The sequence below is a fragment of the Ictalurus furcatus genome, chromosome 2 (genome assembly GCF_023375685.1).
Source record: "Ictalurus furcatus strain D&B chromosome 2, Billie_1.0, whole genome shotgun sequence".
NCBI classification, from domain to species: domain Eukaryota; kingdom Metazoa; phylum Chordata; class Actinopteri; order Siluriformes; family Ictaluridae; genus Ictalurus; species Ictalurus furcatus.
In genome coordinates this window covers 8,846,594-8,915,823 of record NC_071256.1, presented here as the reverse complement: position 1 = coordinate 8,915,823, position 69,230 = coordinate 8,846,594, and the positions used below count along the sequence as shown (strand labels likewise).

General features: G+C 39.4%; 2 protein-coding genes across 6 annotated transcripts in view; both read right to left on the bottom strand.

Moving 5' to 3' along the window:
- Positions 1-11,036: 11,036 nt before the first annotated feature.
- Positions 11,037-55,848, bottom strand: adgrg6 (adhesion G protein-coupled receptor G6). Of its 5 annotated transcripts, XM_053646633.1 has the most exons (26): positions 55,448-55,848; positions 52,650-52,738; positions 45,768-46,115; positions 43,164-43,763; positions 42,172-42,219; positions 40,106-40,171; positions 39,208-39,276; positions 27,828-27,901; positions 27,631-27,683; positions 26,326-26,367; positions 25,399-25,532; positions 24,975-25,089; positions 24,731-24,819; positions 24,413-24,614; positions 23,397-23,562; positions 21,216-21,356; positions 19,017-19,136; positions 18,677-18,722; positions 18,463-18,569; positions 18,051-18,178; positions 17,383-17,651; positions 15,754-15,847; positions 15,359-15,642; positions 14,883-14,984; positions 14,039-14,194; positions 11,037-11,546 (listed from the first exon to the last, which is right to left on the bottom strand). In XM_053646633.1, coding segments are annotated over exons 1-26 (3,729 nt in total). In that variant the 5' UTR covers positions 55,450-55,848; the 3' UTR covers positions 11,037-11,361. The 5 variants fall into 5 exon arrangements, with proteins under 5 accessions (XP_053502608.1, XP_053502629.1, XP_053502618.1 ...); XM_053646654.1 differs by lacking the exon at positions 39,208-39,276 and having other exon boundaries at positions 55,448-55,847; XM_053646643.1 differs by lacking the exon at positions 42,172-42,219 and having other exon boundaries at positions 55,448-55,847.
- Positions 55,849-59,027: 3,179 nt separating this feature from the next.
- Positions 59,028-69,230, bottom strand: part of vta1 (vesicle (multivesicular body) trafficking 1) — a 25,100-nt gene continuing 14,897 nt past the window's right edge. The window contains exons 4-8 of the mRNA XM_053646621.1: positions 68,227-68,302; positions 65,710-65,821; positions 61,619-61,813; positions 61,009-61,086; positions 59,028-59,662 (exon numbers count right to left, since the gene is read on the bottom strand). Coding sequence (XP_053502596.1) covers positions 59,517-59,662; positions 61,009-61,086; positions 61,619-61,813; positions 65,710-65,821; positions 68,227-68,302 — 607 coding nt within the window. The 3' untranslated portion in view covers positions 59,028-59,516. The remainder of the gene's footprint in view (positions 59,663-61,008; positions 61,087-61,618; positions 61,814-65,709; positions 65,822-68,226; positions 68,303-69,230) is intronic.

Sequence of the window (69,230 nt, the reverse complement as noted above, 5' to 3'; positions counted from 1 at the left end):
GAGACAGAGGGTTTGTAGATAAAGTAAATGAACTTTATTGAAACAATAAAGTGAGACAGTCTGCAGAGGGTCTGAATTATACATACACAAACATGTCTTTATATACCTCTCTGAAGCAGTAAAATTATCCCTAGGTTGGGCTTTCACCTTTTCTTTCTTGAAACAGACCAATCTCCATTGCATTAACTAATTATTCACATCCATATGATACCTTATATTTGTGGCGCATGCATAGTCAGTTGTATTTCCTCTAACAGTTTTACCAGACCTGGGTTTTTCTACCATGTCACATAATTCACCCTATAGCCCCGTCTGGTACTTTCCTCCTAGAATTCTTATCTCTTCTTCTCACACTGATTTGCAAGCTTTGTTTAGAAACCCAGTTTCTGGAATGTGTCTAATTGCTTCTTTATTGCCAGAAAGTGAAGCTGATTTAGACAAACACAAAGTTCTTAATTTACTGCCATAGAGTGAAGCTGCTTTAGACATACACAAAGCACTTAATGTACACACTTAGAATCCCACCTGTTAGAAGTGTTTTATAGTTTTAGATTATGCTTGCTGTGCAGAGGTACGGATTGACACAGAAAACAATTAGGCCTACTGTTTAGTAAGACACAGAATTCTTCAAACTCAATACACACTTATGACTTGATCAACAAGTGTACTATGAATTTATTTAATGCTTCCCACAAGTAATTTGTAACTGTTGGGTATACATTGGGTATACATTCCAGATTATACCTGACGAACATATCCAAACATTAGTAAACTTTGTAGTTACACACAGTGATTACACTTTATAACCTTCTGTCATGAACCGGAGTTGGCACAGAAGCAGAAGGGGGCGCGTAGTAAAGGGTAGTTCCAAAGACGTAGTTGTAAAACAAGCAAGGGTCAGGCGATCGGACAAACAAAGCACAAGGGGACAGGCAGAAAGCATAGTCGTAAATGGGAAAAGAGGTCGAGATAACAAAGATAGCAAACGAATGTGAAAGGCTTGGAAACACAGAGAACAAGTCTACTGAACGTATACTTCGCAATGAACATTTGGCGAATGACTCTCTAAATGCTAGTGGAGAGAGAGTGTGTGTGTGATTAGTGACAGGTGTGGGAGATTAGAACTCCGGGGATGGTGAGCACATGTGTGCATGGGAGGTGAATGTTGCTTCTTGGGAAACTGAGTCCTGGCCGGGTTGAGATATGACACCTATAAGAGCTCCATCAAGAGGTAGGGCATCAAGATGGCTCAGGCAGGTCCGGAGAACAGAAAGGGTCAGGATCACTGGCATCTCCATAAAATCATGTGTGGCTTGACAGAAGGAGAGAGGGAGGTAAAGAGAGGCAGAGATTGTTAGATATGCTTACCAACCTGTAATGGATAAAACTGTGTACTTTGTCTGAGTCCTGAACACTAATTTGAAGGCTGTTCCATAACTGTGGGGCTTTGTAAGAGAGAGCTCTTCCCCCTGCTGTAGCCTTCACTATTCAAGGTACCAACAAATAGTCTGTACCTTTTGATCTAAGTAGGTGTGGTGGATCATATGCTCAGGTGCTCAGGTACTGTGGCGCGAGACCATTCAGTGCTTTATAGGTCAGTAGTAGTATTTTATAATCAATGCAAAATTTTACTGGGAGCAAATGCAGTCTGGATAAGATCGGGGTGATGTGGTCATACTTTCTGGTTCTAGTTAGGACTCTAGCAGCTGCATTCTGAACTAACTGAAGCTTGTTTATGCTCCTACTGGAACAACCAGACAGTAAGGCATTACAGTAATCCAGCCTAGAGGTGACAAAAGCATGAACTAATTGTTCTGCATCATGTAGTGACATTATATTTCTTATCTTAGCAATATTTCTGAGATGAAAGAAGGCTATCCTACTAATATTATCTACATGAGCATCAAATGAAAGACTGGGGTCAATAATCACACCAAGGTCTTTTGCTGCTGCACATGATGAAACAGAAAGGCCATCCAGAGTTACTGTGTAATCAGAAAGCTTACTTCTAGCTGCATTGTGGCGAGTTGGCGCCGGAGATCGCGTTCAGTGATCGCAACATTTAGCCAGTGGCTGAATGATATGTATATGTATGTCGAGCCACGGTACCTGTGAGTAATCATACAACTTCGCGTCTGGTGTTTGTTCAACCCAATGGTAAGTACACCTCTCCGTTTTCGCATTGGGACTTAGTAGATTTAGGTTGACACTCCAATCTTTGTATTAAGGCAAGAGTGGGGAGTTGAGCATCTAAATCTTCTCTAAGGCAAATCCCTAGCCAAAGACGCTACATGTGATGCCGCTGCTGTTTTGCTTCACCTGAACTGGTTTGCTTTACTTACTGTTTTGCTTTACTTACTGTTTTGCTTGATCGGTTTCTTGTTTTGCTTTAGTTCAGTGTTTTGCTTCATGGTTTTATTGTTTTGCTTCACCTGTTTTGTTTTATGGTCATTTTTTAAATCTGTTTTGCTTGGTTTTATTGATTATTTATTAAATATTTATTGTCTTGCTTTGTCTAGTATTGTTCGTTGTGCTAGTGTCTGTTTTGTTGACTTTAGTTTTGGATGTATGTTTGGCTTATGTTCTGCAACCACATGTAGTCTGGAGGCTAAGTGGTAAATTAGTGTTTTCCAGCTTCAAACCTGTTTCAGGTTTGTTGTTCTACACAACCACCTTACTATTGAGAGGGTGTATGTTAAGCCTTACTGTCTCCATGCTGTAGTTGCTATATTTTTCATTTTATTTTCTGATTACTATCATTTTGATTCTGCTTAGGTGCTGTTAACTGCCTCTATTTCATGTGGTGGTGCCAGTGGGCCTGAGTGTTATAGCCACCACACCATGGTGTCTGTAATACTTTTGTTTATCTTTCTTTGTTTAGTGTTTGTGTAATTTTGGGTTAACCGGTGTCTTCTTTCTCTCCAGGAGCCAGTGAGTCTTGGTGGTACAGGGGAGGCTAGCTGCATTTATTTGGTGGTGTGTGCTTCACAGCGTGCTCAGTGTGCCAACACAACTTCCTTATGGTGTAGGTAGTGTTTGATGATTTTGGTGTGACTTGAGGTGGGTTTGGATGACCTCCTGCAAGCTGTAGCTGGCCTGCCTTGTCTCTGCCAAGCCTGGGCCTGGAGAAGTGCTCAGTTTTAAAGTCCTTATTGTGCCTCATGGGAGAGTGATTTTATATTTGTATGTTAAGTTTCAATGATGCTTAAGTGTCATAATAAAATATAATTTTTATATTCATACTCACGTCTCACTCTCATGTTCCTTGCCCCAGTTGGTAAAACTTCTGTGTGCCGTTATTTGGGAGTATTTCACTGGTTCTCCCCCAGGGTGGCGTAGTTGGATTTACTAAATTTGGGATAAATGTTTTCCCTCCACTTAGGAATGCTACACATATATAAAGTAAAAAGCAGTGGGCTTAAAACAGAACCTTGTGGAACACCAAATTTTACGTTGGAATGCATGGAGAAGTCACTATTTACATCTACGAACTGATAGCAGTCGGTCAAATAAGACCTGAGCCAGGAGAGGACTGTTCCCTTAATGCCAACAACATTTTTTAGACCAGTGGTTCATCAACCAGGGGGGCACCTGGGGGGGGTATGCGTAGAGATCGGAAGGGGCATCATTTGTGTACTCTGTGTATTTTACTGCTTTTCAAATAGAATGTGCATAACAGGAAAAACCCCGTGTTCCCTCTCCTTCTGTATTTTCTTTTTGCTGGGGAGAGGTGGAGTTTAGCCTACCTTTTATCTAGCTGTCAGAGTAGACCAGTGTTGCCAACTTAGTGACTTTTCAGGCCCCTTTAGTGACTTTTTTTGGTGGGGAAAAAAAAGGGCCTAGCCACAAATCTAGTGACTTTTGGACAAACCTTAGCAACTTTCCAGTCGGGAGTACTGTCCTGCAGGCGCGAGGTCTTGCTTTCCCGCTGCACTCACACCTCTCTCTGCATCTGCTCTGTTCAGTGAGTGGCTGAGAGCCAGAGATTTAACAGTGTCATGGATAACGAGACGCGCCCTTCGTCCCACTTTACATCATTCTTATGCGAATGTTTTTAAAATGCAAGACGAATGAACTGCAACATGTTTTCCATGTAAAATAGTACACGTTATTACAGCATAGTTCTCTTCTTCAAAGTAGTTATAGTGGTCAGAAACATTTTTGATCATTCATGTTCTATACCTATCCATTATATAGTTTTATAAAAGTCATAAAGGTTATTTTAAAAAATCATAAAAGTAATTTAAAAAGTACTAAAACACAAAAGCAAAAATCTGTCTATCTATCTATCAATAACAGATTATATATATATATATATGTCTGTGTGTGTGTGTGTGTGTGCCACATGATAGGGGAGGCTTGGGGGAGCTTTAGTTACAAAAGGTTGAGAACCTCTGTTCCAGTCTACCAAGGAGAATTGTATGACCAATAGTATCAAAAGCTGCACTAAGGCCAAGCAGCACAACCTAGGAGACACAACCCTGATCAGAGGCCAGTAGTAGGTCGTTTACTACTTTAACCAACGCTGTCTCTGTACTATGATGAGGCCTAAATCCTGACTGATACATTTCATGAACGTTATTCCTACACAGGTAGAGCATAGCTGCTGTGCTACAACCTTTTCTAAGATCTTGGAGATAAGGGGGAGGTCTGAGATTGGCCTATAGCTGGACAACTGACAGGGGTCAAGGTCAGGTTTCTTAATCATGGGTTTGATAACTGCTAGTTTAAATTATTTGTGTACACAGCCAGTGCTAAGGGAAGAATTGATTATTTTTAGAAGGGGTTTGATTACTTCCAGAATAATCTGTTTGAAGAAAGATGTAGGTAAAGGATCTAGTATACTGTCACGACTTCCCCTTTAAGCAGCGTGCTGAAGAGCATGTGAATGCACGCTGCCGTGCAAGGTGCGCGAGCACCTGCTTTTCGTTGTTGACATTCATGACATTTAGACACGTGCATTTATTATGTTTTGTTATGTCTCCTCCCTGTTCTGTCGTTGGCTATTGTTTCACATGTGTCTGAATTGCCCTCAGCCGTCAGCTATTACGACGCTGATTAGGTTTGTATATATACCGCGCGTCTCCCAGCACACAGCGCGGAATATTAGATAGAGTAGTTTGGATAGATTAGATAAGATGTAGTATTGTAGATTGGTTACGATAGATAACCAATACGATAGATATCCTTACGATAGATAACCAGTCATAGTTCGTTTCATGTTTCATGTTAAGATTCGTTTGTTTAGTTCACGCTGGTTTCTCTGCTCCCAGTTCATAGTCATTGTTTATGTTTCATGTTTTGTGTCTCAATCCTGTTTTCCGTGACCACGACCTTGATTCCTGCCTTGCCCCGTGTATGCCTGTTTGCCGATCGCCTGACCTCTTGCATGTTTGTGGATTACGTTTTGGATCATGTTTTGGATTTTCCTGCCTGTGTCTCTCCTAAATAAAACCTGTTCAAACTGTGTTTGCATCCGTCATATCTCCATTACGTCACGAAACGTGACAGAATATTCCGCTTTACCATGGATGCAGCACGAGGACGAGAGAGACATCACACTACAACGGGAGTAGCAGGACAATACCTTATCGGGAAACGTTCGGATTACTGGCCGCATTTCTTGTCCGTGCAGTTCCCTCAACGGTACGCCGTTGAACTGCCACCAGAGACAGCGGGATTGGGGAGCTACTCGCTGGAGTTCCTCTTCAGCTGCCAGGAATATTTCTGCAGCCTGGCGTTTCCCAAACCTACTAAGAGACAGTGGATCGGGTTCTTGGTGTCCAGGTTTTGCGGTCCAGCCCGTGACTGGGCGGAGCAGCTGGTGAGCACTGGGTCCTCTGCCCTCCAGGATGTCACTCAATTTGCAGAACTTTTTATGGAGGAGTTCACGCAGCCAGGGCAGCTTCATGGTCTGGATCTACTGGGGTGGAGAGACAATGGACAGCCCCAGCCTGACCTGCCATTTAACCTCTATTATGAGGGGATTGACAGGTCAGCCTCCACCGATCCGCTTCAGGTTCCAGCGAAAGTGGTGGAGGTGGCACCGACATGCATGTCTGAGGGCTGCAGGAGGGAGACCAAGCTACAATGCCCTACCTGCAAAAAACTGGGTCTCCAGGAAGCATTCTACTGCTCTCATGAATGCTTCAAGAGCAGCTGGCGGGAGCATAAGAAACTCCACCGGAGAGCCCGTGCAGAGATCCAGCCCGGGGTCAACAGGGTGACCTCGGAGCTCCCGTCGGAGGTCTCAGCACCCGAGCCCCAGCCGGAGGTGAACCTGGCGACCTCAGAGCTCGAACCTGAGACCCACGAGGAGGTCTCACCCGCCGAGCTCCAGCCAGAGGTCCACATGGCGGCCTCAGAGCTCCAGCACGAGACCTACGGGGAGGTCTCAGCTCTGGACCTCCAGCCTGAGGTTAACCTGGCGACCTCAGAGCTCGAACCTGAGACCCACGCGGTGGACTAACCTGCCGAGCTCCAGCTAGAGGTCAACAGGGAGGCCCCAGCATCAGAGCCCCAGCCGGAGGTTAACCTGGCGACCTCAGAGCTCGAACCTGAGACCCACGAGGTGGGCTCACCTGCCTCGCTCCAGCCAGAGGTCAACAGGGAGGCCCCAGCCCCAGAGCTCCAGCCTGAGGTTCAGGAGGGGGTCTCAGCTCCACAGATCCACTGCAAAGCCCAGTTACTATCCCAAGTGTCTGTTAACCCAGACAACCAAGCCCTGCTCAAGCCCAAGTCTACTAACACGGCCGACCAAGTTCTGCTCACACCCAAGTCTACTGTTATGGCCGACCAAGTTCTGCTCACGCCCGAGTCTACTGATACGGCCGACCAAGTTCTGCTCAAGCCCGAGTCTACCGACACGGCCGACCACGTTCTGCTCAAGCCCGAGTCTACCGACACGGCCGACCACGTTCTGCTCAAGCCCGAGTCTACCGACACGGCCGACCACGTTCTGCTCAAGCCCGAGTCCACCAACACGGCCGACCACGTTCTGCTCAAGCCCGAGTCTACCGACACGGCCGACCACATTCTGCTCAAGCCCGAATCTACCGACACGTACAGCCAAGCCTTGCTCCCGTCCAAGTCAGCCGACACGACCGACCAAGCCTTGCTCCCGTCCGAGTCAGCCGACACGACCGACCAAGCCCTGCTCACGTCCGAGTCAGCCGACACGGCTGACCAAGCCCTGCTCACGTCCGAGTCAGCCGACACGGCTGACCAAGCCCTGCTCACATCCAAGTCGGCCGACACGGCCGACCAAGTTCTGCTCACACCCGAGTCCGCCGACACTGACAGCCAAGTTCTGCTCACGCCTGAGTCTGTTGACACGAACAACCAAGCTCTGCTCACGTCCATGTCTGCTGACATGCACAACCAAGTGTCTGTTGAAACAAACAACCAAGCTCTGCTCATGTTCCCGTCTGATGACCTGACCCACCAAGTTATGCTCACGCCAGAGTCAGAAGAACCGTTCGACCAAGTTCTGCTCATGCCTGAGTTTGCTGAAACAAACAACCAAGCTCTGCTCACGTCTACGTCTGATGACCTAACCAACCAAGTTATGTTCACGCCCAAGTCAGCTGACGGGGACAACCAAGCTCTGCTCACGTCCACGTCTGCTGACATGCACAACCAAGTGTCTGTTGACACGGACAACCAAGCTCTGCTTACATCCCAGTCTGCTGACATGACCAGCCAAGTTCAGCTTGCAGGCTCCGCTGAGTACGTCGCTCTGCCTTCCTGTTCAGCCGAGGACGTCGGTCTGCCTTCCTGTTCAGCCGAGGAACAGGAAGGCATATATATACCGCGCGCCTCCCAGCACACAGCGCGGAATATTAGATAGAGTAGTTTGGATAGATTAGATAAGATATAGTATTGTAGATTAGTTAAGAGTCCTTACGATAGATAACCAGTCATAGTTCATGTCATGTTTCATGTTTCGATTCGTTTGTTTAGTTCACGCTGGTTTCTCCGCTCCCAGTTCATAGTCATTGTTTGTTTCATGTTTTGTTTCTCAATCCTGTTTTCCGTGACCACGACCTTGATTCCTGCCTAGCCCCGTGTATGCCTGTTTGCCGATCGCCTGACCCCTTGCATGTTTGTGGATTACGTTTTGGATCACGTTTTGGATTTTCCTGCCTGTGTCTCTCCTAAATAAAACCTGTTCAAGCTGCATTTGCATCCATCATATCTCTGTTACGTCACAATACGCGACATATACAAGTTGATGATTTTGCTGAAGAGATTAATGAAGCTAGTTTGGTCTCTCTAAGGGGAGTAAAACATTATAATAGTTGATCTGATATTGCTATATTATCATCTACAGGATTAGTTATAAGACTGTCTGGTTTTAAATTAATAGTCTGAATTTCAAATCTAATATTTTCAACTTTACCAATGAAAAACTTGAAAACCAATGAAATCTCTGCTGCTATGTAATGATTGTGATTGTGGGTCTGTGTCTGTGGTGGTTTTATTCCTACTTTATTTTGTTACCATGTTGACTAGAAATCTAGGATTGTTTTTGTTTTCTTCTATTAAGATGGAGAGATGGACTAATCTAGCAACACTAAGAGATCTTCTGTAGTTCAAGAGGCTCTCCTTCCATGCTGTTTGAAATAGTACCAATTTGGTTTGACGCCATTTACATTCTAATTGTCAACTGGTCTGTTTTAAGGTACGTCTTTGATCGTTATACCAAGGTGCTAGCTTTTTCTCTCTAATTATTGTTCTTTTAAGTGGAGCCACCCTATCTAGCGTGTAGCTGAGCGTTGACTCTAAGCATTCAGTCGCCTGATCAAGTTCTTTGGGATCAGACGGTGAAACAAATCTAATTGATGTCTCTGGGAGGTTATTGATGAAGCTCGGTGAAGTAGCTAATGTGAATGTACGTTTCACACGGTAGCGAGGCGACCGTGACGTTATTTGTAACACTTTCTCATAACTGCCATTAATACATACATAATTAAAAGCTATGAGTAAATCATTTGTTTTTTAGAAGTTAAACAATAACTAATGTTTGTAAATGTGCAGGACCTGTGCTGAGGGAACGTGGCTTGTGTGTGCTATGTATTAAGTTAAAGAACAGAACAGAACCAGTGAATGAAAGCTTAGCAAATTAAGGACTGCATATCATGGCCTACTTGTAGGGGAGTATGGTGGTCACTGACTACATACTACATGTCCTCTTGAACTGTAAGATCACCCTTAGGAAATGACTTTTAACACCAGCAGCATAGTTTCAAAAAGTCCTGCTGTATTCATAGCCAGCATTGGGTGTTTTTATCCATCTTCATTTTTTTCAGACAATGCAGGGTCTCTTAAACCAAGCAATCATGAGGTGAGCCATACTGACAGTTTTCAGCCAGAGCCTACAGACCAATAATGAACGAGTCAACTGTTTCATTAGCTAGCTGCAGTCTCATGTTAAATTTCACTCCATCATAAGTTCTTTATTCTGAAAAAGAATGTGATTTATCAAATATCTATTTAACAACTCCATATGTCTGCTTTGCAACATTGTTTTCAGGTTTTGCTCCTGAAGGATGTCAACAGATTGGTCTCCCATACTATATATTCATGTATTCACCTGGGTAGCTTGGGATGAAATGTGGAGATACTTGTGAAACAGCTTGCTTAGGAGAAGTGTGTTTATTTTTTTAACGAGATAAAGAGGAAACTACTTTTTCAGAGGAGGAAGTGTGGGCTTGATTAAGTTCAAATGATTATCACACCTCATATACAGTACGTAGTATTTCATGAGGAATAGCCAATGTTATTATGCAGCCTGTTGAATGTATTGTTTAATACACAGATTTCAGAGCTTCATATCGAGCACTATGGTATGCTCGTTACACCCCTACTAGTGACAACTTACAGTATGTCAGATACGTGATACATGAAAAAAGAAAGTTGCTCTGGTGTTTCAAATATGCAGAACAGATTATAGCTGAATTGAACTTTTTTTTAATATATTATACAGTAAAACTATGTCCTCTACATCCTCAAAAAGCAGCAATACAAGCCACTGAACAAAACTCATTCCAGATTAAAGTTTGTAAATGAACGCCTTAAATCTGTTGACACCCTTTAGATTAGACATATTCAAACTTTTTTCCCCCATCAGCACCACTTCCACATTTGATATAGTTATACATTTTATTTCACATTAATGACTTTTTTTTTTTTAATCATGGTAGTGAATTATTTACCATTACATAAGGTTAGAGTGCCATGTGTGTGTGTGTGTGTGTGTGTGTGAGAGAGAGAGAGAGAGAGAGAGAGACATCAAAACACCTGCACAACTAGCTAATTAAGGAATAAACAAAGACTCTTCTTTAGGTATATTTTTTTCATGATGCCGTTAAACAGCAGACCTCTTTTTTTTTTTTTTTTTTGGTATTTTCCAACTCACCCGCATTCCACAATTTGAATACATCTGCTCTAGAATAAATACCATTAAAAAAAAAAGATGAATCTAAAAAATCATTAGTGTCAAACCTGAAAACCTGTTCTGTAGAAAGAAGAGCTCTGAAATAGGACTGGTTATGTGGTGTCACAACACTGTAAAGCATTAATCTGTAGTGGAGCAGACCAGGAAAAATCATAAACAGTAGCAAAATATTCGATATACAGTGGAAAGGTTTACTTGGCTTCATTTGCTAATGAAAGACTGTGAAATAATGAAACAGAACTTTTCAGGTAGAAACAAATCAATAACTACTCATCCGTCATATTATAAATCTTTGGGGAAAAGATCGTCCTGCATTTTTATTTCCAATGAAGCAGAAGTATAAATAAAAAGATACAAAAAAAACCCTTAAACATTTACAAACACTGGCAAAATATACAAGATTTAGGTGGTAGTAATACAGTGGGAAAGTTACTTGGCGTCTTATGTTAATGAAAGAAAACTGTCAAATAGAACAGAATTAGCGTATAGAATATGCTTTCAATCAACTTGTTCCTTTCAGGCACAAACAAATCAGTAACTGTGCATCCCTCATGTTACAGATCTTTGGAGACAAAAAAATAGTCACACATTTTTATTTCCAATGAAGCAGAAGTATAAATAAATGAACATTGCTATGTATGTACAAAAAGCGGACTCGAACACAATATTAAAATCAATGTTCAAAGAAAAAAAAAAACACAGTTAAATATACCATGGATATTTACAAAACACAAAAAAGTCAGTTTGAACATCACAGTATATAAAACACACTCCTTAACCTTTTTAAAGGATTTCTCTACGCCATTTCTGGTTGGTTAGCGCAATATGATACAGTATACAGACGTGCCTAGCATTCTGCTGATCTGACATAAGTCATTGCCCAGTGTCCTTTCTCTCTCCATCTAAAATTTAGTGCTGTGGCTAAAGCTGTCGGACAAGATGATGTTTTTGTAGAAGTTGTCAGAGCGCACAGAACAGTAGCCTTTCACCTTGTCCAGAACTTGGTGAACAGGCAGAATGGAGGAGGTGGAGGCATCTGAATCAGAAGTGCTGCACTTCTGGTTGGCCTGGTTTGAATACGGTTTACCTGAAAGCCAAGACAAAAGCAGTGTTTTGGGTCAAAACTGGGAAGTTTAAGCATTTGCAAAGAATGGACCAAGTATGAAACAGCATATGAAACAATTGGCACCAAGTGCTAAATATTTATTTTTTCAATCTACTATAATTTGCATGGTTGTACAGAAGGTAGTGTTGCTGCCTCACATCTCCAGGATCCTCAGTTTGATCCTACGCATGAGTTGTATGTTATCCCCAGGTCTACGTAGGTTCCCTCTGGAAATTCTACCATTGTTTTAGCTTCACTGGGATGCTGAGGCATGGTGCCTACCCTTTAGATCAGCTGTATCTATTATATTTAGAAATATCAAGAAATATCTAGGAATCCACATATCCTAATCCTAATAGGAGGAACTATATCCTTAATAGGAGGAATGTCCACTATCAAGATGAAGATTCTCCCAACAATTATATTCTTTTTTTGATGACCCCTGTCAGCCCACCCTCAAACTAGTTCACCAGAAAGGAAAAAACCTGTCCAAAGGTTTCCCATCAGAACACAGCCCAGAGCATCACACTTCCTCCGCTGGCTTGCCTTCTTCCCATAGTGCATCCTGGTGCCATCTCTTCCCTAGATAAGCGATGCACAAGCACCCAGCTGTCCACATGATGTAAATGTAGTGACCCTTGTGCAGCTACACAGCCCCATACACAGCAAGCGGTGAGGCACTGTGTGTTCTGACACCTTTCTCTCATAGCCAGTACTTCATAAACTTTTTCAATAATTTGTGCTACAGAAACTCATCAGATGGGCAAGCCTTCGCTCCCCACACATATCAATAAGCCTTGGGAGCCCTTGACCCTGTCACCGGTTCACTAGTTGTCCTTCCTTGGACCACTTTTTGTAGGTACTAACCACTGCATACCGGGAACACCCCACAAGACCTGCCGCTTTGGAGATGCTCTGTCCCAGTCGACTAGCCATCACAAAAGTCTCTCAGATCCTTACGCTTGCCCATTTTTCCTGTTTCCAAAACATTATCTTTTAAAACTGACTGTTCACTTGCTGCCTAATATATCCTACCCCCTGAGAGGTGCCACTTTAACGAGATCATTCACTTCACCTTTCAGTGGCTTCAATGTTATGGAAGGTGGATGGATGGATGGATGGATGGATAGATAGATGTTTTCTGACATCAGCTATTCTAAATTATATTAATAAAACTGTAGCCGAATATGGTGATGGCTGATTTCAGATTAGCGGATAATGTTTTGTTTCTAACAATGGGTAATGCTTTACATTAAATGTCTTAATTAACATTTACTGCATTAGTTAAAAAACCAAGAACATTTAAAAAACACAAACCAAGAACTTCAGCATTAACAATTCAAATAATGTTAACAAAGTAACAAAATTTAACAGATATTAATTCATTTGTTTACATGTTAACACAAAAACACCTATATTGACTAAAGTTTATTTAATCCATGAAAATAAGTCCACACAAATGACCAACAGTTCATTTACAGCATGTTATTAAATGTTGATAACTTGAGAACATCATTCATTTTACTCACTGATTGGATGAACAGTCGTTTATTATATTAGATATTTGTTTTATTTTGTTTTTTAAACATCAGTTAATACAAGTGCTAGTTACTCTGTTAATGTTACTTATGGAGTATTAATGTAGATGGCTTGTTCATGTTGATGTTAAATGAGTTAAAGGAACCTTATTGTAAATTGATACTGAATAATGTATATCTTACGTGAACAGCTTTACACACCTGAATGTCACGCCGTAGTCTAGAACCAACAAACAACTGTGGCATTAGGCAAAACAAAGGCTAATTCTCAGCAGTTTGTGATTTAAGCAGCATGTCAGAAGGAGAGTCGTTTATTCGGTCGAAAGTCACGACTGTTGATTTAATTCAGCAGGAAGGAGCTACGAATCACACAAAGCACGGACTCAGAATATCTTGTGCTGTTTTTCCTTAGGGGAGATGCTCAGTTGCATAAGTGGTGGATATTTTTTATGTTAAAAACATAAAGAAAATTTAAATAAGAAAAAACTACTAATTCTGGGCATGCTAATAACACAGCAAATAGCAAAAAACAAACAAACAAAAACGTGCAGGTATAAGATAAGAAGATTCTCTATAAGAAGAGAGTTTTCATACACTGTAAAGAAATTGACTGTAAATTTTACAGCAATATACTGGAAGCAGGGTTACCAGGAAAATACTGTCAAATTTAATGTCAATTGTTTACAGTGTATGGTGTAGTTCTTGTAGTGCACTCGCATAAAGCAGAGTGAACAAACACCAGATTTATTCCTGAGGGTTGGTTTACAAACGTAACATTAACCAACTGTGTAAAGTGTAAAATGAGAACGTTTGTGTAGCTGTGGCCAAATTAGCGAATGGATACTAAATATCCCGGAAAGAGAACATGGGATTAGATGCTTTTAGAAATTTTACAGCTATGTGATTTTTTTTTTACACAGCAATACCCAAACTCACCTGAACTGCTGTGTCGCTTTGCAAAAGGGTTCAATGTGACCCTAGCCTTGGATGTCCAGTTGACTGTGGTGGACCCGAATGAGCTGGAGGACAGTGACTTCCCTATATTATCGGAGCTCACCTTCTTGGTGTTGTTTGTGGCAGTCTTGCTCCAGTCTGCAACAATTAGCCAAACGTTAGCAGCTGATGGGTTAATGAATTTATTCCACCTTGTACCATTAATGTACATGACAGACTTGAACCAAATGCCTTCAAGCTCATTTGCATTCTTAGTATATCAGGTTAAAACACACTAACAGTGGCGTTACTGTTTCTCTTGGCCGTTCTTTAGTATAATGTGTGATTTTTTTTTTTTCATCTTAAAACCATTAGCATACGCATCTGAGCTGTTAATAATAATTTTTTTCAATAATTTTTTTCTCCATAGCAGAAACGAGCTTCCATAGAAAGCAGTGATTCATTTTGCAGTGGAATTACAATGTTCTGTACAATAAGGAGTGTGTTTTGATGGCTATGTTAATTGTACTGAGAGCACTGACTTCGAGATTTCAAGAAATGTGCCGTATCATTTGAAACTGTAAACCTATCAGTGTGAGAACCTTCATGCAACATTTCCTCCCATGAGTAACTGACATCGCCTAATTTTTTATCTTTGGGGGCCTTGTCATAATAAATTTTCCAACTTGTCTAAATCTATAAAAAGCTGAATATAAATATCCATTAACAGTGATCTTAACCAATGTTGTACTGACATTTTCCCAATTATCAAATGTGACTATGTTGAAATATAATTTGCCTAGAGGCAATGCTATAATTCAGTCACTGCAAATGAAATAATTTGTACCTGAATTGTCTGCCAAGCGTAACTTTCCACAGCATAAATATCTTCTCCATTGCTTCTGCACATTTTCTTTCAGAGCACAATGGAATATAAAGATGAATAACCCTGTTGGATACATAAGATTTGACCAAAAAATATATTTATTTATTTATGGGTAAGCTGGTAAACATCTAAACAGGATATACATTCACAAAGAAACGTTTGTTTGTCAGTAGGACCATCCATTATGCTCTAAACCATCTAGATTTATCAGGAATGATGGATTTAAAGCAGTTTCTTTCACCATTAATTAAAAACATACACAACACAGTGTGAATATTGCATATTGAAGTGTCTATGTCAGCCGGGTGCTCTTACAGCACACTCTTGGCTCTTCATCTTACATTACAACAAGCCTTGATGTTCATGAAGATTCCAAAGATTTACACTGGCTTTTGTGCCATGGCCACAAAAATAGAGTCATTCCATATTTGACCCACCTTGCAGGGAGTTGAAAATGGAGAAGAGGTACATGAAGGCCACATTGACCGGGCCCCACGCAAAGAAGGCAAAGCCCCAGGTCATGCCGAGCAGGAAGGTGAGACTGATGACACTGCGCAGGTTACGCAGCACCTCCTCCTGAAGCGTGCGGTTGTTGCGCTTTCCATTCCTGCCACAGATCTGCATCATCACCACAATAAACATGGCCACGTTCAATACGAAGATGATGCAAAAGTAGGCCACGCATGTCACGTAGAACACAACCTTGCTCTGAATCCAGCAGCTAAAGAGACATGATGAGATGAGAATCATTTCACTGATGCTGGTTTAACCACCTTTACATCATCAAAAAGTGTATGCTGATGAAGTGTGTACATTTCTGGGTCAAACTTACAATCCTTCGCCATTTTCTCCTTGTCCATAAAACTCCTTTCCATAGGAATTTTTATCAACAGCCACCACAAGGGCTACAATTACAGCTGGAAGCCCTGAAAAAAACAGCAAATATGATAGATACAGTAGTGCATACAAAATGGAAGTATACTATACCATCTACCATAATATATTAATCACACAGTAGTAAATATTGTGGTTGGGCAGCTTCTGATGTATTTGTTCATGAGTTGTGTGCTGCTGTACATACATACACTATATTTATATATTTGGGACTACTTTGAGATTACGAATTTTGTGCAATATTGGTGATGTTTGTATATTTTTCAAAGTATATTTTAAAAAGCAAAAACTCCATCACATTGTCTCTGCAGGTCAAAAATAACGAAAGAAATCTGGTTTTCAACCAAACTGAGTTTGATATATTTTGAGAAAACATAAATATATTTCCCAAAAACAAAGTGAACAATTAGGCTATTTTCTAACCTTTCCTTGGCTACAAATATCATGTTGGATAAAGAGTGGGTTTAACAAACGCACCAGTAAAAACAGTCAGTCTGAATAAAGAAGTCTAAAACCATTCTAGCTTTCTAAGTGTGAGCTTTTCCTATGATTTAATCAAGTTTTGTACAGTTACACACCACAGCAGAGCGGATAGGAACCTAATCCTTTTGGTTTGTGATCAGATACCGACTGTCCAAATGTATGCAATGCATCTGCTCCATCACGTCATCATCAAAACAGAGAAGAGCACTTACACACTCTGTAATGACCTTATAGAAAGATATTAATAACAAGAAATCTAGCCACCTAATCTAATCAATCTCACTGATAGACTGGCAGTAATGTTGTTTTTCTATAAGCAGATTAGGCTGCAAATGCAGAGGTAGGTGGGGCTTCTTTTAGTGACATGGACTGGATCGAATTTTAAATGGCTCTAACTTTAATTATGGTTGAGGTACAGTACATGTGAAAAGGGAAATGTAATTACTGAATCTTTCTCCTACAGAACTACTAGCTAACTGTCAAAGGTTAACCTGGCAATACCAGAGGTCCCCATTACCTGAATAGTAGCCCACCCCCCATATACTTATTTCACCTAAGATCAGTCATTTCCTCATTCAGAGATGTTACCAGCCTCAGACCTATGGGAACCTGGGAATGGTATAAACCATGTTTTCCCTAAGTAGAAGAGAAACGGACACAGTTGTTAACGGGTGCAAAGCCCTGGTTATAGATCTGTCTAAATAGATCAATAGATAGATAGATGGACAGATAGCTGGACACATTTCATTATATATATATATATATATATATATATATATATATATATATATATATATATATATATATATATATATATATGTATATAGATAGATAGATAGATAGATAGATAGATAGATAAATAGATATAGTTTTGTAGTTTCCAGAAATATGTACAGTTTATATATAATAGTAAATGTCAACATTTAAACATGTGAAGGGTTTTCCCAGGCTGCCACACATTTAGCAAAAAAATATTTTAACATTTTTAAACCCAACAATCAAACTAGCTACTGGATCTATTGGTGCATAAATATTATTAATGCACTGAAGAAAAAACATTACTAGCCATCACACTTTGACTTACCCCATCCGACAATGCAGAACTTGAGGATATACCTCCGGATGTAGGTGTTGAAGACCTTGACTAGGGCAATATACATGTGAATGGACTCAAGGCCCATCCAGGTGAATGAGGTAAGCAGAAAAAAGTGCAGGAAGGCAGCCACAGCCATACACAGACCCTGCATATCATAGGAAGCCAACCAGCTGTCCAGGAGGAACGTCATGTTGAGGAAAAGTAACGAGGTACTCAGGTTCATCAGGATCTTGGACGGGTAATCTCGCCGCAATTTCCTACAATTTGAGCATGAGTGTGGTGTGAGTGCCAGTGTGATATAATTCTCATACATAACCTCATGAAAATCATGAAACACTTATTCGTGAAAGCTAAAAGAACTACAAGCGTGAGCTCTTCTTATTTAAAATGTCTTCAGAAATTAGCCACAGGCATGGCTCATGGTCTAAAGAAGTAGAGTAGACTGGCACATGAGAAAAAAAAATCTCAGCTGTCCATCAAAGTACTGGTAAACCTAATAGAAATGTTTTTTTTTGTTTGTTTTTCTTTAATCCCACAGATCATTTGTGGATTAATTTGAGCAAAAGACACAGTCAGTAACAACAGCACAAGGTTAAAACATGGACATATGTACAATTTTAAAGAGTTTTAAAGAGATTTCTGAAAAAGTAACTCACTCAAACGCGACATAAGTTAGGATTGTTACAGCTGAAAAGATCGCTGAAATGCCACAACCAATGTAGGTGATAAACGTGAGAATCTTGGTGTTCCTCGCATCGATATGTGCTGCAGCTCCACTCAGGTCCTACACAAGCAAACAGAAGACCAAAACCAAAACTGAGTTCTCTAATGGTTCTCTAAGTTCCCGATCCATGGAACTTTGGGGGAAAATTTTTTAAATAGCAAATTTTAGGTAGGTATTGCCACATTTTTGTTCACATTGTCATTTGATTTCCAGCTGTAGATTTTTATCAGATATCCTAACAGTGAAATGTTCTTGATCATATCTGCCTGTCTCATTATTATTATTATTATTATTATTATTATTATTACTGATTAAAATACAGAATAAGAGAAGGCATATCTCACCATCAGAACGCCAAAATGTGTTAAGTGATTACACAGGCAGACTGTTTTGTTGCTGTTGGATTCTGGGCTGACCTGACATCCCTCACTGTTCCATCCTCCACTGTCATCTACACAAGAATAATACATCCCCTGATTAGTAACGCATGTGTGCTACCACCCACAGAGAACAGAAATGACACATGTAAGATCAGTAAAACAAATTCAGCAAACTTACTGTCGATGCTGAAATCCCAAAACACACACAATCGATTTGGATTCCACTAAAAAAAACAAGAACATTTCAAGCTCATTACTGACTGTTTCAATGCAATTATGTGAATAAATTAAATTCAGAATTCCATTTGTTCATGGTTATTCACTATCACTTAGCTCATTATTCTTTAGATAATACTTATGATAATTGATGAGAATAAGAGTAAAGCAACAGAAGGACAGCAGTATCTGTATCCATATGTTTTTGTAATGTAATTAATCCCGCATAAAGGGAAATGCTCGTCCTCTCTCACTAGTCTACTCCAGAAGTGGAAGGATTGATGGAGCTGTGGTCAGAATACCTGATGCTGCAGATGAGCAATCTCTATTTGCACCGGGTCTTTAAGATTACTGATGGAAATGTTTCCCACACTGCTGGCCACCACATAACTGTTCAAGGCCAGGCCGTTGTTCTGCTGGTCCTACAGGAGGCAATTAAACAATATATACTGTAATGTTCATATTTGCTTCATGGTTTAGCGACATCCGGACATCAGATAAGTGACAAATCAGGAAATGAAAGCTACAATCAGGGATATGTACTGTAAAAGCTGTTTGTATTTCCCACCTAAGCATCTGTTGTTAATAGCATTTAAAACTTTTTTTTAATTGTATTTTTATTTTGGCAGACAGATCAGAATGGGTCATCAGTGTATCATGTCATTATGTGTCTATGGATTTTAGCTTGGAATCATTCTCATGCTTCACTATAATAAACAATTCAGATAATTAGCTTTTTGGTCAGAGATCCCTGATTATGATTTTAAGGTCAGACTTAAAACAGTGTTTTTGTATAAGTAACGTTTTACACACACTTACACACACTTTTGTTATATATTACAAAATATACAGTCAGTGGAATAGATTAGAACTGTATAGACTCCTTTGGTGTTTGTAAACAAAACTAGATTTACACGCAACCTGGTTGAAATAATACCCGAGTATTTTATTTAGGAATCAGGTTGACATAGTGTCTATAACTATTGTCCTAGTTCTTAGCTGCTCGAACTAATTAGCCCTCCTCATTTCTGTAAAAACAGCCGTCTTCTTTTGGCTTGGAAAGGTGTCCAATTTGACAGTATGCAATAAAAACTAGAGGACGAAACCGATCAATCGGCACCGATAACAGATTACTGGAACTATCGATTATCTGCAAAAATCCACACGCCTGAGAAGGGCCTGCTGTCATTACACAGCACGAGAGCGGCCTCTAGAGGCCGAATGAAAAACTATCACTGACAAATTTTGTTATGTTATTTGAATTGTTTTTGGTTCAGTTTGGATGTATATCTTTAATTTACTTTCAAATGCATTAATAGTTAATATATATATTAATTAATTAATATATATGTTAATATTTATTAATATTATATATTAATATATATTAATAACAATTAATATAAATATATATTGTTTTTGGTTCAGTTTGGAAGTATATCATTAATTTACATTCAAATGCATTAATAGTTTATATATATATATATATATATATATATATATATATATATATATATATATATATATATATTCATATTTATAGATTAATTTCATTAAAAAAACAGTACAGTACATTTTTAATGTTACAGGCAGTACTGTTAATTTTTGTAATAAATCCATCCATCTTCTATACCACTTATGGTCACGAGGAAATCTGGAGCCTATCCCATGGAGCATCGGGCACAAGGCGGGGTACACCCTGGACAGGGTGCCAATCCATCACAGGGCACAAACACATACACACTCACACACCCATTCATACACTACGGACACTTTGGACATGCCAGTCAGCCTACATGCATGTCTTTGGACTGGGGGCTGGGGGCTGAAACCGGATTACCTGGAGGAAACCCCTGCAGCACGGGGAGAACATGCAAACTCCATACACACATGGCCCCAGTGGGAATCGAACCCCCAACGCTGGAGGTGTGAGGCAAACGTACTAACCACTAAGCCACCGTGCACCCTTTTGTAATAAATTTTAAAAACTAACAGTTGATTAATCGGTTATCGGGAGGTAGGTACTGCCCAACTTAGTTATCGTATCGGTAGAATCCACTGTCGGTCGCCCTCTAGTAAAAACAAATATGTTTATGAATACCCAACAAATTCTTGATTGCTCTTAAAATTTCCAGTATGTTTCTGCAACCAGGAAGCGTGGCTGATGTCAGAGTGACGTCTCTCACTCAGGGGTTTATTAATATAAATGTAAGATCAACAAACATCAGTTTCAACTACGTCTAATATTCTCCATCAATGCATGTTATACAATATGTTATGTTAGTATGCACAATCACCAGGAATCTATTACCTTACCATTAATGATGCAAAATGCTGTAGATATAAATACACACCAGAACTTACAGAAATTAAAATTCCTTATGAGGAACAGTTTGTATTCAATATTATGCAGAATAGCTTAATTTTACATGCTACCAATGAAAAACAAACCAAATTAGAATATAAATGAACAGAGTGTAAAACTGTTTGGGTTTAGCACTCACCTGGAAAAGCCCTGTTTTGCTGAAGAACATGAAGTGAATTCTGGAGATGATCTCAACATCAGCCTCACTCAGGTTATGAAGCAAAGTGGCCGGTAGTGAGACACTAGCTAAGGAGTTATGGACCTCTGACTCAAAATCAATCTGAAAAGAGAGAGTAGGATTGCAAAAAATATATATGTTTTATTAGAAGATTATTTTATTTGTTACTCAATTCAATTAGTAAGTAAGTAAGTAAATTTTATTTATAAAGCAGAACAGAGTAAACTAAAGTAAAATAGAAAACAGAATAAACCAAAATAAAGACAGACAATAGACAATAGTAAAAATTAGATTAAAACACCTGGGAGAAGAGATATGTTTTAAGCCTCTTTTAAAAGTGGTGCAACTGAAGGTGCAACTGAAAAAAAAAAAAAAGCTCTATCCCCCTTTGTTTTTAACCGGGATCGAGGGACATGCAAAAGAAACCAATCGGAAGATGTTAGAATTCTGTTAGATGAATGTTGTGTAAGAAGATCTTTGAGATAAGATGGAGCTTGATCATTAAGAGTTTTAAAAACAAACAACAGAATCTTAAACTGAATCCTAAAATGGACCGGGAGCCAATGGAGCGATGCTAAAATTGGGGTGACATGCTCATGTTTCTTTGCCCTGGTCAACAGCCTTGCAGGAATTCAATTCATCCATCCATTCATCTTCTATACTTCTTAATCCATTTCAGGGTCACAGGGAACCTGGAGCCTATCCCAGGGAGCATTGGGCACAAGGCAGGGTACACCCTGGACAGGGTGCCAATCCATCACAGGGCACACAAACACATATACACACTACAAACACGCCAATCAGCCTACCATGCATGTCTTTGGACTGGGGGAGGAAACCCCCACAGCACAGGGAGAACATGCAAATTCCACACATACATGGTCACAGTGGGAATCGAACCCCCGACCCTGGAGGTGTGAGGTAAATGTGCTAACCACTAAGCCATTGTTTCAAAGCAGCTTTGCAAAAAACATATAAACACAAGATACAGATTTTAAGTGTGTGAATTTATCCCCATTGAGCAAGCCGGTGGTGACGGTGGCAAGGAAAAACTCCTTAAGATGATATGAGGAAGAAACCTTGAGAGGAACCAGACTCAGAAGGGAACCCATCCTCATCTGGCTAACAACGGATAGTGTGAAAGTAAAATAAAATTCATTATGGTTTTTACATGATGTGTTTGTTAAATTTTGCCACAGCAGAAACCTTGGGGAAGAACCACATTCAGTATGGGTGTGATGGTCAGGGGTGCACATACTTTTGGCCACGTAGTGTTTTTGACCCATATGTGTGTATCTGTAAAATCATCTCACATATTTTTGTCCATTTTCTTGTGTTTATCACTGTAGGATCCACAATAGCTAGTTAGCATTCCAAACAGCAGATGCTTTTATCCAAAGCAAGTTACAAATGAGGAAATACAAGCAAAGCGATATATCAAGTGGAGAACAATACAAGTAGTGCTACCATACACAATTTATATTTGAGTTCTAGAGAAGCAAAGTGTGCAGAGTAGAGGTACAAGAGGTGTGTGGGATTGGCATTTTAGGGGTTAGTTAAGTGTTCACAGAAGAGGTGGGTCTTTAGCTGTTTTTTGAAGACGGTGAGAGATTATGCGGTCCGGATTGAGGTTGGAAGTTCATTCCACCACTGAAGGACAGTTAGTGTGAAGGTTCTGGAAAGGGACCTTGAGCGACGCTGAGTAGGCACTACAAAGCATTGGTCGTTAACCGATCGCAGATTGCGTGAGGGAACGTAAGTCTTCAGGATAGTCTTGATACGGACGGCTACAGGAAGCCAGTGGAGGAAGATAAAGACGGCTGTGACACGGATTCTTTTGGGCTGGTATTTTTTCAAGTTACCTGGTGAAGTGGCTTTTTAAACACTGTCTCTAACTCTGGCCATTTAACAAAGCACAGCATGCTAGTTCTCCTCACCATGGAGTAACTGTTGGAAATCAAGTTTGTTCAAAGAAGCACCATAATGTATAAGTAAGTCACATTCAAGCCCACCTGCATAAGGCGTGGAGAAACATGGGCACACAAATATGTGCACACATACAGCATACCTGTTTGTAGTAAGCACTTATGGCTAAAAAGAAAACCTGACACTAAGCTTAACACACGGTATAAACAAGTGTACCTGAGGGTCCGAGGAATTTTGAGCCATAGAGGCACTGAAATTGGCTCCGCTAAAACTGCTGCTGTTGATAGCTGAGATTCCCACTGCCAGGTTCTTGGATGTGATGGTCAGGGAAGGACCATCAAACTCAATCTTCTGCACAAGCATATCCATGGTTTTCAGTGCCCTGAAAGAAAGGGAAGAAATGACATCATTTCAGAGCACTGTGCATCAAATTTCATACTGAAATTCCACACATCGATATTCAGACTTCAGATGCAACTACAACAGTACTGCTTAGACACTTGCATGCATCAGGCAAAGTTTAATGAAACCAGTGGCGTGTTTCATTTATGCAATATTCTGACCTTAGATTTAAGCTGATTTTTCTTGCGTGAAAGTGAAGTCCAGCGCCACTATCTGACAGTTTGATGTAAGTACAGTATGTCATGCTGAATCATAAATACACTCTGAACTATGGAACTGTGAAAGTTGAGGCCATTATTAAATACATAAATGTAATACTATTAATCAGTACTGTCTCTGTAATGTCTACAAACAGATTAGAGGAGATAACATATTAATGTGACACGTTCTGGAGATGCGATTTTTTTTATGGATAAAGTTAGGTTGGGTGCATGGTCAGCTTATCCTTCAAACCATGGTCATATTTCTTCACATGTGCTGGATCAAGTTCTATTTTATAGGATACCAAGTAATGAGTGTGGAAACCATATTGTAAAATTAAACCAAATGCGCAGTGATTAATGTAATAATTACTACTAGGACTATACATGAAGTTTATTTTACATCATATTACATTTGACAGCAAAGAAAAAACATAGAGTCTGCATTTTCTATCCCCCAACTGTTTTTCAGGTTTGACAGCAAGTGCTTGTTTTTACAGGAAGTGGTTTAGATGATACTGAAAACCCCGGTGTTTGAAACATGTGATTTGCATTAGAAGGTTTCATAATGTTGTTACAAAGTTGTTGAACACACCCCATTGCCATTCTTTAACAGCCAGAAAAACCTACATTTCTGAGGCAGCCAGCTGTACGGACTCGGAGCTGATCATCACATTGGAAATGATGGTGACCACAGTGGAAGCCAAACTGACATTAATTCGGGCCACATTCACCAGCTTCGTCACCACGGTAACAACCTTTGACAGCTCCACAGTGGAAAGCTCATTGTTTGTGATGTCGGCAAGTTGAACAGCTACCTCTGCAGCATTTTCTATTTCAAACAGGTATATGTGACTTAATTCATTCATCTTGAACTTTGATTATTCTGATCATCAACAAGAAACAAATAAGAAACTTCCAACGATAAAAAACCCCCCAAAATGTCACCTTGTGAAACTTCAATGTCTTCTATGTCTTTGCAGTTCATGAGGTCTGGCTGGTCCCAAAATGATGAATAATTTTCTGGGCTGATCATGCTGAGAGAGAGAGAGAAAAAAACTTGTTCACACACATGTTCAGGGCAAGAATGAGGATCTAGAAGATTTTTTACTTTGCAAACGCTGACATTACTGAACATCCATAATCAGTGCAGTACTGTTCGGTTATACTGTAGAGTCTATTGTCTACACACCATGTTCTAGATGCATTCTGTTCTTTGTAAGGGAAGCAAGGGATGAAAAGGGTGACTGACGGTCTGCTCTCTGGCCATTTATAATGCAGTGGTGTCTCCTCCGCCTGACAGTTTTCTGGAGAAGCAATCAGATACGTCAATTATATGGCTGTACAACATCACTGTATACAAACTACTAATACTACTAATTACTAATAATTCATTTTAAGTATGATAGTTTTATTGCAAATACACTTTACAATTTAACTCTTAATTTCAATTCAATTCATTTGATCAATTAACACATTTATAAATTCTACAAATAAATCCTGGAAAAATTTGGTGTTTTAGCTGAAGATCAGAATAACATCTTAAACTTTAAAAATCTATTTTAGGAGACTTAACAGAGATGTAAATGTTACTGGAATTTGATTAAGATTCATACCGACTGCGTTTACGGCGATATTATCTAATGTAAAGCTGGCTGTAGAAACACCCTTCAGCCTGTTCTTGATGTCAGCATCTGTTAGAAGTTTGCCTGTAGTGTTTTTGTACACCAGCAGGGCCTTATAAGTGTATCTGGAAAAACACCACCACCAGAGATTAAATCCCACACTACATAAGTAGGATACCGTATAAAGTTAAGGTCATAAATTTACATACAAAAATTAATATTTTTTTAAAAAAGAGAGAGATAATAAAAATTGCATTTTGGTTTTATTTAGTACTGTCCTGAATAAGCTATTTCTCATAACAAATATTTACATATAGTCCACAAGACATTCACTGATTCTCAAGAAGGCAACACGACACATTAAGAGCAAGGGGGGTGTAAACTTTTGAACATGATGATCAGTGATGATCAGGCTCTTAATGTGTCACGTTGTCTTCATGAGCGTCAGTGAATGTTTGCACTTTTTGTAACAGTTGTGTACGAGTCCCTCCGTTGTCTTCAGTGTGAAAAGATGGATCTCAACATCATATAGCCGCTGTTGGAAAGGGCTCAAATATGCAGAAGATGCTGGAAAAGCAAAGAATGTGAAGGACCTGGAGGTTTTTTCTGAAGAACAGTGGGCAGTTTAACTGCTCAGGACAAACAATGGACAGTTGTTGATCATCAAGGTAACAACACACAGTATTAAGAATCAAGCGTATGTAAACTTTTGAATCTGGTCATTTGTGTAAATTCAGTTATTATCGTGTCTTGTGGACTATGTGTAAACATCTGTTATGTGAAATAGTTTCTTCAGGGCAGGACAAAATAAAAAACAAAATGCAATTTTTTTGATCCCTCGTATTAAAAAAAATATATTAACATTTTGCGGATACTGCAAGGGGTATATAAGGTATAACTAAACGTATAATGCTTTACCTCCTGCTTGGAGTAATGGAGGAGTCAGTGCCAGGTAGAATGCTGGGAAAAAAGGGAAATTCATATACAGGTGCGTCTCAAAAAATTTGAATATTGTGGAAAAGTTATATTTTTCCGTGATTGAATTAAAAAAAATGGAACTTTCATATATTCTGGATTCATTACACATAAAGTTAAATATTTCAAGCCTTTTTTTGTTTTAATCTTGATGATTACGGCTTACAGCTCATGGAAATCAAAAATTCAGTATCTCAAAATATTAGAATAAAGAATTTATAATACAGAAATGTCGACCTGAGAAGAGCTCTAATCAGCTAATTAACTCAAACACCTGCAAAGGTTTCCTGAGCCTTTAATCTCTCAGTCTGGTTCAGTACACAACCACAATCATGGGGAAGATGAAAGTAAATTTTGCATTTCATTTGGAAATCAAGGTTCCAGAGTCTGGAGGAAGAGTGGAGAGGCACAGAATCCAAGTTGCTTGAAGTCCAGTGTGAAGTTTCCACAGTCAGTGATGATTTGAGGTGCTATGTCATCTCCTGATGTTGGTCCACTGTGTTTTCTCAAGTCGAGAGTCAATGCAGCGTCTACCAGGAGATTTTAGAGAACTTCATGCTTCCATCTGCTGACAAGCTTTATGGAGATGCTGATTGCCTTTTCCAGCAGGACTTGGAACCTGCCCACAGTGCCAAAACTACTAGTAACTGGTTTGCTGACCATGGTATTACTGTGCTTGATTGGCTAGCCAACTCGCCTGACCTGAACCCCATAGAGAATCTATGAGAGACACCAGACCCAACAATACAGACGAGCTGAAGGCCGCTATCAAAGCAACCTGGGCTCAGGTTGTGTAGTGCCACAGTGGTGCCACACCTCAGTAGTGCCACAGGCTGACTGCCTCCATGCCATGCCACACTGATGCAGTAATTTGTGCAAAAGGAGCCCCGACCAAGTATCGAGTGCATAAATTGACCTACTTTTGAGGTCGACATTTCTGTATTATAAATTCTTTATTTAATATTTTGATATACTGGATTTTCGATGTCCCTGAGTTGTAAGCCATAATCATCAAGATTTTAAAAAAAAAAAGAAAAAAAAAAAGGCTTGAAATATTTCACGTTATGTGTAATGAATCTAGAATATATGAAAGTTCCATTTTTTGAATTAAATTACAGAAAAAAATTACTTTTCCATGATATTCTACTTTTTTAGATGCACCTGTAAGAACACTGATAACAACAACAGCATCAATGTAAATATCTGTTGATATCCAATGACATCAGAAGGTTAGCGCATCTGTCTCACCTGACATTAGATACATAAATAGTGTGGTTCCAGTCCTGGAATGTTTGGTTCAACTGTAGGAAGGTACAAACAAACAAGCACAAACTATATACTCATGCATATAAGTAAACATGTATTATCACCAGACGGTATTGGAATCCAAACCCAAATGTCTTGGCTAACCACTATAGAGATATACAGTAGATATAGAATCATACCCATTGTGTTATGAAGTCATCTGTGATGGGTAGGTCATCTGATACTAATAAAGATATCCTGTAGTAGGTAAACTCTGAAAATTAAAATAGGAAGAAAGATCAGTTTAATAAAAAAATAAAGCTGACATTAGTTAGTAGTGATAAAATCTTTTAATAGTGCACTAGTTGTGTGTAGCACAGCAGTAGGGAAATAAAGAGACAACAATGAATAAAATACACCTTATTTCACTATTAGTTCTAAGTTTTGATGCACACTCCTATAAAACAAATAAAAAATTATTAAATAATTTAATCCAATTCACTTGTTTTTTAATTGTATAATCCAGTTGTCCAAAATTGCATAGTCTTAATCATTTAAAAGGCCCATATCATAGAAAACTTTTTTCCTTAATCCATGCCAATCACATTAGACCCAACAGCAAATCTATAAATAGTCTAATTCATTATAGTTTCAATTGCAGGAAATTGTTTTGCATGGTCTTTCTCAGTGATGTTTGCTGATAAATGAGACTTTTTTAGCTCCACTCATGTTCAGTGCACGTGAATCAAAGAGTGCTTTGGCAGAATGCGCATTGTGATAACGTCACATGACACGTCTTGGCCCAAATCTGCAGTAATTTTGAAAAATTGCAAGCTCCTCCAAATATTGCTATGTGTACTTGATTTTACGTTCACAAAATTGCTGCTTACTGGAGGGACTGGAGATAGATTTAGTTAGTGACTACACAATGTAAACACTGAACAGTAAACAGTATGATTGAGGTACTGTGGCTGAATACTGCTTCACATCAGTATGCATAGTATCTGCATTTTCCTCAATTTGAACCATAGCTCATGATACTGGAAATGAATAAACATCCACACACTTTTGTAGTATTGGGATAGATTTAAAGTTACCAACATTCAAGAATATATGAGATCTGTGAGTTTGGGGGCCTTGTTGGTGTACCATTACAGCTTGTTTGTTTACGCAACCATATAATGGTGCATTTGTTTAGCACACGTCTTTATTTATCTCCTCATTTTTTTCCATACAGTTGTACACATGTTGCAGGCCAGGGCATGGTGTGTAATTACACTCGTGAAAAATTTAACCAATCAATTCCAAATGCGCACTCAAAACAAGCTGCGTATTTCAAAAAAGAGATTGTAAAATGGTTTTGTAACACTGTTTTTTTTTTGGGTACATTCAACCATGCAAACCTTATAAAACGGAAATGTTTACAATATGGGCCCTTTAAAATTCAAAAGAAACACAAGCATTTTGTACAAACAAATGCTTTTATACGCCTCAGAAAGTGCTCTGATTTAAGCGGCCTACTGCTATGCCCCACAGCCATCACAAGATGGCGGTCATGTTTTATATTGTTAGTGTAAGACTAACGCTCAATGCATCTCTACTCCATGCCAAAACCTTCTTAGGAGACTTCAGAAAGAAAAATGCATTCACCATAAAGCAATATATTTAGCAACACATGTTGTCACACAGTATTTTCACTTGTTTGTCCAAGCAATTAATTTTTTTAAACATGTGAAAGCAATTTTCAGATTTAGAAATTATATATACAGTATATGGTCTCCTAAGAAAGTTGAATAATGAAAAAAATAAAACATTAAACAAAAATCACAAGAAGAACCAACTGTAGCGTGAAGAACATACAGAAATCATTTAGTTTTTTGTGAAAGCTATTGTTAATATCTTTCTACCCCCCACTAAAACACAATCAAGATCCTTCTAAAATCTAGACAAAAGGACAGGCTGATTATTTCTTCCCTTTAAACCAACATTCTGTGTTCAGAAGCAAAGATATGATTAGGAAGGTGCTACATCGCTTTCTAAGGTCTATGTCGTTATTGGAAAACATACTGTTCCCGGTTGAAAGTCCACAATGACAAGAACTGTAAAACGTTTTACATGGGCATGGGATAAATTCAGGGGAGTCTGTAGTGGTTCCATGGGTGGCATCAGGGGGTACAGAGTAAAAGTCTGCAATGATTCCTTTTGGAGGGGAGGCCAGAGGAAGCGTGCCATTTGTGGAGACAAAGGGCGGGTCGTAAGCAGCCGGGGGAGATGGATGTATATCTCTATCTGTGGTGATGGGTTGAACAATGAGGACATTGTTGCTATTGCTGGAGGGCTTTGCTGATTCATTCGCAGGCCAAAAAAGCTGCTCTGTTGCTGAGAATTGAGCATGTTTAGTATCCTGAAGGTCTTCAGTGTGGCTTTTTGCAATGCTAGTATCCACTGGATGAATGTCTAGACCAAGGCTATGTACACTTGCTTCTAATGTTGAAGGCCATGACTGTCTGCTGGGAAAGGTGGAAGCATGATGAAATCCAGTGGTTACTTGAGAAATACCTGACATATGGTCACGTTCTGCATTTGGTAAATGTGGTACATCCACAGTCAAGATTGATGTCATTGGGGAGATTGAGCTGGAGATCAGTGAGCTGCCGTTGCTCAGCAGCTTAGATTGTGAGATAGTCAGTGTATTGGTTCCAGCGTGCTCTGTAATGGCTGTACGGCTATATAAATGAATGGATACAACTGTTCTATCTTGAGAGTAAGTGCTTGTTGGATTAATTGGACGGTAATCAGTGTCAATGCTGGCAGTAGTGCTTGTGGTTTTATAAATCTGCATGCATGGTCTACTAGTGCTAATGTAATTTTCACTATGGGTCCTTGTGTACGTGTTGCTGTTGGCTGATCTGTCAGGAAAAAGGTGTGTCTCATCAACAGTGGCAGATTCATCAAAATCCTGAAACTGAAAAGGGAATATAGATTCGTCTGCAAGCTGCAGCATCACTGAATAATCTTCAGAGTCATCAATATAACTTGAACTCCCCTTCACATTCTGAGATACAGATGGTCCTTTCTGGAAGTCCAGAGGGACAGATTGTGAAAGGGATGGTGATGGTAATGAGACTGTAAAAATCCTAAAGTCAGACAGGGCTGCCTCAGTTCCTGTGTAGTCCTCAAGCTCAGTGACACTGTCCTCTTCTGTGGCCTTCAAGGCATCCAGTATATCAGGAGATGACATGAAACTAGAGTCAAAATTGTTGTCAGAGATTGAGCTGAACATGGCCAATCCATTGTCACTTTGTGTTCTCATTTCAAAGCTTGAATTAATGGTTGATGAAGGAGAGCTGCCCCATTTGTCTGTCATTAAGGGTGTTGTAGCATGTGATAACTCAGAACTGCCACTGACAGAAATATGAAAGGCATATGACAGACCCCACAGATCGGCCATTGATGGATTATTGTCTTTTTGTCTGTTTAAGCTCCTGTATAGAGTCTCTAGTGGTCTGTTTACATGTGATGGCTCCAGCCCCTGAAGTGAGTGTAATTTAGACTGGCCAACCACCAATGATGCAGCAACTGTACCCTCAGTGACCAGGTAGGAAGCAACTAGCCTAGGGGTACTCAAAGAGTCAAAGTTGTTATTGTGTGGGTTTTGGGGTGGGATAAATAGATTCTCTGATTTGGGCAGAGCCAGGTCACCACTGTCTATTGAACCGGAAGCAAGGAAGCTTCCAGAAGTGCCAAATGTTGGAGCTGAGGAAATAGCAGCAAGTGACACTGGACTAGGCCTGATGGCATATTCATGCTGAACCTCCATGGCAGGAATAGAGCTGATATGTAAAGTAGGATGTGCCTCTGCTCTTAGGGGATAGCTACTTTTGGAAGGGTACTGACCTACTGTCAAAGGTTCTGTAAACAATCCTGTTTGATAAGGGATATAATCAGGTGAATACTTCAGAGAGGCAGCTATGCTAGGAGTGGTTTCTGTAAATTTAAACTGTGTTTCTGACATCACTGTCCTTCCATAAGTTTTCTCTAAAGTTCCAGTCTGAACACGTGAAATGACTGTGGGTTGTAGCAGAGGAGACACCTTGGTACACCCTTGTAGATACCTCTTAACATTTGTAAAGATGCACTGAGTACCTGTAACCTCTGGGAGTTCCCAGCGCACAGTGCTCATTAAGCCTGAGTAGGTTGAGGATATTGCTGGTCTTGAGAGGGAGGGAGGCTCTGTTGCTTGTCCAGATTGGCTCATTTGCACATCTGACCCTCCTGGAGCTTTGATAAGCATCATGCTGTTCTGTGTTTCAACCCGCTCAAAGGGGGTATTGTCTGTAGAAGTAGGAACATTTGCCATTTCTAACAATGATATGTTCGGGCTGGTAGTGGCCAGGCCTTCATCTAGAGAGTAGGTAGCATCAAATTCAAATAAACTGAAAATATTCTCATCTAAATCAATATCATAGAAAAATGACTCTGAGGCAAATCCTGATGGAAAATCGAGCTCTTCAGAGCTGTTCTCGTTGCTCTCACTCAGGTCCCTCTGTGGAGTCAATGACTTAGCCTTACGATTACTGACTGATACCACCTGGAAAGACTCAACGTTTTTAGTCTGGTTATGTGGCCACAGTACATGGGTATAGGTTGGCCTTCTAGTTGTAAAGTTTGTTTTCTTGGCATTGGTTAGTGTTTCGTGAATTCTCGGCTCAGGGGACATGTATGTCATACTTTTCATCGGTAAGGGAAATGCTTTAGTCATATGTATAGCGGGGTATTTAGGAGCCTGTGTTACTGCTGTCTCTGGTTTCTTTCTTACAGGCCAAATGAGAGGGGTGGAGATAAAGCCAAGAGAGGTTTTGGAACTCCGACCAGCAGGAGCGACCGGAGGCTGAGAAGGGGGAGGAGCAGAGGATATAGCTGCTGAGCGTGGAGGTAGCCGCAGCAATGACCAAAAAAACACAGCTGTCCCTTTCTCTGTGCCAGCCAATGTCATTGGGAATGAAGAAAGCAGGTTGTTATTGATCTTTCTGACAAATGTTATTATGACCATATACAACAGTGTAAACATAAAACATTTTGTGAGTTTTGTGACTTGTAATGAGATCTGTAGATACATACACAAATGTATCAAGAATGGCAGGATTCTTAGTATCTTGAAGAAGTTATGAATACAAGTAGAAATGTGGAACTATTAGTGCTAGGCAAATTCAGCAGATTTCAGCAAGTAAAGAACATACCAACCATGTAAGGGTTATTTAGGAAAGGGTAATGGGGAATGGAATTTTTAGTAGGAACTAATGACACTTGTGATGAGGAGATGAATTGATTAAAAACAAGAAAATGTTTAATAAACGAATCAATGACAATAAAAAAACATGAAACAAAACAGCAATTATTGAAATTAATTAAAAAAAAAATGTAAAGTATTAGGACAGTGACAATTTTTGTAACTTCTTGTGAAACAAAGCAATTATTATTTTAAATTAATGACATATATGTTCATCCTATACCTGGGATTTATAATAATAATAATTTAAAAAATAATACTTACAGTTATGTTATGATATCCATACAGCCAAGGATATCACTGTAAGTTTGGAGCCTCAGTAGTAACTGGCTGACTCCAATCTTTTCTCAATTAATCATACATAGCTAGCCAACAGGGCTGAATTTTTGAGTACCTCCCCACCAGAATGACTCATTCTGCCTCAGTGCCATCCTCAGATGGTGTAAAACAACTGTGTTTGTCTGTGGTATCTCCAAGTGCTTTAACTTTCATATGCACTGGAAATAAATCCCTCCTGCGTATCAACCATGAATACTCTAAATAAGTATTTTACAAACTACAGGGAATACAATAATTATTAAACAACTCAAATTCATCATGCCCAACAAGAATGCACATAAGTCAAGATTTGTCCAGGTGAGTTAGGGGTACACAAAATGGCTCAGATGAAGAGCAGGTTTCAAAATATTTTCCACACTCCAAATGAGTGATTATCTAGAAATCACACCATTTTTTTACAGAGTTTGTGCAAGACATAATTGGATATGCTGTCAGTAGATCTGAAAGTTATTGCCACATTGAACCAAGGAAGATCCAACACAGAGATTTGGGGGCATCAGGTAACTATTAATACAGATTACAACTATTCAATTAGTTCAGTGTAGGGATTCTAAACCACAAAAATAAATAACTTGTTCAAATAAACAAATAAACCTGCTCATAAGCTAGCTAGCTATGTTACATCATTAATGCTTACATCATTAAGTTATAAGCCAAGCTGATAACTTTTTTTTTAAACTGCCTGTCAATTTATGTTAACATTTACGGACTGTGGAAATATCGAAGCACCTGAACCAAAGAGATTTGGTGTAACTGTATATCTATAGTGTAACTGACAGTGTGGATTAGATAGTGCTTAAGCTTTTATTGCTGACACTCAGATTTGTGGATTTTGATGAGGATGTGGATAGAATCCACAGCCAAGGTGGAGGTAGACTGAAAGCTCCAGCCACTTCTTCTGAAGATGGCTAGGGCTGCCACAAAGTCTAAGCAGTAACTCCCTTCAAGGTCACAAGTAGAACCTGCAACTCTCCTTCAGCAGCTTGACTGAGGAGTTCAAGATGACCAGATTACAGTAAATGTTGCTGTTCAGTGACTCCACTGTCAGCAAAGCCTCCATGGCCAGCATTGAGCTGCAGACTGTGAAGAAGTGAAGGGCACAGGAAGCAGTTGACCAAGCAGAAGCAAGGTTGTGGCACAGCAGAATGGTGAGACCTGTAGCTGCAGGTCATGCTGGGCTTGGACCCTGGAACACATCTTTAACTGTTGCCCAAAGGCCTTGGAATGAAGTGCTTCTGCACAGGTATCTGCTTTTTTTCTGCCCACAGTAAGCAGGCCCATCCAATGAAGCAGGCTATTACTTTCATGAAGGTGGGGAAGAAACTACTATTGGGTTACAGTAACCAATATGTTTATGTCTGCTTACTAATAAGAAATTATTTAACTTATCTTATGCACGTAACCACTAAAGAAATCATTTGCTATCATCTTATTACTAGGTGTAGCTATAAGCATGGTGGAGGTACTGTAGCTTCAGGCATTATCGCTAGTTCATAAGTTCATAACCTAACAAAAAACAACCAAAAAGTGTCACTGTCCAAAAATAAGGTTAGAGAAAAACAAAGTAAGTCTGAAATAAACCTGTGAGATTGTTTATATTCTATCGCATAACACCCTGTAACCAAGGTCAAAACAAGTGTCTAGAAAAGAAAGAAAATCTAATGGACTGTTGTCACTGATACTGAGTGATAATGGCTGCAGAAAAACCTAAGATATAAACTGACAAGGACTTAATGATGAATAAATAATCAGTTAGCGCTGTGCTATCAGTGGACGGAATATTACTTTATAGTTTTAAAGTACTTAACAGGTTCATAGAATGAGGGCTATACAATACACAACAACTAATGCTTAAAGTAATGGTATAGCAGTGTACATATAAGAACAACATCTGGGGAAGAAAAATAAAACCCCTAAGACATCAGCCTTTGCTTCATTCACTAGTCAAGCTTGGCAGCTCGGCATAGTATATATAGCTTTGCATACATCCCACTGTGAATATAAGCATAATCAAGACTTCCATGATAAATCAAGAATTCCATGAATACATTTGGCTTACCATTGCTTGCATGGATAGATAGTGGGTTAGTAGCAGCAGCTGTGGATAAAGCATGTTTTGAGTAATTGCTGATGAGGACAGAACAGGTTAACAAATAAAGCTGAGGGTGAATCGACACATACTCCATTAAGACAACACAGAAGTGAAAAGTAATGCAAAGCATAGACTGGATATTGAAAAAAGTCTACACACCCTTCCTAAATCTTTTTCCAGCTTTAATGTGATATAGCAACCATAAACATGTGGAAAACAAATAAAAATATTTTAGGGGGAAAAGAAAAAGGAAAAAAAAACTGCATAAATATTCAACCACATTCAAACCTATGCATTTGTCATGGATATGCCGGAAAGGACTTGATTCCCATCAGCCACTGCACCACATTACATGACTGGTTCCACCTGTCTCTCTGTACCTTGCCACAAGTTCACAGTTCCCATTTTGGGTTTTGTTTTTGATCTCAATTAAACATTAAACTTGAGTCTGCAGTTGCATCTGCCTCTACGTCCTTCAGCTGACAATGTTCAAAAGTTAATTAAAGTGATTAACTCCAAATAAAGATCAGCTGTTTCTGTACAATGTTCTTGACATCTTCTTGATTTCAATGTGGCAAAATGTGTTATGGTCTGATGAGACAGCTCATCACCCAAAGAACACCATAGTCATGGTGAAGCATGGTGGTGGCAGTATCATGCTATGGTTCTGCTTCTCTTCAGCTAGGACTGGGGCTCTAGTCAGGATAGAAGGAATCATGAATAGCTCCAAATACCAATCTACAGTATTTTGGTACAAAACCTGCAGGCATCTGTTAGACAGCTGAAGATGAACAAAAACTTCTTCTAGCACAACAACAACCCAGTCAGTGCCCAGCCCTAAATCCTATCAAAAACCTGTGGAATGACTAGAAGACAGCTGTGCACAGGAGATCTGCTCGCTATCTGATAGATCTGGAGCAGGTTTGCAAGGAAGAGTGAGAATAAAATTGCCAAAAAAAAGAGTGTACATCCAAAAACACTGACTGCTGTACAACAAGGGAAAATTTGATTTAACAAGGTATTATTTTAAGGTTATTGTAAAAAAAAAAAATTCCCCTCCTACAACGTTTCTATTTGTTTGTCACTTGAATGTTGTTGGGAAAAGATCTGACATGATTTATATTGGTTTCATCACAAAAACCTGCAGTTTGAACAGGGGTGTGTAAACATTTTATATCCAATGTATAGGTTCATTCTTATTATGGTGACCTGCCAAACAGCACCTCTATTCCAGCCATGTTCTGTGTTTTTTTATATTGCAATGTTAGTGCTTTATTTAAAGGTCAGGTCTATGCCACTGTATACGTTTAGCTGCTCACCAGTGAATAGCAGCATGGTGGTGCTAGTATTCAGCTATTCTGGTCATAAATATAGCACAAGTGAAAATTATCTGTGTTTAAACTTCTACTGTAATCATAACAAACAGACCCATTTTATGTGCTAGTAACTTCTATATTTTCAGCTCACAGAAGGAGAATTTGATTAATATATATTACGTATAATAAATCTTTGGCTACTGATCGCAGCAGTAAATCTGACAGTACTGAACCTTACCAGTAGGTATGCTGGTGGTGGTTGGTGAAAAAGCTGTAGCAGATGAAGTAGTTATAACTAGTAATGGCACAGAGGCATTGAGTGGTTAGAACACACATGCTAGTCGGAGTATGTTTCAGTTTCAGCAGAAAAAGTACAGTGCTGTGAAAATGCTCCTGCTTACCAGAGGTTGTAGTTAAAGAAATGCTAGGAGTGGTCGTGTATGAAGTGGTTATAGGAAGATCTGACAAAGAGAATGGAAAATTAATGAGGCCATGCATCCACATCAGGACAATCATGCACATGCATCCGCATCAGTACTTGGAGTACCTTTAATGCAACATGTAGGTACCACAATAACCGGAAGTGATTTTTGACAATACCGCTTAATAATGTGACGTTATAGTACACGGTGGAATAATATAATTCCTTAATTTCGAGATTAACGCTTCACTTTAACCTAAGTTACCTACATAAGTGTCTATATACTTAGACAATGTTATTGTGGCTGCGCATGAAGTCAGTCAGTGTTAGTTATTGTAGGGGTGCCAACAATTTTTAAACCAGTGTTCTGTAAATGCATTACTTACCTACTTACAGTTGACTGTTAACATAAAACTATATTGAGTATATTACCTAAAAAGCTAGGACATAAGCCACAATAAAAAAATTAATTGCACTAATACTCATACTTGTATATGTGACAACAATGGCTGTCTTTCTTTCCATATATTTGTTATTCCTATATTCATTTCTGATCAATTTGATGAAAGGTGCCCATTGTATCCTACATTCCAACAAGTCATACATTATGTATGGTATTAATCAGGCAGATTAGTCTTCCAGCATAAAACTGAGCATTATAATGGACAAGTGATGGACTTTTAGGGGGCTTTCACACTGGCAGTTTAATCTGAAACAGAGCACGGTTTGCATGTGAAAGCTGTCATGTGGACCAGGAAGCGCACCGTGGTACAGAACCCGAGACTACCTGTAGGACGTGGTCTGAGTTCGGTTCAACTGGAACTGAGAAGTGATTCCCGTGAAAGTGAACGCAACTCGTACTCGGGTCCACACTTGTTCAGGAAGTGAAGTATCCTGTGTATGTGTTTTAGCCAATGATGACATTATTAGTTTCTAAAACACACGTGCACCATGAGTGGCAGAGGGACACTGTGGGACACAGAAAAGGTCCACTGCTGTGCATAATAGCACCAAATAATATTAAAAAACAAAAACAAAAAATAAATAAATAAATATGGTGAGTCACGTTGTGTTCTCCATGCGCATCTGTGATGACGTAAGATGAACCCAAATGCACCGGGGTTTCTATAGAATCAAGTGAGTCTGAAACCAGACCAACGCTGCGGGAACAATCGCAGCCCAGACTCAGATCACTGCAAACGTGCCCAGTGTGAAAACCACCCTAATAGCATTAAAGTTTTGCTTCTCCCAAATAAATAAATAAATAAAATAAATGTCATCTTGGGTTTTTGGGCACACAACCATTCCAAGAGTTTAGGCAGAATGGTGCAAAAAACAAATAACATTTAACACTGGCATTCAGGACACACCCAATGAACCTCCATGAGCACAGCAGTATGAAAACATTTAGCAAAACTTTCTCACAACACAATTAATGCACAATTCAACAGGCAGGGAACACTGTATAATGAACAGAATCGATCAAATGTTTATCAAAACAAAATATGCACTATACTCAATTTATTTCTTATATGCATGAGAAAACACCCACACCCACACAAATAAACAGAAAACACACTGTTCTGTCAAGAATCTGGTTATATCTACCTCTAACATGAAATCTAATAATGATGTGTCTTAATGAAAATGTCACTGTGCAAAACTGCCACACACACCCCTACAGTATATAAATAAAAAACAACATGGGAATTTTATGATCCCTCTTATTTTGTTAACTGTATTAAGATTTAGCAGATTCTGCAAGGGGTATGCAAACTTTTGGACACAATTGTATATCCATTATACAAAAACGAATAAATGTATAATTCCAGCATTGAGTGAAGCTCCTACATCAGTTACATCAGGTGGTAAAATGATGCACAGAGACGCAGGAAGGTGTTTTACACTGGGGGTGTTGGACTCTTTAACAGCATACATGTGATGTGCACCTTCTATATTATTATTATTATTATTATTATTATTATTATTATTACTATTATTATTATTTTAGCAGTTGTCACAGCACCCTCAGCATCCTCACTTCCCGTGTCCTTGCACATGTACACACTCTTTCTCAGTTAAAAAGCAAGCTTCATGAAGTGAGGCACAGACATTTGCTTACCGTTGGTTCTTGCATTAGTAGGAATCGTGTTAGTGTTGACAATGGATGAGGTGGTAGTAGTTAGAGATGCTGGTGGCAGGAACGAAGAAAGGTTACACTTTAACAGGAGGTTAAGGTGACAATGAAAATGCAATCGCTGGAGGCATTGAGCAACTAAACAGTCTCAGTCTGACCAAAAAAAAATATGACAGTGCTATACAATAAAACGAGGGTGATTCAGGAACCAGGAACCAGTAAACTATAATTTTGAGGTTTTCACCAATATAAAGACATCTAGTGGAGAGGAATGTGAAGAACCGTTACTTATTTCCGTTTCTTACTGTTAAGTCTCAGTAAATGAGTTATCAAGTGACAAAGCAAACTATACCTTCCGGAAAGACTACAAAACATTCAGTCAACATTCAGTCATATATGGAGCAGGCGAACTGGGAGCAATTGGGAGAAATATGCATAAATATGCAAGTATGAGGCACTCCACTATGGAAACCATATGTTAAAACGAAACACACACGAAGGAGTGATAGCCTTAAAAAAGATGTATTAAAACTAGACTGTAATATTTTATGACCTGTGCTGGAAACAAGAGATCTGCTTACTTCTGACTGCCTGTTTAATGAGGATAGTTTACTGGCTCACATTAAAATGGAAACATCTGTGGGAGAAGTGCTGAGATTTTATAAATAGTAATCTTGTGTTTTAATTTGACAAAATGAGACCAATCAGAAACTGACAAAGAAAAAATTTCAAATTAGCATCAGGCCCTCATGAACAGATAATAAAAGTGTATTATCATCAAACAGAAGAGTGCTACTGTTATTATACTGGTTTAGATTTAAACCTCTGGATGAAAAAAATAGCTGTTTTTTTTTCTTAGAAAAAAAATCAGGATTTCCCGTACCTGGGCAGCCCACTCCCGAGGACACACAGCTGGTGGTTTGGGAAGTGGTAGCTGGCACGGCGGTACCTGGGGATAGAATGAAAACATTAGCTAGATTATTAAACATTTTAAACAAAATACACAGTTAAAGTCATACTGGAAGTCTGCTTTACGAAAGAATATTATCCTGCGTTCACACCACGTTGGAATTAATGTAATTACTAGAAGACAACCGGGATGTTCTACTCAGAGCTGTTCACGTCCTTATACTCAGAACTCAATGAATCCGTGTGAGATGATGGTGTTGACAACTGCAAAATTACATTAAACTGCATCGTATGTCTTTCGTTTATTTTCAGATTAATCTTGCATTATTAAGACATTAATAATAGTCAGTTATACAAATTATTAGACATTAAATATTACAAGATAACTACATTTTACTGCTGAAGCTGCACGGCGATGTTTCCTCATGACGATGCGGCGGTCAGGTGGTAGTCGGAGCTCTCTGAAAATTCCTAGTTTACAAGTTGTAATTACTTGAGTTGTAAGTTGTAAATTCTACGAGGACGTGAGTACTTTTTACAAGTAGGAATCTCGTCATTACGGTAATTAAGACCGTAAACGCGGTTTAACATTGGGAATGTTATAGGAATCATGTACAGTACTTTTGAGAAACGTTGCTGTTGTAAAGATGATTATTTGAAATTTGTCATCAAATACTAGACAATATAAATTAATCTATTTATGACTGCTGTCATTTATCCACACCTTTCCAGATTATTTGACTCTTCTCAACCCGACATACAGCACAGATTTCCTGTACACACTTTTACTTTCTTACACACACACACCCACACACACAAGGAGAAAGCATGTTGTCTGTTGTCAGTGTGTAATATAATCACTCACGCCACTGACTCACTACTAGTTTAAAGTCACACCCAGGAATACCCATTCTCTCACCAACACAACTGTCTATTATTCAGCACTCAGTACTGCTTTGTTCTCCACAAACTCTTTATCATCAAAGGGTTTATCGTCATCATTCACTTTATCCTCTTCATTTTAGGACACATCTCCTCCTGTCTCTTTTCCTAACTACAGATTACATTAAGCTCATGTTTTTCTGTGTATGCTATTTGACTATTCTCCGGTTTTACTCTGCTCATTTTGATGTTTGTGAGCTGATAAACCTCCTGCACATGGAATATCCCACATCTCCTGAGTCCTGTTTTTTTTTTTTCTACTTGTAATATTTTAAGCAGTTTTCACAACCACACGGATCAGAAAGAGTTTGAGGGCATGTGCTATTGAGAAAGGCTTTTAAAACGAATGTACTGAGCCAACTGGAAACCCTTCGACAGGAACTAAACACACCATGCCATCCATCCATCCATCCATCCATTTTCTATACCGTTTAGACTACAGGGTTGCGGGGAACCTGGAGCCTTTCCCAGGGAGCATGGGGCACTGGGTGGGGTACACCCTGAACTGGTGTACCCATCACAGGGCACAATCACATACACATTCACTGGAGTATCCGGAGAAAACCTTCACAGCACGGAGAGAGTATGTAAGCTCCGCACACACAGGACTGTGGCGGGAATCGAACCCCCAACCCTTGAGGTGTGAGGTGAACGTGCTGTGAACTGTAGCCACCGTGCGCCTTGTGCTCCATACCATAATAGTAAAATAGTCAGGCACACATGTTTTACGAACCTCTACATGTATGGATGAAAGTCACCCACTGAGACAGCTATCTGATACTGTCAGGGATATCCTTCTTTAGAGAATAAATTGACTAAAAAAGCTAAAATGGTACAATAGAGGACTTCTCAGAACTGACTGAAGATATTTTCCTCTTGGTGATTAGAAAGAAGAAAAGATGGCGGCTTTGCGAGGATAAGTATCGATAGGAGGAACTTCTGTTCCACGTTGAATGAAATGTCCTTAAACACATATACTGTACACACACATACACACACAGTGTATTATGCTTAACTAGCAGTGAGATGTTGGATATTACTGTTACTGGTTAAGCTGCGTACATGGCAGGAAAGCAAAAGCGTTAGTAGCACACTCACCAATGGATGAAAGTGTTGTTGTTAAATGTACACACTGTGGGTAACAAACTGCAAAAACAAGGTTACATATTAACAGTGTTACTTCTGTACAGCATAAAGCAAGGCGAGAACTGAAACATGACTTTCTGGCTTGTTGTTACTGCTGATGCTGATATTGCTGATTTGCATGCACTGCATGCTATCAAATGAAATGTCACTGAGGCGTCAGATCGTTCTGCCTTTCTTTCCTCATGTGGACGAAGACAAACTTCAAACTCTGACCTTGGTGCTGAGGTGTTGAAATGCGTCAACGTTATCAGATTAACTGTAGAGGATTAATGCTAACCCTTCCCCACCCTGCCGCACATCTAACACTAACAACAGAGTGAATGTTCAGGTGGGCAGGGCAGACTTATCTGCCCCAGTAAGTGGCAGTTAAGCTATGACTTTGATTTAAGACCCTGTGACACTTTTTTGGGCTAATAGTTTTCAGCCTGCTTTAGTGACGTGGCTGTAAAACGTCACCTGTCGTGCTACAAACTCAGTCCCAGGTGTAATGAATGCGAACGAGGTGGATTATTTACTCTGTCATCCTTTTTTCCCCTCAATAAAAGTACAAATTACATAAAAAGGTGTGACAGGCGTTTGATTGAAAGGTAGTAAAAAACTTTCCTATTTACCATGTTCACTATTCAGAAGAAATGTGAAATGAGCCCAGTAAAACATAACAGACTTGAAACACCAACCCTAAGTTTTCTAATTGAGCTATTAATAATGATTTGTACTGTACTTACCTTCACTACACCTGAACATCTAATGCTTTAATATAACTATCTTAGACAGAAACTCGGATTCAGGTGGGCTACTACAAAACGTTCAAAATGTTAATTATACCAAAAGAACACAAAGAAATGTTAGTGCTAACAGCAGACAGACAGCTTGATAAATAAAACCAGGTGCTTATAGTAAACAATGTGTGATCTGGTTTCACACGAACACACAGGTTTACTCACTGCAGCTGAGACTGGAATCCGTTTGAGCGTACGAGGCCGGGATGTCCCAGAAGCTGTTGTCCCAGTCCACCACGTTTCCCACAGCATCGCAGGTCAGGGAAGAAAGCTCAGAGAAGGTCATGGCTGAACTCCACAGACGGAAGTTGTAGATGAGGCCATTGAAGTTTTGGCCCTGCTTTTTTCCCCTGCCTAGTTCAAAGGAGCCTCCGATTTCCGTTCTCATGCCAATGGAGTTAGAGCAGGTTTTAAATTGGTAGTTGCCTTTGAAGTACACAGCTATGACACCTTTCGTGTTGGACCACGTGATGCAGAACAGCTGCATGATGGACGTAATGTCAGCTAATGTCACCAAATCGCTGACTGGACACGTGACATTGCCGATGATCAGGTCCACGCTGTTGCCGTTGTGGCCGAAGGTCAAGTAGGGGTCTTTTCCTGTGTAAGAGAAGATGATCCCTGATCCTGTCGACGACTGACCGGCGATCTCAAAGCATGCTGTGAACTGACTCAGCGCCGGGATGGACACTGAGCTGGACACCTGCACCACGTCCTTCTGGTTCTGAGGCAATGTGACCTTCTGGTTTCTCAGAGCTACTGCAACTGGAGAAGCAGTGGAGAGTTGATTTTTGTCATAAAAATTAATATAATGCCTTAAAAACACAATCTGTATAAAACACTAAATTGATTTTTAATAAGCCCCAAACAGTGTTTCATTTTCTCGCTCAGTATTATTTCATTGTAAACATTTAGATGTTTATTTACCCTTTTATCCCTTTAATAAACAGCATGGACCAGTTTATCTACACTATACTTAATTGCTCAATCACCATACTTTAATCAAGACTGTGTTATAATCCATGCTTCAGTATGATGATAAAACGCTTGGTATGTACTGTACTCGGTATATCCTCGATGACAGACATTTTATACAGTAGTTCCGCTCAGTTGTAAACGAGACGCAGGCCTAAGAACTAAAGACAATTACTTTGAATGAGGATATATTACAGGACAAAAGAATAAACATGGCAGAAACACAGCGCTTTAATGATATAATGCGGGGTGGATAAATAAATAAAATAATCTTTGCATGAAAAGCAAGGTGATGGGCTGGGGTGAGGTTTGATGAGAAGGATACCAGTGGTGTGTCATGATACTGTGTTTGTGATATACTCGCATAAAGTGTCGATAACGCAAATCAAAACAAAACTTCTAAAAGTAAAGTAGCTGTAGAAATGTATGTGCCTGAGAGCATTGGAAATAATCAGCAATAGCAAGTACTATGATTAAAATGAATAATAATAATCATCATAATAAAAGAAACACAACAACAACAACAACAACAACAACAACAACAACAACAACAACAATAATAATAATAATAATAATAATAATAATAATAATAATAATAATAATAATAATAATAATAATAATAATAATGGACAAACTAGGGCTGCAACAATAAATAGATATAATTGATAATTATTATGATAATTCATTGTTTACTTAACCAACAAAAAGCAGTTATAATGTGAGTTATATTCTTTAACGCTGTGCACAGGACTGGTTTTCAGTAAGTGCAGTAATCAGAACTATAAAGAATTGTGTTATTTTAACACTGGTGAAAAATTTTTTATTCTCTTTTTCAATAAACACAAGAACTGTTGCAATGGGGCAGTGGTGGCTCAGTGGTTAAAGGATCTGGGTTACTGATCAAAAGGTCAGGAGTTCAAGCCCCAGCACTGCCAAGGTACCACTGTTGGGCCCTTGGGCAAGGCCCTTAACCCTCAGTTGCTCAGCTGTATAAATCAGATAAATGTAAGTCACTGTGGCTAAGGGCTTCTACCAAATGCCAATGCAATTACCTGTACAGGAGTTTGTGTAGTTCTTTTGGGATTGTTGTAGCCAAAAATGCTTGATTTTGCTGCAGATTTTTTAAAAAAGTTTTTTGTCCTTTTTTTGTGGAAAACTACTCGAATTGGCCAAATCGCAATCGCAGGAAATTGTTCTGCACGGTCTTTAGCAGTGATGTTTGTTGGTAAATGAGACCTTTTATCTGTACTCATGGTCGACGCACGTGAATCGAAGAGAGCTTTGGCTAAATGTTGTGATGACGTCACATGACGCGTCTGGGCTCTGCTTAAAATCTGCTTAAAATCTGCTTAAAATCTGCTGTAATTTAGAAAAATTGCAAGCTCCTCAGAATACTGTGGAGTTTCCTTGAATTTACATGCATTTCTGAGGTCCTGAGGGGGACTGACAAACAAAGCAACTGATTTCATTTTCAACATAAACGTACATAAGTTAATAGTTTAATAGAGCAACGTGTGTGTGTGTGTGCGAGCTAATCTGTAATGTTCAGGTAACTAGATTGAAGCGTAATCTTACTGCCTATAAGCTTTAAATAACTGAATCATTTATTATTATTTCATTTAGATTTTAATGAGTTATTTTAATTAGAACAGGGAATATTTATTCAATTATCCAAATCCACATCAATCAGTCATAAATATTTAACAGATTATTATGCATTAATAAAAAAAAATTATTTGTCACAGCCCTAGTGCAAACCTAAACAAAAGGAAAAACAAGGCACTTGAAGCATACCTTGCCTGTAACTGATATTGAAGCCTTTCTTCTGGACACTAAAATCAGAATGAAAGGACACCACCATGACATTGGTGCTGGAGTTGAGTGTGAGTCCATTGGCTGTCAGGCCACAAAACTTAACGCTGCTCGTGCCAGTGTTGACAATGACGCTGTCATAGATGCAGCCTTGTGCCTCCTCGAGCTCGAAGTCAAGGAAGGTGAGTTGCAGGACAAAGCCGGCAGGAGCCTGCAGTGTCCATGTACATGCCTGTCTAGAAGGGTAGTCGTTTGGGTAGCACGGCGACGTAAAGATTCCACTGGATGCCGTGAGCATTTCATCGCACTCGCCCTGGCAGCTCAGCACTTCTGGACCAAAATAACGGCCGCATATATCATTCAGACTCAGTTAATAGGAGATGAGGGACAAAGAGCGGACAGAGGGAGATGAATACAGACTGACAGATGGAGGAATAAGCAGTGGCCTTGGACAGAAAGAGACCAGCAGAGAGCAGACAGGAGGGACAGCTGATTATTTTAAAGGCAGAAGGATGTTGTTTTGACCGATTTTATACATTTATATATGAATATGTTCCTGCACGATGATGTTTCTGCTTAGTTCAGTACTCTAAATAAAACTAAATCTTTTTCTTATTACAAAGACTATACATTGCAGGTCTTTTGTCCTGAGAATGAAATTAAAGTGTTGGAGAAATGGCATTATAAGCAAGAAACAAGGTGATGTTCATCTCTTAACTGCACTCTTATATGAAACACTGTTTTGGTATAAGATTAATCATATATGTATGTGTGTATATATATATATATATATATATATATATATATATATATATATATATATATATATATTTTTTTTTTTATACAAATGTGGTGTTTATAGTTGATGGGATCCCTCTGATGGACTCATGATTTCACAATTCTACTGGGCTTTGAGTCAGCCACACAAGGCCTTTCTGGGTTATTTTATCTTCTCCACAGATTCTTGGAGGCTGAGATTAAATTCTCCTCTAATATGTCCTGCTTTCAATCCATTGACATTTCCATCGATAATGTGTAATGCCCGAGTACCATTTGCAGAGAAGCAGCCCTCATGTCACGATGCTCCCACCATCGTGCTTCACTGTGATGTTCTGTGATATGATGTTCCTGGTGTTCTTGGGATTATATGCATAAACCTTCTTTCTCCAAACATGGTGATCAGAATTATTGCCAAAGTGTTCTATTTTTGTTTCATCTGAGCAGAGTGTATTTCCCAGAAGAGTTCTGATTTATCAAAATGATTTTAGAGGTGCATCTCTGTGCTTCTTTTTTATGATTGTGGTGCAGTTCTTTGTGTAACTGCGGCTTTCAGATCGTCCCGCAACTCTTTTTGAGTGACTGCTGCCTTCTCTCTTACTTTCATTATCATTAGTCTGAGAGCACGTTGTGAAATCTTGCGTTACGCACGTGTCCAGGAACTATGGGTGTCACAAGTGCTGATAATATTATTTATCTTACTTGTATTTGAGTTATTGACAATTTGGATTCAATTCAAGTGTCCAGACAAATTAGCTAATAACTAAAAGATGTTAATCCTTAATATATAATAACCTGATAATGGTGGGTTGTGATTTTCTACCACTGGTTGTGCTTTGCAGAATTAGGAAGTTTCAGATATTAGGAAGTTACATAGTTATGACATAGGCTACTAGCGCCACCAAATTGTTCGTATTTTCAAAACATTTTCGCGTTTTCATTTGGACAGAGATATTTTAAGATTTTTTTGGTTGTTTGTAAAAAGAAGGAATAAAAACTATGTTTTCAAAAATATCCATGTATGTGTGGATGGGGTCTTTAAAAATTAGACAGTAGAAACTAAAGTCATTCTACACATTGTGGTCATTATTAAGAACAGCTGATTGGAATTCAAAAGTCTTAATACAGATTAAAACACTAAAGCCAAAGAGCAGTAAGTAGGAAAGTATGCTCTGTGAATTCTGATATATCGTACAACATAGATCAGACTCAGCAAAGATCAAATCTCATAATGTAATGACCCAGATTAAGGGCAGATCTGAGCACAAGTGTTCATATTGAACTAAAACATTTCTGTAGCACTAGGCTGAGAAGACCCTGATGCAAATCCGCCAGTGATAAAGCTCTGGATTTAGTTCAGGTAGAGATCAGGCTACATCTAACCTTAAGCACACAGGTACTGTATATTCACATGTTTTATATATAAATTATGTTTATTTTATGCCTAAAAAATAGATTTACAAACAAATTAGATTTCTGTTATTGTTTCTATAGTAACAGCTAATTCACAGGAACTTGGATGGGGATTGCTTCACACAATCGCATGTAACAAAGAGAAAGGTCTAATTGTTTATACAGTGACGCTTTCTGTAGGGAGGAGATGATCTAACAGAAGTAGTCTGTTCTTGTCTGCTTGCCTTGGCAGCACAATGTGACACTTGTCCCATGCTGACAAAGCATGTCATGCAGTTATCAGCGTCATGAAAAAAATTAAAATAATTGCAAGCTTTGGGTAGCACGGTGGTGCAGAAGGTAGCTGCCTCTGAGCTCCGGGTTCGAGCTCGGTTCGATGCTGACCTCAGCTTACTGTCTGTGTGGAGTTTCTGTGTATGATTTCCATGTGTTCATGTGGGTTTCAAGTGGACAAGCTACGCTAAATCGCTCCTAGGTCCTGGGTGTATTCCCATCCTGAACCTTTCTTTGATCCGCTACGACGATAATAAAGCAGTTACTGAAGATGACTGAATGAGTGTCAGGTGCTGTGTAACAGTCAGTAAGTTTTTCACCATGGCAGAGTACTCTGGACCTTTTTTTATTTTTTATCTTATCAACTTCAAGAAGGAAAAAAAATGTGACTTTAAAATGACGTGATAAACATATTTCAACAAGATTAAATGTAAACTGATAATAATTAATAAATCGATCAAACCGGTTTTTTATATTAAGAATAAAACACTTCAGCACACGCTGACATAATCAACTCTGTGGTGGAGACAGTAATTCCACTTTGCACCAGGAAACATCAAATCAAACCGCTGTTGATTATTTTCCTATAACAGCATACCCTGAACAGCTTTAAGGAGCTTTAAGAGATAAAGGACGAATGAAGCCCCATTACAGGAAGTTTGCTGTTTCTTTAAAATCTCTGACAGAAAGGAAGAAATTAAAAAGTAGTTGGTCCGGATCCGTGATTAATGATTCGCCAGAGGAAACATCCTCCTGCACATGACTCATCTATACACTGAGTATGCCTGAGAGTTTATACCACGGCCCATAAGTCCAAAACACAATAACAAACCAAAATCAGAAAATGCTGCAACAAAACTGCGAATTCAGAAACGTGACAGCACTGATTATGGGTAAGTGTAGTTCCTTTCTGAAAACCATACGCTTGTTGCTGATTAGACATGGCATATAACCAACACATGTTTCCTCTTATGGTAAACATCCTCCAGCTCTCTGTTTTCTGCCGTCTCTCTAAGACTGACGCACACTGTATCCAATCAGCAGTGAGTACATGATGTTTAATAAGTCCCTCCCCTTTCCAGTTGATATGTTTCTGAATTTGCGTTAATGGGATTTTTTTCCTGCCGTGTTAATGTGGCAGATTTGCCATCCACCTTTTTTGTACCGTAATGACTCTTATGCACACTGTAAAAAAAATGTACTGTAGATTTTACAGTAATTTACTGGCACCCTGGGTTTATACATAGTATAAAATAACACATAATGTATGTGTAACGTATGTTGATACAGGATTCAGCTGAACAGAAGGGTCTTGCTCAAGGATCCAATCAAGGCATTTTGGTGGTGCTTGGATTTGAACCCATGACCCACTGAGCCACAACAGCTAACACAGCAGAAGTAGTTAAATCACTGCAGTGGTTGAAGTGTTGTGTCACAGATCAGAAGGTTGTGTGTTCAAATCCCAGCAATGCCAAGCTGTCATGGTTGAGCAAGACCCTTCAGCTCAGCTGTATCCTGCATCAGCCAAATGAGCAAATGTACTGGTTTACATGTCATTTTATACATCATTAAGATATTACAGTACTTTACTGTAAATTTTACAGCAAATTATTTTGGTGATATAAAGCGATGGACTCTGGCTCAGTGCTCTTAACTAGATTTGATGGACTAATATGTATGCTGGAGGTGTTGGAACAGAAAAACCTCATGAAGTTTTCATTATTATTATTATTATTATTATTATTATTATTATTATGATTATTTTCCAGTGCTGAATGACCTGTAGGTGCAGAAGCTGTAATTCTGTTGCTCATTGCAGGGCAGATTGTGGTACAAAAGTAGGAATGTGAGAGAGGGAGGTAGTCGTGGCATGGCACTGGATGAAGGTCAGCGAGAGAATGTCTGATTACAGCGGAGTAGACAGATCACAATCAGAAAAGGTCCTTTCAGAAAGCAGAACACAGTGGAATGGAACCAAATGCTTTTTTCTAAAAAGCCCCATCCAAATGTCCTGGGATAAAAATAGCACTCTTTCAGCAACATCATATATGAGAACGCTTTAATCACAGACACCTCTCAGCAACCCTCTTCTCTTAACTCTCTCTCTCTCTCTCTTTCTCTCTCTTTCTCTCGTTCTCCACATCACCTCCTGTCCACAGCGCTTCATTTATTTTTCATAACTACAGTATTTAATAATCAGGCATCATTCAAAAAGTGGCTATGAGCTTTTCAGCGCATGTGTTCAGGAAGCACCTGGCCGTTCTTCATCAATGTATTCTACAGGACATAACCAGACCACTAAAACACACACACACACACAGGTCCCCTTTGTTTTGGAATTGATGCCAAATATTTAATATAAAAGGCCCTGACAGATTTGGACTCCAGGAACACACCCATACACTAACTAACTATCTATCTACTCTATCGACCTGTCTGTCTATCTATCTATCTGTCTAATCCTAGTGAAAGCAAACACTTACATGACTAAAGAATATTGCAAGTATGTGCTCATTTCATTTGATAAATTATACTTTTTTGTATTTTTTATAAACATTTAAAAGTGATACCTTTTAAATAACACTTTAGTGCACTATAAGGAAGTACACTTGATTTTTTTTGTTGTAAATATTGGAGTATACATATAAAAACAAAGTATATTCATTTGTCATGTCTTAAGAAAGATATTTCAGCTATGATTTAGTACACTGTAATGACTTATTTCTAAAGCTGGAGTCATCACCTGGCAGGCCGACACTCGTTTCTCTTGGCATTGATTTCCACTTGATAAAACGTGATATGTAGCTTTTGTGTTGTGAAAACGAGTTTAACAGCCTTGTAAGTTTAGACTTGTAATGAAATTCCAGCCGAAATTTACTAAGACCGGTGTGACAGATCGTTTTTATCAGCAAAGCTGAACAAGACAAGATAAGTTGCAAGATACATCAATATTCTTCTTTAAATTCAGGTTGATTTTATTAATATGTTTATCAAATTCAGAGACTTTGCATATAAATATCAGCTTGCTCTGGGCTTCTGTGTTTTTCCTGGAAGATCAGACCTCGGAAGAATCAGGTATGATGGATTGCAGCATGATTCTGCTGTTAGTCCGCTGTGCTGTCAGAGTTATGCAGCTCTCTGGAGCCCTTGATGTGTTCTTGAATCACGTCAGTCACATCTCCTCTACTGCATATCAGCTTGCGTGTGATGCTTGGTTGGTGGTTTTAGTGCTGATTTGTTGTGCACATATTTATCAGATTCAGCACACTATAATGTTTTGCACCACCGCCAGAGCTGAGCTGCTCCCAAACACCAGACCTTAACGATTTGGGGGAATTTTCCTGTTCCTGTTTGTTGCTGACTGAAGCCATGGCTGTTTTTCTAGTACGTCACATTCTGGCTTGTGAAACGCAGCTTAAGAGAAGTGTGTTTTCTTTTTAAAAACCCCTGCAGACTTATTTGTCTTGAGATGAAAACTTGGCTACTTCTTCAGACCTGGAAGTGTGCACCTGATTAAGTTCTGTTGAATGTATTATTCGATATTCCGACATATTAAATTGAGAAACTTGTATTGAATCATGTGATACACTAATAGTTATAGCAGTACTGTTTGGGACAGGACATACTGGACTAGACGGTTCCCATTGTTATCAGGTCTTTTTAAAAAAATTTTTTAGCATATTATTATATATTAACATTTAAACAATATTATAAGCTTAGCGCTTTCGGTCCAAGGATGGACAAAGTGTTCAGCATGATAGATAGAACCTGAAAAGTCTAAGATCACCTATGATTGTCCTTTATAGTCTTATGAGAGCAATTAGTTTTCATGTTTAGATCATTTTAATAAATCCACCTCAGCTCTAAAACCCCTGACTATTATCGTTTTGTATTTGGAAACTAAACATGGAACAGGAAGCACTTCTGATCCATTTTTCAAGGGATTATTTTATCAGTTTATCAGTTTATCAGTTTATGAACAGGTTCTGGGCCATAAGAATTTAAAACAACACAGAATCTACTGAACATAAATGAAGAAAATGTTGAAACACAGCATCTCGGCTAAACATACATACATACATACATACATACATACATGCCTTCTCGCTCTCTCTCTCTCTCTCTCTCACACACACACACAAACACTCACACACATACACACAAAATAGTGTTAAAGCAAAGAAACAAGGAAGAAGCATGAAAAATGAAAGAGTAATGAATGGAGTTCATAAAATGAAGCAGAAAGATGAGTTAATAAAATGGGTGCAATGACATAAGCAGAAATCATAAATAAAAATGAATCATAATTACAAACATCCATAACACAGTTATAAAGTTTTACACCTTAATAACATATCCATCACCTTTTAAAGTGATTCAGTAGCTACTGCATTCGTTTACCTGTTCTCGCAATGCAGGTCAGAAACACTGCGACTTGGAGAATGTTCCAGAACTTCCATCTCCACCATCGTCCACTAATGTAGGAAACCCTGTCAGATTTGACAAAAAGAAAGAAGAAGAAGAAGATGATGATGACGATGATGATTATTATTATTATTATTATTATTATTATTATACAGGCACATTTCAGCATATTGTAAATAGAGCATTACTATTCATCAACCAGTGCTCCATAGTTTCAATAAATTGCATGTTGTTTCTATTAAGCAGTAAATAATCATCTGACACATTCACTGCATTTAAACAAATGATAAGGAAACGATTAGAAGAGTCTGTCCAGCTTTCAGAGAACGCTAGCTAAAAAGCATTCAGGCATAATAAGAAACTATTTCCTTTCTCTCTCTCTCTCTCTCTCTCTCTGTCACACACACACACGCACACGCACACACACACACACTGTTACTCAAAGCAGTACAATACCTTCATTCATTCTACCTGTCTGTAATATGTGTTTTGAGTTACGTATTTTTGTGGCATGGAAACTTTTTTTTTTCTCTAGAGAAGAAACCACGACCACAGCAGTGCAGAAGCAGCCTCTTCCAGAACCATCCTTCCACGTTAGCCATAATGATTTGCAGAATAAAGAATTCTAATAGTAGCCTAATACGTACCATGTGAAACTCAATGCATTTACAAAAACGATGCATTATAAAGGCTTTCATGATCCTACAATGACACTGAATATGTTTACTATTCCAGCCCTGGTTCATAACCCGGACTTGTCTGATCCAATAACAAGCGTTCAGCATTGCAGCTCATTTTTGTGGGTGAGTGAAATCAGTGAAACAATTATTCAAATAATTAAAACCACCCCAATAACCAGTTTGAGCGATCTTGAGCAAACAGTTTCCAGAACTATGTTACACAGAATTAAAAAAGAAGCTCCTAAGGGAGAAAGCTGCCCCATGGAGCTCGGATTACGCCACTCCAGTCATTAGCGTACGCACGTACTGGGCCCCAATCCACCGGCCTCCGCTTTACACAACTCATGTGTTCGTACTAAATAAGTGGAAAAAGTGTTTTCATCGGGGAGCTGGCATAATGAAAATGTGTGTATAGCCACACGGAATGCAACAGGATGGGGAAGTCTTTAAAGCAAAGCCAGAAGAGAAATCACACGACTGCAAGGTTAAATTGTTAAAAGTTGCATATTGCAATCCCATAATGTCATGCAGCGATGATGATTCATTTCACAACACATTTATACAGTCAGGAAATCTTAAACAATGCTCTGTTCTATACGTTGATCCTTATTAGATGACCAAAAAGTCAACAACTTTTACCTCAGTAAAACATGCCACCTCTGAGATCATTTTAAAGCCTCATCATTAAACCTGCAGAGCTGAACTCTGGATGATGCAAGTATCTCAATTTTTCATAAATTATTCCTTTTTTTTTTTTTTTTTTTTTTTTACACTACAGAATATATTAATGCTGGAGCACAATTAAAATGCAGTCTTTCATGATTCAATGCCTTTTAAAGATTTGTGACATTATACAGCACATGAAAAACGTGAACATTGTTTCAACTAAGCCTCTTATTACATGCAAATGTACATGAATGGGGTCAGCTCTCAAGGCTCAGCACAATGTGAATAAAGAACTTGATTCATCAGCTGGTACGAGTGACTCGGAAAGCGTGAGCCCTGACATTCACACATCTAAAATGTCGGAAAATATGGCCTAAAAACCAGCAAAGCTTTCCAACTACACACACTTTACAGCGTGCTGTGATTTTCATGAAGCCTGGGAGGAAGAGACAAGCTACCAAACCTACGAATGTTTCACGTCTCAGTTAATTGTCTCTCTCGCCCTCCTATCTGAAACCAAATGACAGTAGCTTTAATCTCTGAATGACATATGACATGCAAATACATGCTCATGATCTCTTCTCATGCTGGACGTCTACAGTCTCTTTACAGAATTCTGACCTTCGTGACTGTGGAGTTAATAGTGGCTCCAAATGCATAATAATAATACTGTAAATGCTTTATAATGAAAAACAAGTTAAAAACTCTGATTTCTGTCAGGATTATGCAAGAGATTTTTCTTATGATGAATGATCTGTGTGACTCAGATTTTCAGTTAATTAAATACAATGAAAGTTTCCAGTAAATGTACGCTTAATATCCTCACATCTGTAAGTGTACGGTTCTACAAAGATCACCAAAACTGGAAATGAATAAATGATGATCATGTCTGAGGGATCTGTCCCACCACACCTCACAACAACAACGTCATCTTTGTTATCTTTGCTATATACACACGATAATTCACGTTATTAGGTTATAATACTGTGATTAAAATTATTATGTATCAACTACTCCAGCAGAAACACATCAGTAGTATTTATTATTACAGTTTTCTACAGTTTCTCTGTAAACATACAAAGAACCCCCCCCCCCCACACGACTATAATGTAAAATAATAATAATAATAATAATAATAATAATAATAATAATAATAATAATAATAATAATAATAACGTATCGTTGACGTTTTTTTTTAACAACCTTTTTAAGGTCATACATGAAGAAGAAAAAACTTCCCAAACTTTGTGTCCAGCTCGCGGAGATAATGAACTCTGCAGAGCGGAGATACTTTTCAGTGTAACACCATGCAGATACTCCTCCAGTTTAAAGCCTGGGTGTGTGTTTATGATCAAACTGAACACAGTGTAGACACTGAGGGAAACTCTCCTGGTGACTGATCAACACAGCAGTATGATGTGGACTCACATTATTTCATTGAAGCTCGTCTCTCCGGACTCTCATTCTTCCTGTGACTCCACACGCAGCTTCCACTTTAACACGTTACCGAGGTGAAGTGTGTGTGTTCCAGCAGCTCTGGGCTTCCCTCCATGCGCAACCTCCAAAATTATCAAAATATGCTACTAAAGAATATTACAGAAAGATCACATTGCCATCGGAGCAGCAAGCGCGCGTGAAGAAGAAGAAAAAGCTCATGGAGATGTAAGTTTACACAGGACTGAGTTAGTGATCCACTGGAGGAAAATCTACACACAGCTCCGCCTCGCTCTCTCTCACTCTCTCTCTCTCTCTCTTTCTCTCGCTCTCCCTTTCTCTTGCTCTCTCTCTCTCTCTCTCTCTCTCTCTCTCCCTCTCTGCTTCACTCCCTGTCTCTCCCTTCTTCACCCCCCTCTCCCCCTCCCCCTCTTTCCTTCTCTCTCTGTCTCTCTCTCTCTCTCTCTCTCCCTCTCTCTCGCTCTCTCCCTCCTTCACTCTCCCCTCTCTCTCCCTCTCTGCTTCACTCCCGGTCTCTCTCTTCTTCACCCCCCCCCCTCTCTCACCCCCTCTTTCCTTCTCTCTCTCCTTCACTCTCCCCTCTCTCCTTCACCCCCTCTCTCTGTCCTTCACTCCCTTTCTCCCTCTTTCCTTCACTCCCTCTCTCTCCTTCACTCCCACTCTCTCTCCTTCACTCCCTCTCTTCCTTCACTCCCTATCCTTCACTCCCTCTCTCCCTCTCCCACTCTCTCCCTCTCTCCTTCACTCCTTCTCTCTCAATTCCCTCTCTCCTTCACTCCTCAATCCCTCACGCACACCAAGAACACAGGAGGAGATCACATTAGCACACAATTAAACACGAGATCTGTATGTGTGTGTGTGTGTGTGTGTGTGTGTGTGAGAGAGAGAGAGAGAGAGAGAGAGAGAGAGAAGAATCCACACTATTTAGGCTCAAGCATTCTTTTAAAAATAGTTTTTAATGTCTACAGTTTTTTAAACTAAAAAATAATTAAAACATTTACATAAAACTTATGTAACTTATATGTAATGTTTTTGGTCAGTGTGGGAATGCTAAAAATTCTGCTTGTGTCAACATCAAGTTTAAAAACTTTATTAATTCAGCGATGATGAGGTTGAATCAGTGCAGCTCTGTAGAGGCTGTGAATTACAGATCAGAAGGTTGTGTGTTCAAATCCCAGACCAAGTCATTTTCATTCACAAATTATATCAACAAATAGCCAGTAAGCAAGAGTAAGATAACTATGTTTCACAGCAATGCTGTTTTTGCCAAATCGAGAAACTGTTACAGTTACAACCACCTAATAATATTTTATTAGATTCATTTATTTGTGGGGGGTTAATACATTAGAGACAGATCAGAACAGGTCCAGAGCAAAATGTGCTCCTTAATTTGTCTCCTGTTCGTATGTGTATTCATATTGGTTTAAAAGACATTACCTGTTCAGACTGAATATGTTCGTTTTTGTTCATACCCCTACTGGTTATTTGTCCTGGTTTCTTCTTCTGCCTCAGGATTAGGTTCTGTTCTTACTGGATGGATTACTAATAGTTTGCTTTTCCATAATCATTTGTGATGAAAGTAATAATTGTCATATGTTCACCTACTGTGAGACAGCGGGACCAAAAACAACATTCTGGCACAGGGGATTGCACTGTAACAGGGACTGCACTGTAACAGGGGACTGCATTGTAACAGGGGACTGCAGTGTAACAGGGACTGTACTAAAACAGGGTCTGCACTATAACAGGGGACAGCACTGTAACAGGGACTGCATTGTAACAGGGGACTGCACTGTAACAGGGGACTGCACTGTAACAGGGGACTGCACTATAACAGGGTCTGCACTATAACAGGGGACTGCACTGTAACAGGGACTGCATTGTAACAGGGTCTGCAGTGTAACAGGGGACTGCACTGTAACAGGGTCTGCACTGTAACAGGTGTAGTGGAGCTTCGTAGATTAAAATGACATTTTCTCAAATGAATTCATAGGGGTGTCAATAATTATTGCACACCTATATTTAACAAAGGGTTTTTTTTCTTATAAACCTGTGTTTTGTTTGCAATTGTTTGATATCCATGAGATCAGAATATTTTTGTGAATTGTTTGAACAAAAGATCAAAAGGTTAAACAGTAATGACAATTATTCACAGCCTTCTTTGCTCATATTTACCAAGAGTGCCAATGTTAGTGAACGGCACTGTACACATTTATTTCTATTAGAGTTTGGATGAATTGAAAATGGTGGGTCACCAGATAGGAAAATATATTCAGTATTTTCTTGGATAAAAAAAAAAACCATACAGTATATGATGTTAAATTGTTATGGCTATAAAACCCTAGTACACACCTATGAGGAGGCAATGAGCACATGTTCCTTTAGTGAAGAGGTGCCACATTAATAACATCATCACCTCATGGAGTTCTCTGACCCAACTGCAAGCTGGGATGCATGCAAAACTCAGTGATTTTCATTTGCTTTCCTTTCTGCCATCATCACTAACGAGGAAGGAAAAAATTCAGGCAAATGTGGAAGCTCTCAGAGGTGGGACACACACACGGCTAGCAGATAAGCCCAGTGTCCTTTTCTGTCTGACTCCTGGCTACAAAACAGAACATCTGAGAGAAAAACAATGGCCGTTATAAAGTCAGCGTCTCAAAACCAGACGAGAAAACAAGCGGATCTACAGTAAATGATTGTTTCCTGCTCATGTGCACTAAACTAAACAGGCCAATTTAATTCCCTCAGGCTGATGAATTCCCCAAGCCTTTAACACACGCACTGGAGCGCTCATAATCATGTCACAATAATAAGTCATTAGTGTTTCATATCCTGGGATCATATGATTACTTATGAGCACTAATGAAAATGCTTCTATTGAATTTCAGAGCTTTAGTATTTGGTACATCCCCTTTTTGGTTTAATGACTCTACACGTTTAGTGCAAAACCTTATGATCTGTTTTAGATCAAATCTGTCGGAGTGTCGTCTGATCACACAATTAGACATCTTAACCTGGTCAATATCACACATTTGTTTACATTTAAATAGGGAGCTAGAAACAGTGCAGAATCTTGAATATTGAAATTATTGAACACTTGCTTTTTTAAATAGTTCAAAATAATAAAACTTTGTTTATTTCTGATTTCAAAGCCCATATTTTCAAGGTGGTCTCAGACTTTTGAACCCCACTGTGTGTTTTAGGGAAAAAAATTACTGCATATTGAAATCTGTTGTGGTTTTTATTTTGTCGTCACCTGAGGTTATATGTTAGTTTATAGAAGTTGGTGAGGACCACACAATTGTTATTCAGGCCTTGATAACTAAAAACTTGAATTGAAGGGGGGGTGTACTTTCTTTTTCTGCCAAGACTGGAGAGAGAGAGATAGAGAGAGTGATAATATTACAATATTGCAGTAGAAATAACGTGATGAAATGGGACCCATAAGAAGAGATTACACATTATAGCTTCCTAAATCTGCTGTTGTTTATAAAATATGACTATTGTAGCTCAGCATACGCTAATCATCAAAGACAGAAGAATACGGACGAACTGAATAGTATGTTGTTTATTTTTCCTTCATCTTCAGTAAGCGCTTTATCCTGGTCATGATTGTAGTGGAGCCGGAGCACTGGATGGGAACGCCAGTCCATCACAGGGCACCATTTACACACAATTTAGAGTAAGCAGTTCACCTAATCGCAAAACCCTTTGCACCAGAAAAGAGACACAGTAGTGCATTAAACTATTTAAAAGAAAAGAGGAAAATCTGGAATCATTCTATTCATTCAAATCCAGGAGTCATTAATGACTGCATTCCTTTAACCTCATATAGCATATCATCAAAGGGTAAATTCACATGCACCTGATAGATTATAATCCTAATCTCTATCTGTTTTTTATTTTTTTATTTGTTATGAGCAGCCAGTAATAGTGCAGATGTGGAAAGGATGTTTTATTGAGTGATCTTGAGTCGAACTGCACAGTTCACATGGGGCAGGTCAGTCATAGAGAATGATAAACTAAGCACACAAAGCTCTCATTCTTTGCCAGTGGTTAGAAGTTTGATGGCTTTCTGTAGATTCTGGAGAGCAGTGGCGACGTCTTCATACTGTAACGCGCTGCCTGCATACTTGCAGTACTTCTGAGCTCGGGTGAAGTCCTCTGGTGTGAGACGCACATCACCTACAGGGAAGTTAAAGTCGTAAATGAGAGCAATAAATGAGATATACAGTGAGACGGTAGCTCACATTCTAACTCGTAACACAACTCAGAACTCCAAACACCAATAAACACAGAACTGTTCTGTAATTGGCCTCGTTTTTTTTACACAAGCTTTGTGAACCAAATGCAACAATGCAAACCAAAGGCTCAGGTTAATATGACTAAACGCTTGTAAGCACAATACATCATTTTGGGGGAGTTGAAGATTTAGACACCTCTCCCAAGAGTGATTTATAGCAGCACAAGAAATATTTTGAATTACTTCCATCTGCACCTCTCTTCCAGCTTTTCACACCAGCTCTCACTTATTCTGAGCTGCTTCATATGAAGTAATGCATAGTTATTAACTAGGTTACAAACCTGTTAGTGAGCTTTCCACAGGATACAGTTTTAGCTAATCAGACAGCATGAAAGAAAACAATAATTTTTTGTTTTTCCAATTAAACAAAAATTCATTAATTCAGTCAAAATGCTGTGATGTTACACAGCTGGTACTGTACTCATTATTTTATTAATCAAGTGGTTTTTCGTCTCATCAAGATCAGGTGTTTGAAGCACACCTGAGTAGTGTCAGTGACTATGTTTACATGGACAGCAGTAATCTAATTATTGACCTTATTCTGAATAAGACAATATTGTGATTAAGGTGTTTACATGAGTCGCTTTTAGAATATTCCTTTTATGTTCCTGTTTTACATGTTATAGAACATAGATCGATTAACGGCACACGTCATTACGTCCCCACACCACACCGTCCGACGTTCCCTACAGAATTTCACGTATCGACATACAGTTCGTTTTCGTTATGGTACCGTATCCAGTTCTGGGTGTTTCATTTTTAATTTTACGGAAGCTACAAGTGCTTTACGTGCAAACAGATGACTGTTTGAAGCCACGGGCTGCGTCTGAATCCACATACTTAAGTACGCAGTTTCAGACGCGGCCGTGCTCTCTAGTTTGCCGTCAAACAGTTGAGCACTGCCGTGTGTATATGTGTCCTGTTGCAAAATGCGGTGAAAACTCCCACACGACGTTAATAGTGTGATTAAGGTGTGAACATGTCTGTAATTTGCTTTGATAATGCGACTAAAACAGGAATACCCCACACGTCTTATTTCGATCAATAATCGCTGTATACATGGTAATTTCTTAAACAGAGTATCGTCTTAATCGGGTTAATATCAGATTATTGTTGTCCATGTAAACGTACTGAGTGCGTGCCTCTTCGGAGTCTGATGATCTGAGCATTTGCTGAGAATAAATCATATGTTAAAGAGTTATTGTTATTATAACATATGTTATTATACCTTGCTGGATTACGTTGAGGGGCAAGGGGTCAGTGACTTGCACAGCCCGGGGAACCGGAACTGGTTTCATGGGCTCGGCTGAACAGAAACAACTGTTAATCATCACATACAGTATCGTGCAAAAGATTTAGACGCAGTGTATTGATTAGAATATACACAGGATACAACACACAGATGCACAACAATTACAAAACATTAAATCTCAAATAGCTGAAATGGAGTCAATTCTGATTTCAGCAGCCAAAATGGGACATTTCTCTGTGTACCCCGAGCAGATTACAGTTCGAGTCTATGGAAGTCTGAAGTGGTAGGAATGACAACCATCAGAGCACTGAGCACACAAACAGAAAAGAATCAATGGATGTGGGACTTGAGAAACCTGCTTTAGCATTATTTTGTTGTTGCATTAATTATACTGAGATAAAACAGACACCAGAACCTCAACTAAGGTAATCATCATAATGACGCCTCATTATCATGACAAATAAGCTGATTAGGAAGCACAGAGACCTGCTAATGAACCAAAACATCGTTGACCCCTACTGACCATCCAAAGAACCAATAAGAATTCAGAGGGAGGAAATATGCCAAGCTGAAGTTCAGGCTTTACCTGCTGGATGAGGAAGATCTGCAGGTGTGTTGGCTGGAGCGTGAGAGCCAGGAGGAACCTGGATAGTGCTATAGTTGGGTGGAGGGATAGATGCTGGTCCTTGGTCTGCCAAATCTGCACTGGAGGAGGGTTGCGGCTGAGGTGCACCAAAAGACGCATAGGATGGACCACCAGCTTCAGTGCCGAACTCATCATCTATGTGGAGAGCATGTAAACATCAACACAGGATTGTACAACTTCTCACCTAAGAACTATTAGGAGCCAAAAACCAGCTAGCAAATCTATGAAAGGCCAATCAATCAAGTCTACTGGCCTCACGGTATAATTTTTCGCACGTTCTGGCACTAAAGTGAGTTTAAAACAACCTTGTTCGAGGCTACAAGTGGACTACATAACTTTGAAGAGGACACGCTGTCGCACACGAGGACACACGGTCGCACCCGAGGACAGCTTAGTCCTGCTAGTGACAGAGTGAGCGAGGTAGTGAGATGCATCTCCCCAAAACAACCCTGATTTAATGCCTATATTTCTCACATTGGAACAGAATTCAGGCGTGAAGGACGGCGCCAGTCTTCACGTCTCACAGATGTGCACAGGGTGCATAGATGAGTTCATAAAAAAGTAATAATAGTGCAGCTACAAGAAACTGTCATCAGTTAAGCAAAAACTAATTTCTATCCAGTTTCTTCAATTTTGCACCAGCTGGATGCCAAACTACATCCTGCTTGCAGCACCAGAGCATCTCTTTATTAAAAAGATCCATTATTTATCATATACAGTTTTAAAAGCATCACCCAGTGCTGAATGACAGTGAGAATTCCTCTGAGCTTGGGTGTGCTGGCCCCAGTATTTCTGACCCACATTGCTTCGCCTGCCAAATTCAGAGAAATAACGGTGAGAAAATTGCAAACAGATGGATATTATTACAAATGGGGCGAGACAGAGGAGTGAGATGTTTCTGGGAACCTGCAGTACTGAGCAAAAACTCAAATCACACTGTATTACTGTATATTGTAGTACATACACCATACATCATTCTAGTATAGTATCCCTAAGAAGTATGGAAAGGAGTGTAATAACTATTGTTTGCATTTAGCTAAGGGAGCCTTCTGTAATGCAAACTCTCTCTGGTCTTACCAAAATTAACAGTTTGCCTCACACAGCTTTTTGGGAGTTGCGTTGTCATTTTTGTTTATTTTGTTTCCAGACAAAATACTTGATTAGTAGAATACTGTAATGATTTTCCTCATACCTTATTATATACAAATCCAACTGGAGCTATATTTTATAAATATAGATTTATTTTTTTTAAAATCACTTAGAATTTCAGCTCCAGATTTTAGGAAAACATTAAATGATACCTCATACCTACATCTGAATACAGAGAAGGTAAGGTCATTAAGATTTAAACATGACTGCTACTACTCTTTCTAGCCCTACACTTCTCTTCACGTTTATCACATTGGCGGAAGCTGGTACATTTGAGCTTACATAACAACTTGATACAGTTTGAGGAGAGCGTGTGATGATTTAGGCATGAAGTTGCCACAAAGCTGAACACTGGACGTGTCTCGGCTGCTTGACTACATTTGGAGAATGAGAACAAGGTCAGTAGTTCCAGTAAGTCCTGTTAATGCCAGCGTTTGTCTCCGGATGAGAAATTTCACTCCATTCGACGTCCTCGCAGACAAAGTGACTGGCCAAGCAGGAAAATATCAACTAGTCCAGTAACTCCTGATCACAACTATTATATTCCACTGTTCATAGCTTTATTTCTATACAGTTTCCTGTTCAGTTTCCTCAGGCACTTACAACACAGATAAAAGCAGAACTATGGGGTTCATTAATGTATTGAAAAGCTAACTAGTCACCTTACCCTGGTTATGTTATCTGGTAGTATGTAAGCATAAATAGGACTGACCATTTAAAAAGTTAATAAGATATTAGGCAGGATTTTTAACATGTATTCCAAAGTGTAGATATACTGTTTTGTCCAGCCTTGTTTCAGTCGAATCCCATCTGCTGAACAGAAGCACAGGATTACTGTGATATAGCTAAAATAAGGAATGTTTGGCCAAAAAAGTGTCCTTATGCTTCGTTTTGACTGGAACAGAGGAAGCAGTGATTTAAAGTGTCCAAAACCGTGTATGTTAAATATCATGGTACTGTGCAGTATGGAAGAAATAAACATATTAGAATGAGCACATTACTATAATGTGTGCTGTTTAAAAATAAATAAATAAATGAATGAATACAAATACAATAATAATACTAATAATAAAAGCAGTATTTTTGGGATGCACAACAATTGTTGCATAAGCCAAATTTGTTGATGATTGGACATAACTGATGGTGGAAAATCTAATTAGGCGCATTAGGGTGTGTTGAATTCACCTCGAGCCAAGGAATCCAGGGATGCCTGACTTCAAAAAACATACTTCAAAATTAGGCCCAAATTTGACCCGATGGTGGCACTACAGCGTTGGCAGCACTTTGGTCAGAATGTTCCGTAGACACTCCTCAATCAGTGTGCCACATGTCGCAACTTTTTACCAGACGGTTCTATGGGCTGCCATAGACACCCTAGCCGGAAGAAGAAGAAAAGGTACAATAACAACAGTGTGTCTACGCGCCTCCGGTGCTTGGCCCCTAATTACCCAGCATTGAATTCTAACCAAATCAGAACAAAGAATTCATCATCGCTGTGTATAAAATCAACTGCACCACAATGACCAGATATCAGAGGGAATAATTATTATACTGAGACACAATATGGAACACAGTAGCTATAATGAATGAAGATGGACCACAGGAAATGTAAATACACTTGTGTATGATCAGCTCAGGACCTCACTAGAGTCGAGCTGAGGCAGGGAACGAGACATTACATAAGGCGTAAGAAACACAGACTTCCTGCTGCAAGATGTCGAGGCTCAGTAAGATGCCGAGGCTCAGGAATATGCTGCGTTTATGACATCACTTTCTGCTGGGAACGCTTCATGTGGTTTCCACTAACCTAGCATGAGGTCAGTGATTGAGTGTGAAGCCTCAGCTACTTACTGAAGGGCATGATCAGAAAGAACATTTCAACAGCAAGACATACACACATACAAACCACACCCATCTTCGATTAGCTGTAAACAAGAAGGGTATGGAGCTGTGGTATAATTAATAATAAACAGTAATGATATGAGCTACGTGTGAAACTCTCACGCTGGGCCTCTGCACATATGTGCACGTGTGTGTGTGTGTCTCTGAGGATCCATAAGAAGATGACTTCATCTTTGACCTGCAGAATTCAGTTTAAACATGGTCCGCCCAGCAGATGTTATGAGAGGGGGAAAAAAGCGAGCTAACCTGCCGGCTCGGCTTCATCTCATCTACTCGTGAACACAAAAATCTCCATAATTTCGTCCCATTCTTAGGCTAAGTCCTACAACACTGATGCTACCAGGCAATGCTGCCTTTTTTTTTAAATCAAGGTCATTTTAAACCCACATTTGAACATCTTCATATGTTTCCTCCTTCTGAAGGATGTGTGTTTAATATATACATACACAGCTCTACAGTATGTTGGTCAGACTGCCAGTCTATTATCTGCAGTATTTTATTGTTATATGTCTGAGCTATACATACATGTAAATTTGTTTTGTGTCTTCACATGAACAAATAGTGTTTACCAAGTAAAAAGCAGCTCACCTTCTACATCACATCCTTTAAACTGTTTTGTGATACCATAATGATGCACACAAACTCATAAAGCACAAATGATTTATATATGAGTATTTCAAAAACACTGAAATAAATAACAGAAGATGGGCATTAAGAACTCGGTGTAGGACCATCTCAACCTTCACCCATTCAACAGTTCATTTCTGCACTCTTACAGGGGAAGGCAAGAGCTGGACTGCGAGCTGGGAAGTGCTCTCCTTTGGGCCTCTCACAATCTGATAAAGCATACAATGAGCTAACCTTTTCTGCTTAGTGCTCTAACCATGAAGAAAAAGCTTGAGCCTGTGTGTATTTTCTTAATAGGAGACATAGTTGAGGTTGTTTGTGGAAGGACGTGCTGATATTATATCAGAACTCACCATACGCTTCCCCTTCCATGCCAATAGGCCCTGCTTGAGGAGTCTCACCGCTCTTTAGGCAGTTATGAATGTAGGCCGCCTTCCATCTAGCGTACTTCCTGTGCTCAATGTTCTGGATAGGTGGTGAGAGAGTGAGAGAGAAAGAGAGTGTCAATAGTGATAAATGATTAAGATAAGCAGTGTCATGGCACCATAACAGGAGCTGCGAGAGGAGATAAAACCAATAGTGTGTGGGCTTTGGGCTGATGATGAGGTCTTTACAGCTTCACACAAAGGGAAGGGGGACATGAATCATTTTAGAACTCTTTACGACAACATAAGTATTTTAAGCAGGTTCTGTCATCTCACTCAGAGCAGGTCATGAGGATCTGTTTTACAGATCTGTTGTACAGGATTTCAGGGAGTTTTTTGTGCTTGGTGCAGCCAAAAGTGCTTGACTTTGCTGCGCCTTTCCCCCCACCCAAATGTATTAGTGCTTATTTTTTCGTAAAACTACTCGAATTGGTGAACCTGTAACTGCAGGAAAGTGACGTTTGTTGGTAAATGAGACCTTTTAGATGTACTCATGTTCGACGCAGGTGAATCAAAGAGGGCTTTGACGTTGTGATGTCACATGACGCGTCTTGGTCCAAATCTGTGGAAAATCTACTGTAATTTTGAAAAATTCTCCTCCGAATTTTGCAAGGGGTTCCCTTGATTGTGCGTTCATTTCTGCAATCGAAAATCCTGGAGGGACTGGCTTTAAATAACTAGGCTCATAAACTGATTTTAAAAAACAATAGTGACTGTGCGAAAGCAGAGAGGCAAATCAGTGCATCATCCATCCATCCATCTTCTATACCGCTTATCCTTCCTTCAGGGTCACATGGAAACCTCGAGCCTATCCCAGGGAGCATCGGGCACAAGGCGGGGTACACCCTGGACAGGGTGCCAATCCATCGCAGGGCACAATCACATACACACTCACACACCCATTCATACACTACGGACACTTTGGACATGCCAATCAGCCTACCATGCATGTCTTTGGACTGGGGGAGGAAACCGGAGTATATCAGCTCTGCGAACAAAAAGGAAAATAAAAAAATCACGGTTTTTTGGTTTCTTTTTTTTTTTTTTTTTTTTTTATACAAGCACTGGCACAAAAATCCTAAATCCTCCATTTTCCATTTCACATTCTTAACAAAACTTGTTTCATCCACACACATGCAAGGGACACCAGCAGCAGGAGATGTGTATGAGGATCTAAACTGGGAAAACTGGGGGAAAAGCTAAAAGATGTCAGAGACAGCACCGCTGGAGTTGTATACAGAGGTCACGGTCATAATCAATGATGGAATGACATGCACCAATATGTCCACCAGTCTGGCTCAAATCGTGTAGAGGAATGCTTCTGAAGGTCCACAAGTTGTGAAGAAAAGGACATGTGGATGACAAACTCATATAAACTGCAACAGACAGGTCCATTAATGTGGTCAATTTGTTGAAGCCAAAATATCATTGCTTAATCTGGCAACGTTATTATTTTTCAATCTGAGCAGTGTATCCACCTAGCAAACATCATGATGTTGTGGAAAATGTACTTCATATAACAGCTTGGAGACTGAAATTTCTAAGAAGGCTGTCATTTCTTCCAGGTCAAAACATCTAAACAAACGTCTACTATTCAGTGTAGTATAGGCCAATATTCTCAAAAGATCAGTCTAGATTTTCTACTGAAACAGAAGAAATGCAATTTTTCTGAACCCAATGCAAAGGCAATACATTTAGAAAAGAAGTCTGGGATTTTTTTTGTTTGCTTTTAAATTTTCCTTTCATGGATTGCATATGGACGGAACAGGTGACACACGGATTGTGTCACAAATTCAGCACCAAATCCATCAAACGCCCACGAGTCTTTTTCTTCACTACTCAGGACCTGCTCGGACATACATTAGAGGTGAGTGTGTTGTAGAAATGCTTCCCTTCTAATAAGTAATCCAGTAAGGTACGACTCTGTGACCTGCTCAGAGAGCAGCCTAGAATGGAAGACTTAATCTGAGGCTCCATTGTCCGGGTTAACGTTACTCAGACAAGGCGCACTATTTAAACAGTGCAGCCAATCAGAACTTGATGGTAAGAAAATGTCTGGCCCTTGGAGGGAGTGCAAACAACACTCAGGGAAACACTCCCTGTCAATTCTTAAATGCAGGTCAGTCCATTCTGTTTGGGGGAGAAAAAAGAAATAAAGAATAAAAAAATATAAAATAAAAAAAAGCAGCCATCAGTAGCCATGGAGTCGAAGACACAAAGGACTATTATGGATGGATGTTGGAAAGAGAGAATCAGAGGCCTGAATGAGCCACAATTTCCAGCCACAATACAACATTCTCAAGAATCAAACATGTGAAACTGTGATTATCTGGAGTGGTGAGCCACAGGTCCCGGAACCGCTTCTGAGAAACAGAGGTTTGCCACACAATGGTGCTGTCGATTTCAGAGAAAAGTCTGAGTCAAAACTCTATTTTAGTGTCTTACCTCCTCTGACAACTCGCCAAACACAGACAGCACATCGAACAGGAGGCTTGAGGTGTAGAAAGACTTGATCATATTCCTGGGAAGAAAGGAGAAGATGTGTGTGTGTGTAGCTATACACGTGCAAACAATACTAAATAAATCAAAACAAGCAAATACTGCCTGTGCATTCTATTAACAGGAAGTCAACAAATATAACACAGTGAACATTTCCAATGTGGCACAAACAAACAATTCAGTTCCATCAGGACCATAAGCCCAGTTCGTCTCGGACAGCATGAGTGAGGTATAGGACAATAGAAAGCCCTTATTCAAATACGCCAACTCTCATTGGCTGACAGCCGTGACCTCTTCCTCACTTTACACAAGCACGGTGGTCTGCACAGATACCTCACACTCCTTCTCATCATCAGAGAACCTGAACTTCTCTTTCAAGCATTCCACTTCGGCATCTCACTACAAGACGAAGTGTGATCGATCGCCACACCTGCACGCCACATCACTCATCCACAGTAAAGTAAACTTGTGTGACCCAGACATGGTGGGCGTGGTCACATTCCAGTCAGAAAAAACTCTTACAAAAGTATGAGGCACAGATGTCCTGAAACACCCTGTAATGGCCCAAGACGTCGCCACACCCCTGTCAGAATGCATACTTGAACCAGCTGAAGGCTCCTGCCTTTTCTTTGCTAACTTGTGTATGCTAACTCAAGAGCTTCTCCATTCGAGCAACAAGTGAGTTCACGTTTGCTTACTACTTTAAGACAACTAGCCTAATCTAGTATAAACCCTGTGACCCCTGGCTACCCTGAGCGCAAGTGACCTAGTAAGGACTCTACGGTCAATAATTACCAAACATATAGCACAGGGTATCCTTATTCATTTAATTCATCTTGTGTTACACAAGGACCTTTGCAAAGTGAAGGGAAAAAAACAATAATATAGTTATTAGTTTATTTTTTTCAATGTTGTTGGCTGAATGTCTACTGCATGCCGAGCAAATATTT

Excerpts from the sequence above, each read along its gene's own strand:
- adgrg6 (XM_053646633.1), bottom strand. Across the intron at positions 25,533-26,325 it reads TCCATTACTCCAAGCAGGAG|ATACACTTATAAGGCCCTGC; the intron begins GTAAAGCATTAT and ends GTGTTTTTCCAG. Across the intron at positions 18,570-18,676 it reads TTGGGATTTCAGCATCGACA|ATGACAGTGGAGGATGGAAC; the intron begins GTAAGTTTGCTG and ends ATTCTTGTGTAG.